The sequence below is a fragment of the Durio zibethinus genome, chromosome 6, assembly GCF_047325235.1.
Source record: "Durio zibethinus cultivar Kanyao isolate XHJ-2024 chromosome 6, ASM4732523v1, whole genome shotgun sequence".
NCBI classification, from domain to species: domain Eukaryota; kingdom Viridiplantae; phylum Streptophyta; class Magnoliopsida; order Malvales; family Malvaceae; genus Durio; species Durio zibethinus.
In genome coordinates, this window is record NC_143167.1 from 13,675,385 (window position 1) to 13,747,473 (window position 72,089).

The 72,089-nt window shown below is 29.3% G+C and overlaps 2 protein-coding genes, 1 long non-coding RNA gene and 2 pseudogenes across 10 annotated transcripts; 2 read left to right on the top strand and 3 right to left on the bottom strand.

Annotated features, from left to right (window-relative positions):
- The first annotated feature begins 20,038 nt into the window (after positions 1-20,038).
- On the top strand, positions 20,039-29,437 carry LOC111285005 (Pentatricopeptide repeat (PPR) superfamily protein). 6 transcript variants are annotated; one of them, XR_016342853.1, is made up of 5 exons: positions 20,156-20,569; positions 21,776-23,829; positions 24,894-25,117; positions 27,009-27,169; positions 28,378-29,437. XR_016342853.1 is itself a non-coding variant. In XM_022874210.2 (2 exons), exon 2 carries the CDS (start codon positions 21,852-21,854, stop codon positions 23,547-23,549), a length of 1,698 nt encoding a protein of 565 aa, XP_022729945.2. In that variant the 5' UTR covers positions 20,039-20,569; positions 21,776-21,851; the 3' UTR covers positions 23,550-24,880. The 6 variants fall into 6 exon arrangements, 1 of the variants encoding a protein (XP_022729945.2); XR_016342855.1 differs by lacking the exon at positions 24,894-25,117 and having other exon boundaries at positions 20,039-20,569; XR_016342856.1 differs by lacking the exon at positions 24,894-25,117 and having other exon boundaries at positions 21,990-23,829.
- LOC111285006 (uncharacterized) lies at positions 25,495-27,001 on the bottom strand (annotated as a pseudogene).
- A 4,298-nt stretch (positions 29,438-33,735) lies between the features above and the next one.
- Positions 33,736-35,502, bottom strand: LOC149518436 (uncharacterized). Of its 3 annotated transcripts, none has more exons than XR_016343330.1 (3): positions 35,005-35,502; positions 34,544-34,631; positions 33,736-34,039 (listed from the first exon to the last, which is right to left on the bottom strand). It is a non-coding gene; the product is annotated as an uncharacterized LOC149518436 (long non-coding RNA). The 3 variants fall into 3 exon arrangements; XR_016343327.1 differs by having other exon boundaries at positions 34,544-34,674; XR_016343329.1 differs by having other exon boundaries at positions 33,736-34,631.
- Positions 35,503-38,050: 2,548 nt separating this feature from the next.
- LOC111285713 (NAC domain-containing protein 82 pseudogene) lies at positions 38,051-39,238 on the top strand (annotated as a pseudogene).
- Positions 39,239-47,874: 8,636 nt separating this feature from the next.
- On the bottom strand, positions 47,875-53,147 carry LOC111286029 (uncharacterized). Its single transcript, XM_022875792.2, has 8 exons — positions 52,819-53,147; positions 52,572-52,674; positions 52,416-52,475; positions 51,790-51,852; positions 51,466-51,666; positions 51,226-51,337; positions 50,920-51,137; positions 47,875-48,365 (listed from the first exon to the last, which is right to left on the bottom strand). Exons 1-8 carry the CDS (start codon positions 52,914-52,916, stop codon positions 48,273-48,275), a joined length of 948 nt encoding a protein of 315 aa, XP_022731527.2. The 5' UTR covers positions 52,917-53,147; the 3' UTR covers positions 47,875-48,272.
- Between the last annotated feature and the right edge of the window lie 18,942 nt (positions 53,148-72,089).

Sequence of the window (72,089 nt, forward strand, 5' to 3'; positions counted from 1 at the left end):
CACTACAAAAACAAATAAACAATGGAAGATATGGAACCTAAAATGAGATAGTAGAAAGAAAACAACAACCAAGTGCACTATCATTCATACCAAGAATGTTTTTTTCATGCTAAAGAAAGTTACTACTTCATCTCGCCACTTGACTTTAAGATATAAACAAATGACATTCAATTAACATACTAATTGAAAATAAGTTAATGATATGACAAAAAAACTAATAAGGAAACTTATGTTTAATAGTAAGTACAATGACATTTTAACCCTATATACCAATATTCCTTCCATAATTAACCGCACACACTAGTATTTCTTCCACCATTAACCCTTAATTCATGATTAGTTTCAAATTTGATTTGTTCAAAAATTGCAACTTAAAATCACAAAAGAGATAGCTTAAATATAATTGTATTGATCTTTCAATTACATGCTGCCAAAAAAATAAGTCAACAAGCCACTAAAAAGGAAAATCTTTCTTTCTTATCTTAAAATACTTTTATCCTTATCTATTTTCAATCATAAATGGAGTATAAGTGAGTGTTGCACATAAATATAGATATTAAAATATTTTTAAGTTAGAGAAGGGATTTACTTATATTAATTTAAAAATAATTTAGCTTTACTTCTTTCATAATTTTTTTATAAGATTTATATTTGTTTAATTTGACTATTGTATTTCATATTTCACTCAAGTAGGTTATGCAAACCAAATTTGGAGTTAAGCAAAAATGTCTAACTTTTTTTTTCGATATAAAAACATTTCAATTATTAAATATATACTTAAAAAGGTAGCATTTTTTATCAATATGATAGAGACACCAAATTGATTTGAAACTTTATGTACACAACAAGTATGATTATTTATAATTTAAATATATTTTAACCATGTCACAACTTAACCCTCCAATTTTATGTCATTTTCTAATTATTTTTGTAAGTTTTGCATAATCCCATTAAAAAACATTAAGTGTTCTTCTTGCTTTAAAGAGTGCATTAGCTTCTTCTAATGTAATTCCCTCAAAAGAAAATATTAAAATAATGTTGTCATAATAAATTTTTATCCATGAGACTTGATCGTTAGACTTAAAGGAATGAAATTGTCATCAATATTTTTTAACTAGTATGATTTACTGCTTAAAAAATTAACCTTTTAATAAACCCTAAAATTATTTAGGATTTGTTAAAACGGACATTGCAATATGTGAAATCATAATCGAGTTTTAGAGTATGGATACGTGTAGGAAAGGTATTAGCACCCTATAATATTAAACTATTCTTCACATCATCATCCATTATAAACTAGTAAGGCACTCTAATCCTCATCTATTATATGCTACTAATAAAAAATGTTCAATCTGAGTAGAAGTATTTCGCTAGCAAATACAAAGATTATCACCTCATGAGAGCCTAACTACTTTACTTTCTCCTAAAAAAAAATAAAGCTAAGATCTAGAACTCATGCATGTAAGTGAATATGCAGAGTGTGTACAAAGATATATATCAATCAAACAATACAAGAGACAAATGAATGACAAAATCAAGGTAGGATATTAACATGCAATGTTTTCTTTTGAAATAATTAAAATGAAGGGAATTAAAATAAAATATCAACTAAAACTATAAAATCCAACAATTTGGATAACGCATGATTAAATTTAGCTTGTCTCTAAAAAAAATGTCCTCAGTGGAGTTGCCAAGCTGTCATAATGGTTTTGAGACCATTAGATGAAAAAAATTTTAAAATCATAAAAAAATAGAAAGAGTCTCCACCAATCTTTTTTGTTAGGTGTGATTGGCACCAAAAGTTTTTCTTTTTAATAAAACAATAAAACGAGTTTAAAGTTTATCAAAAGATAATTTTGGTCTATGAAAACAAAATTGGATTCGAAAGTCGGTTACGTGTGAGGAAGAGTTAGCACCTCCACAGCACCCATGAAAATTAGCACCAATTAATCATGCTTTATCTTCAGTTTCGATTTAAAATTTAATAATAATTTCCTTTATTTTTTAAAAATGAAAATAATTTTATTAAAATTCTTTAATTAGGAATATCAAGAAAATCTTTAAATTAAAGAATTATCTTAAACTTCTGTAACATTTAGGCAGAAATTACAAATAACTCTTTCCACCAAAAATTTGTCACAACATTCCTCAAAATGAAAATAACATTCTTTGTAAATGATAATTGTTAGTGACTCTCTAACATCGAGGTAGAGTACTAAGAATTATTTTTCTTATAATGTTAATTTAGTTTTATTTAAAAATCTATTTTTTGAATAATACTTTTCATAAAAACATCTTATGCAAAAAAGAAATGATGATGCTACAATTAACTAAGAAACAATAGTAAAATGCATAAACATGCAGAATGGATACAAGTAACAATAAATAAATGCATATATGCCCATGGATGATATGCATGATGGTGAGATATCATTTTGAAATCGGGTTTTTAAATATAATAAGATCACCCAGACTCCCCAACCTCTAGGTAAAGTTTAGGTGCGACTATTTATGTTTAAGATCCTATATTCTATTTTTCTTTATTTAATCTTATTATTATTACCAGTTAAAGACTCGTATGAAAAAACTTAATGAAATAAAATTTTCTAAATACCTCATCTTCTAGGTGGTATTTGAGAACAAATTACTTTATATGAGATTTTCATATTACCTTTAGGATTTTGTGATGGTTTTGGATGTGGGTTTAGGTTAAGGTTTTGAGGTTTGAATGATTTTTGGGTGTCGATTTGAGTTTACGAGTAGAATTTAGGATTTTGGTTAAATTTATGGTTTTTGTGAATTTTAGGATTAAGGTCTCATTTTAGGGTTTCAAGGTTTAGGATTTAGGGCTTTTGGGTTTTGTTTTGTGATTTTGAAGTTTTAGGGCTTATAGTTTTGAATGTTTAGCATTTTGAGTATTTAAGGTTTAAGATTTTGAAGGTTTTGAGTTTTAAGGTTTTAGATTTTGGTTGAGGTGAAAAAAAAACCAAAAAATCTAAAAATCGATTCGAAACCATAGTTTCGATTTGGTTTAGATCAATTTTTTTCTTATTCAATAAGTTTGGATATTAAATGTATACATTAAGTTCAGATTGAATTTTGGATCGGAGAGGTGAAAAATAAAAAAAATCGAGCTGAATCGAATTATATATTTTTCTTAGTTTTTATATATATTTTAAATTTTTAAAAAATAAAAATAATAATTTTATATCCAAATTTACTTAAATATATTAAAATTTTATATTAAAATAATATATAAAAATTGAAAAAAATTAAAAATTGATAAACTGAATTGATAAAATACGGTTTAGTTTATTTCGAATTGAATGAAACTTTGGTTCGAATTTGGATCAAATTTTAAATTTTTATAATATTATACAATATCCGAAAAACCCAAACTGAATCCGATTCGAACCAAACTATTATTACCCTTAGATTTTACAGTTTGGAGTTTCGGGTTTTGGGGTTTTGGGTTTCAAAGTTTTAGATTTTTGAGGTTTTGGATTTTAGAGTTTCAAAATTTTGGATTTTAGGGTTTCAACGTTTTAGGGTTCAAAATTTTAGGGTTTCATAATTTTAAGGTATCAAGGTTTTAGGTCTTAGGGTTCAAAGTTTTAGTGTTTCAAAAAAGTTTTTTATATTATTTTTTATGAGAGAATGGGAATTATCGATAACTCAAACTTTCTCAATTATCCCCAACATCTAGGCAAAGTTTCAAAGCAAGTTTAGTTTTCGTAATTCTCCCTTTTCCTTAGCATTTTATATTGATGAGACATGAAGCAAATAAGTTATGTGAATGAAAGCTAAAAATTAGAACAATAAATTTAATCAATTTTATACATATTTTGTTCCTATTTATTATGTTCTTTCGATTCTATTTTTTAAAAAATGAAAGCATTTTTTTTTTTTTGTAAAGCAATTTTTTAATTTTTAATTTTTTTAATTTTAATTTTTTAAATATTTTAAAAATTTTAATTCCACAACATCTAAGCAAAATTAAACTCTTTGAAACTCGTTTAAATTTCTTCCAACATTTAAATAAGGTTTCCAAAATCATCTTTAAAAAAAAAATAACAATTCGAGTCCCTAGCCCATTCCCTTATCAGAGTAATAAGGTAATGTCATGAAAGTATGATTATAATGTCAAGACACAAGAATCAAATAACTGTCAGGTTGCAAATGACCCAAATGCCAATAGTACTACAAATATAATTAGGGTAGGTGGAATAACAAGGAGTGGGAGATGTTATACTCCTGAAAGAAGTGGGAGATGTTATACTCCTGAAATGATAGAGAAGGCTAGGAAAGGAAAAAAAGAGATGTTAGGAGAAGGACATAAGACTCATTCTACAGTGGCTTAAGTTGCATAATATAAAGAACCTGTTACTGAAAAAAAAGCCTGTGAGTTCTTAAAATTGATCAAACATAGTGAATACAACATAGTAGAGCAATTGTGTAGGATGCCTGCTTAAATTTCTTTGCTGTCACTATTGAATTCTAAACTACATCAAAATTTACTACTGAGAGTATTGAATCAAGCACATGCAAATTGTAATATCTTTGTTGAGAATGTTGACCATATTCTGTGAAGTATTATGGCTTTAAATTTCATAACTTTCAATGATGATGAAATTTCACCAAAAAAACGGGGCAACGCCAAGGCCCATAACATTACTATGTGCAAAGGCCATATCATAACTAAGGTTCTTATTGATAACGGCCCTTCTATTAATATCATGCCCATAATTACCCTAACAAAATTACCCATTGATGTATCACATATGAAGACTAGCCATATAGTAGTAAGGGTTTTTGATGAGTCTCAAAGGGAAGTGTTAAGATATTGAAATATCAATGCAATAGCATCATACACTTTTTTTTATAGAATTTCAAGTCATGGACATTTCATCATCTTATAGCTGCATGTTGGGATGACCATGGATTCATATGATATGAGCTATCCCGTTATCACTACATTAAAAAATAAAGTTCATCGTTGAAGATCAACTTATCAGTGTTTCTGGAGAAAAGGACTTGTTAGTAACTAAACCCATACTACTTCATATGTGAAAGCTATAAATGAGGCATTGGAGTGCTCTTTTAGATCCTTTGAATTTATTAATGCAACTTATGTAGGGGAAGGATCTAAGGTGTGCACTCCATGCTTGTCAAATACCACTATTATTGTTGTCAAATAAACATTAGGTAAAGGATGGCATGTTAGATATGGACCTGGAAGGAATTTGCAAGGAGTCAAGGAACCACCCAAAGTATTTGAAAATAGGAAAAAGTTTCAAATAGGATTTAAAGTCACTGCGATAAAAAGAAAGAGAGCCATGGTTGAAAGGCGAGAGAAGAGACTGACGTGGCTTAAAAGACATAAGCCAGAGTATGTAAGAATGATCATCTTTTACCTGTATGATACATTTCGTTCAGGTGAATATATCCACTATAATTTGTTATAAAACACACGAAGGGAACCTATGGTGAACATAGAAGAAGCCATTTTTGAACTCCATATCTATATGGTGGGAAATATAGCAACAACAGTTCAAGAAGATAAGCCTCTTGTTTATCCATGTCCTCCGAGTGAATAGCTGAACAATTAGAAATCAATGAAGTTGCCAGTTACCCTTAAATCTTTCACAAAGTAATATAATGAGTTAATTTTCCCCAATGCTTATGCCCAATAGCATTTAAAAGAGTTTTTTACGGGCTTATCTTTTTTTTATCATTTCAATAAAATGACTAGTGTTTTACATTTACGTTTCCTCTATTATTTCATTCATTCAAAGTTATAATTTTCTTTTCTTTTTCTTTTCCTACACATAAGCCTACATCCTTTCAATTTCACCCATTTTTAGGTTTTCAAACAATGAATACAAAGATAATCATGATGACAATCCAAGATTTGACTTTGAAAGACTTATTCACATTGATGAACTTAATAAAGAAGAGGATTCGGATGAAGACAATTTGCCTTTTAATTTATTAAGACTAATGAAATAAGAAAGAAAACAGGTTAAGCCTTATGTGAAAGCTACAGGCATAATCAATTTAAATGATGAAGAGAACAAGAAAGAGGTTAAGATGGGTATGACACACATAGAAAAAAAGAGGTTGGAAGAATTGCTTCATGAGTTTGTTGATGTGTTTGCATAGTCATACCAAGATATGCTAGGACTCAGTTTAGATATTATCAAACACCAATTGCCATTGAAGCTAGAATGTAAGTCGATATAACAAAAATTGAGGCATATAAAGTCAGACATGTTTTTAAAAATCAAAGAAGAAGTAAAAAAGTAATTTGTTGTAGGCTTTTTAGATGTATCCAAATATCTTATATGGATAGCTAATATGGTCCAAGTTCCCAAGAATAATGGAAAAGTTCAGATGTGTGTAGACTATAAAGATTTGAATAAAGCTAGCCTGAAAGATAATTTTTCTTTACCCTATACTGACATTCTCGTGGATAACACTACTAAGCATCTTACATTCTCTTTCATGGATGGTTTTTCTAGATATAACCAAATTAAAATGGCCTCTACTGATATTAAAAAACTACATTTGTTACCATGTAGGCCATGTTCTGTTATAAAGTTATACCTTTTGGGTTGAAAAATACAAGAGCTACTTATCAAAAAGTTATGGTAACCTTTTTTCATAACATGATGCATAAAGAAATAGAGGTGTATATGGATGATATGATTGTAAAATCTCGTGAGAAGGAGGACTGTGTTACCAATCTCATAAAGTTGTTTGAAAGATTGTAGAAATATCAACTCAAGCTAAACCCAGCCAAATACATATTTGGTGTTAAGTTAAAAAATTGTTAGGGTTTGTGGTTAGTGAGAGGGGCATTGAAATTGATCCAGATAAAATACTTGCCATCTAAAATTTATCTCTCTCACACACGTAAAATGAAGTAAAGGGTTTTCTAGGAAAGTTGAATTACATTTCCCACTTTATTTATCAACTTACTGCTAAATGTGACCTAATTTTCAAGTTGCTTCAAAAGCATGAGCCTAAAAATGGGATGAGAAGTGTCAATATGCCTTTGAAAAGATTAAAGAATACCTTTCAAATCCTCTAGTGTTAGTACCAACTATTGCAAGAAAACCATTGATTTTATATCTCATATGAATGATCATTCTATGGGTTATACATTAGGGCAACAAGATGAAACAGGTAAGAAAGAACAAGCCATTTATTACTTAAGTAAGAAGTTCATTGAATATGAGTCTAAATATTCCCAATTGAAAAAAATATGTTACGCATTGGCTTGAATAGCCCACAGACTCAGACAATATATGATATGCCATACTACTTGGTTAATAGTAAGGTTGGATACTCTTAAATATATTTTTGAAAAACCATCATTGTTAGGAAGTTTAGCAAAATGGCAAGTCATGCTCTTTGAATATGATATTGTATATGTGTTGCAAAAGGTGATCAAAGATAATGTGATAGCTGAATTCTTTACAAAGCGTGCAACTAATGATTATGAGCCTAGGAAATTAGACTTTTTTGACAAAGATTTAATGACCATTTCTTAAGTAAAGAAAAATGAACCAATCAAAAAGCCATGGAAAACGTTCTTTGATGAGGCTTTGAATGTTTTAGGGCATGGGATTAGAGCAGTTTTGATATCCCTTGATGGAAATTATTATCCAAGCATTACAAGGTTGGATTTTATTTGCATCAACAAGGTGGCAGAATATGAAGCATGCATAATGGGCATACAAATGGCAATTAAAAGGAAAATTAGAGTGTTAGAAGCCTATGGAGACTTGGCCTTGGTAATCTATCAACTACGTGGTGAATGAGAAATAAGAGATTCAAAGTTGGTACGATACCAAAAGTGTGTGGTAAATTTGGTTAAACAATTTGAAAAGGTCCAATTCTATCATGTACCTCAAGAAGATAATTAAATGACTAATGCTCTGTCTACATTGGCTACAATGTTGAAAATGGGTGATAAGATAGAAATCTTACCTATCTAGTTAAATGTGCAAGAATCACCGACATATTGTTCACTTATTGAAAAGGAGATTGATGGTCTACCTTGGCATTATGATATCATGCAATATGTCAAGTACCAAAAATACCCAAAACATGCGTCAGAAAATGACAAACAAATTATCAAAAGATTGGCTATGGGATTTTTCCTTGATGGAGAAATTTTGTATAAGAAAAGTCAGGATCAAATGTTATTAAAATGCGTGAATGTTGTTAAAGCTAAGAAAATACTACAAGAAGTGCATGAAAGAACTTGTGGAGCACATGCAAATGGCCACATAATGGTTAGAAAAATCATAACGGTAGGTTATTATTAGTTGACAATGGAGAATTATTGTACCAATTATGTAAGAAAATGCCATAAATACCATATTTATATAGATAAAATTCATGCTCCTCTAATCCCTTTGCATTTTCTCACACATTTATGGCTATTCTTTATGTAAAGAATAAATGTAATTGGACCCATCACTCCAAAAGTTTCAAATGGACATCGACTCATCTTTGTAATGATCAACTATTTCACAAAATAGGTTGAAACAACTTCTTAAGCTAATGTGACAAGAGTAGTGATAAGCAAGTTTATAAAATAAAGATAATATTTCAATATAGCCTTTCATAAAAGATCATTTTCGATAATGCTCGTAATTTGAATAACAAGATGTTAGCGGATTTTTGTGCTCAGTTTAAAGTGAAGCACCATAATTCAGCTTCATATCATTCAAAGATGAATGGAGCAGTAGAATCTGTCAATAAAAATATAAGGAGGATAATAGAAAAAATTACTAATACTTATAAAGACTGGCATGAAAAGTTACCTTTTGTACTACATGTTTATAGAACATCAGTGTGCATATTTACTGGGGCCACTCCTTTTTTACTCGTATATGGGATGGAAGTTGTGCTGCCAATCAAGGTGGAGATTTCTTCTTTAAGGATCTTGATGGAAATAGATTTAGAGGAAATGGAATGGGTCTGAAATAGCTACGAACAACTAAATCTCATGGACAAAAAAAGGGCTTACAGCTTTTTGCCATGGTCAATTGTATCAAAAAAGAATGATGCAAGCACATGATAAAAGAGTTCGATGTAGGCATTTTCGTGAGTGAGAATTGGCTTTAAAAAAAATTCTTCTGAATGAACATGGTAATCAAGGAAAATGGATGCCAAATTATGAGGGTCCATATGTAGTTAAAAAGGCCTTTTTATGTCAAGCACTAATTTTGGTAGAAGTGGATAGGATGATTTGCCAAACTTGATAAATTTGGATGCTGTAAAAAAAATACTTTGCCTAAAAAAATAAAAAAATATAAAAACAAAAAAAAATCAAAGACTAATAATTGAAAACCCAAAATGGTAGTTTGAGTTAAAAAGAAAGATCTAAGTTAAAAACCTAAAAAGGTTGCTTAGATGCAAAGAAAATATCCAAGTACAAGGGGCAATGCCTAATACAACAAACTCAAAAAGATCAAGTGCATTAATAGAATGGGTCTTTAAGAGGGAAAATTTTGGAATATTGTTCATCATTGTCTGAATATTCACTGTTTGAATACAATTCTCTTATTTAAACTAGTGTTTAAACTTTTCACTGGACACATTTTTGTACCTTTCTATAAATAAATATTCACCTTTCTCTAATTTACCTTACTTTCAGATAATATTCATTCTCTTAAATAGAGAAAACATTAATTCATTACACTATTCATGAAATTTGGAATATGATAAATTACCTATAATATTTGTAAAAGGTTTTACTTTATTTTGTGAAAATTAAGGATAACAAAGTCAACAAAAAAATAAAAACAAAAAAAAAGAAAAAAAAATTTGGAAAAGCACTTATTTTCAAATTCATCAAATCAAAGTAAAAACTTATTGGAAGTAGTGTTGGATAAGGATATCAGCAAATGATCATTGTAGTTCATAAGAAAGCAACTCCTAGAATATGCAAACCGGGATCAAAATTGGTTGTTTGGGAAAAAATAAAAATTAGAAAGGATTGACTTAAGGAGCATGTTACCATAATTTGGATGCATCATATTGGTTTCTAATAATACTTGCATTACATATATTACATTCATTGCATTCATGAATTACGTTTAATATATTCTTCAAAAAATTTTGAACTTTGTTTTTTTAAAAAAAGAACCATTCAAAAAAAAGACTAAAGTATGAAAAATGATTTTAAAACAATCACTTGTGAAACCTTTGAGGCATAAAACCATGAGTCATTTCCAAACCAATTTCAAAATAAAAAAAAAAAGAAAGAGAGAAAGAGAAAAAAGAAAAACAAGATTTTAAAGTTTCAAAGCCTCTATTTAAGGGGAACCATTTTCAAACAAGATTTCAAAGCCTCCATTTAGGAGACGCCTTTTTCAAACAAGACCTCTTGATTTTCAAAAACTTTGATTAGAGGGAAGTCATTTTCAAATAAAACCTTTTAAAGTTTCAACACCTCTATTACGAAGAACATTCAAAGAATTTTGAGATTTGTAAAACCTCTAGGCATAATCACTAAAACTTATGGGCATAATTTCTAAGATCTCCAGATAAAAGATTTTAAATTTTAAAAGTTTCAACGCCTCTATTACGATGAGCATTCATAGATTTTTGAAATTTGTAAGACTTTCAAGCATAATTTTCAAGACCTCTGAGTAAAAAAATTTAAATTTTTGAAGTTTCAATGTCTTTGTTACAAAGAGCATTCAAAGATTTTTGAGATTTATAAGACCTCTGAGCATAATTTTTAAGACCTTTAGGCATAATTTCCAATTCCTTTGGGTAAAATATTCTAAATTTTTAAAGTTTAATGCCTCTATTACAATGAGCATTCAAAGATTTTTAAGATTTTTAAAGCTTCTAGGCATATTCTCTATGTCCTCCAAGTAAGATTCGTAAGTCTTCTAAGCTAAATCTATTTTAATTTCAAGATTTTTAAGACCTCCGAGTATGATCTCTTGTTTTATTTCCAAACGTTATTAAGTTGTTTTCACAAATGGTAAAAAAAAAAAGCTGCAAAGCTTTTGTTTAGGGGGAGTCATTTTCAAAGTTTTAAAGCCTCTATTTAAGGGGAGCCATTTTCAAAGTTTAAAATCTCTATTTAAGAAAAGCCATCTTCAAAGTTTCGAAGTCTTTATTTAAGGGGAGCCATTTTTAAAATTTCGAAACCTCTATTTAATGAGCAATTTTCAAACAAGATTTTATTTTTAAAAGTTTCAAAGCCTTTGTTTAGGGGGAGCCATTTTTAAAAGTTTCAAAGCTTTTGTTATAAGGAAATCATTTTTATTTTAAAGTTTCAAAGCCTCTGTTTAAGGAGAGCTATTTTCAAGGTTTCAAAGCCTCTGTTTAGGGGGAACCTTTTTCAAACTTTCAAAGCCTCTATTTAAGAGGAGCCATCTTCAAAGTTTCAAAATCTCTATTCAAGGAAAGCCATTGACCAAAAAAAAAAAAAACTCAAAAGCATCATTCTAACAAAATTGTTGTCTGTCTTTGCATTATTTCTAATTATTAAAAATATACAAAAAAGGATAGCTATAGACATTGAATTTTGTTCAGAACATTTTCGCATAGTTAACCCAGGCCCATTTACAACCCTTTAAAAGCCCATAAAATGTATTAATATTTAGGCCTAATAAAAAGGAGACCCATATGATTATTGTCAAACTCTTTCGCATCTATTTATATGGATGATACATTTTCACGCTGATGTATGAAAAATATAGAATAAATGACACAAGTAAACTCTAAAGTCAACTCTGATCAAAATTGTATAAAACTTGCCCAAAATGAATAGAACCAGAGTCAATCCTCAAAGTTCACAACCTAATTGAAATCAATGTGGTTTAAAATTAAATTTGGTGATTTTTAAAACACTAAAAATTTTGTTGCACTGGGAAAAGTATAAAATTACTAAAATATCTTTTAGGGGTATTTTTGTAATTTAATCTTTTCGAGCTCAAATTTTCATGAAACTTTTTATATCAAAATTTTATAATATTTTATGATTTTAATTGCATCAACAATGTGGTAGTGAATAATATGAGAAAGAAACCAAACATGTAAAAAAAAAAAAAAAAAAACTGCTAAAAAAAATTGAATATATGAGAGGGAAAGAAGAAAAAAAATGAGAGGGATTGCCAAAAGAAGGGCTCTTAAAAAGCTGGAGAGTTCGATTAAATGGGGCTGAAAGGTTGGAAAAGAAGGAAAGACAAGACATGAAAAAAAAAATTACTAGAAAAATATAGCAAGCTAACCGAATAAAGAAGGTGAAGGAGAACCAAAAAAAAAAAAAAAAGAAAAGGAGAGGATTCTACTAAAAATGAGTAGAAAGCTATTGAAGGAAGAAAAAAGAGAAAGTTGCCAACAAAAGAACAAAAAAAAAAAGAGGGAAAGAAGCATTTATTTGGAGGAAAAAGAAAAAGCAAAAGTAGCATTATTTGTCTTTTGTGTAAATCCTGTCATTTTCATAAACAAAGCTCCATTTTCTTTTATATTTGTTACCTTCACCTTCACTGCATATTGATTTGTTTGATGCAAATTTATTAGTTTCGGTGGATTAGTGTTCATTTTTGTTGCGTGACCATTTTTTTGGTTGATGCTTTACATATGGATATAGTTGCTCATCTAGTTCCAAGCTTGTTTTCATGTATTGATGCTATGAGTATTATGATTGATTTTTGTTTTGAATGGTTTCTTATACAAGAGCTGGTTAAAGGAAAGGCAGCGGTGATTATGGCCTTAGAAAATTCCACAAATAACTAAAAAAAAAGAATAAGAAGAAAAATCTTCAAAATATAAATACTATGATTTGTAGTTGTAGAATTTGTCAAAGTTCTTTTTTATCATTTTATGATTTAAACAAATAAAATATGGCATGGGAAGGTGACGTTGGAATGGTGAGGAGTCATAAGTTTTTATCTTACTTGAATAATGAATAAAAGTTTCACTACATGCCAAAAGTTGTTGGTTTTCCATAATGCTTATCTTAATTCTAGACTTATCATTCAAAGCTATGCACACTTTTTTTTATATTCAAATTTTTTATTTTTTTTAGACTATTATGAGTGGATCTATATGCTTTTCTTGCTTTCTTATGCAATTTGAAATTTTATATACCAATTTCTTTTAGAATAATTTGTCCTTTATGTATGTTAGATTTATACAAAATTTATTAATAATAAATTGAATGAAATTTGCCGAGGATAATATTTTAGAGAATCCAATAACGATTCTCTAAAATGTTTAGGTTCTCTAAAATGTTTAGGTGACGATGTTTTTCTACAAGTATTACCAAAGTAATGGAGTGTTTAGAAAAATATTCAATACAAAAAGTTTCATTTCTCTATTTTTCTAAAATTTTGATAAATGTAAATAATAATGTGTAATAACTCTTTTAGTAATGAAATTGGTACAATTAAAGTTTAAAAATTAGATTAAAAATATATAATTAATTAAGTAAGTAAGGAAAAAGTAAAAGAAATTTTTGAGGATAGGATTCTCAGGAAGTCTGAATAGAGATTTCTAAGAAATTTCTAGGTGAAATTTTTTTTTTTAAAATATCGTCAAAGTATCGGGGTATCTAGAAAAATTTTCAATAAAAACTTCTATTTACCTTGTTCCTTTTCAAAAGTTCTAGTGATAATTGGAAGATGAGTAAAAAAGATTTAAACATAATCAGTACATTTTTCATATGCATATTCTACTTGATTGTTTGCATTACATAGTTTTAAATGAAAATGAAATTTCCTATGATGGGACCTCAGGAAGTTTGAGTAGTAATTTTTGAGAATTTCCTAGGTAAGAAAAGTCTTCTAAAAATGTCAAAGTATTGGAATATTTAGAAATTTCTTTTCAATACAAAATTTTCTATTTTATCCTTATACTTAATTTGAGAAGCTTTTTTTATACGAAAATATACATTTTTGGACATAAATTTGTTTATATATAATATATTATTACCTAATTTTAAAGTAATGAGAATTTCTGATGATGGGACTCCGGGAAGTCCAAGTAATAATTCCTGAGAATTTCCTAGGTAAAAAAATATTTCTAAAAATTACCAAAGTATTAGAGTATTTAAAAACTTTTTTCGATACTTTTTCTAATTAATTTGAACAATCTTCTTAAAAAGATAAAACAAATAAATATTTATAAAAGCATGCATTTTTTTAATAAAATTGAGTAACAAAAATTTTCAATGATGGGACTTCAGAAAGTTCAAGTAGTGAGTCTTGAAAATTCCCTAGGTGAGAAAAATCTTTTGAAATTTGCTATAGCATTGAAATATTTAGAAGTTTCTTTCAATATGAAAAAATTTTATTTTATAATCATTTTCTTTAATTTGAACAATTTTTCTTAATAAAAGTATGATTTTAGGAAATAAATGTATTTGTAGATAATTTTATTATTATATGAATTTTAATAATTTTTATAAAAAACAAACGAAAAATCTTCGAAAATAAGATCTTAAAGAAATCCAAATGGTGATTCTTTAGGAATCTTTAGGTAAAAAAATTTATTTAAAATACCATCAATGTATTGGAGCATTTAGATTAATTTTTGATAAAGATTTTTCATTCTTCTATAAATGGCATAGAAATGAGTTTTTAGAAAATACTATTTGTTATTAAAATTATAGATATCATATTTTATGGAAATAAATATGAACTACTGATTTTTGAGAATTTCGAGTAGCAATTCTTTAAAATTCCTTACGTAAAATAGTTCTTTTTAATATTAACAAAGTATTTAAAAATTTTTAAGAAATTTTCAATATAAGGTTCTCATTTATTTTTCAAGCTTACTAAAAATAAAAATATGTTTTTAAAGAAAATTTAAGGACGTAAATTTTTAAATACAAAAATTAAGATCATTTTAGTCAATATTAAAAAATAACACATAATTAATTAGTACCGTTTTAAATGGGCATTGAGGGAATGTTAATCCTTTCTCACGTATAACCAACTCTCAATTCAAACTATTTTCACAAACCTAAAAATTATCTTTTTAATAAGTTTTAATTAATTTTAAAATTTTATTAAAAAGATAAGTTTTAATAGGTGACCAATCACATCTAGCCAAAAAAGATTGGTGGCGACTCAAACTTTTGTTTTTCAAATTCATCTAGTAGTCCCCAAAACCGTTATGACACAAATATTTACATTAATAAATTTTTTAGATTAAAAATGGTATAATGATAGCTTTCAAATATGAGAGAAATTTTACTATTCCTCTTGCTTTTTACGTTAAATTTTTTTGATTATTTATTAATCATTTTTCTTATATATTTATAAAATAATAATTAATTAAAATATTATGTTGTTGATTTAATTATTTATATTACAAAAATATTTTCCTATAATTGTTCTTACCTTTCGTTACATTTAAAATTTTCATAACTCTTTCTTATTGTATTAAGATAATTTTTTCACATTTTACACCAATTGATACGAATTTTACGTTTTCTCTTGCATGTTTAAGTTACCAAAAAATTTTTATTGTAATTTATTTGATATTTTTGTTATATATTTACATGAAAAATAATTAATTAAAATTTTACATTACAGCTTAATTATTCAGTTACAATAATATTTCCGTATAGTTGTTCTTACATTATAATAAGTTTATAATTGTCATAACTCTTTTTTATTGTGTTATGACACTTATTACTTATTTTACGTCAAATGATACAAATTTTATACTTTTTCTCACTTATTTTGTTAACTATTTGGTTTTTTAAATTTTAGCTTTTTTTCTTATATATTTACAAAGACAATAATTAATTAAAATTTTACATTATTAACCTAATCATTTATGTTACAATAATATTTTCTTACGATTGTTCTTACCTCATCACATTTAGAATTGTTATAACTCTTTCTTAATGTATGTTACAACACTTTTTACTCATTTTACACCAAATGATACAAATTTTACAATTTTCTCACTTGTTTACATTACCTATTTATTTTTTAATTTTTAACTATATATATACAAAAAAAATAATTAATTGAAATTTTATGCTACCTAGTTAATTATTTACATTACAATAATATTTTCTTACAGTTGTTCTTATTTTTCATTATGTTTAGAATTGTTATAACTCTTTTTAGTATGTTACGACACATTTTATCCATTTTACATTAAATGATAAAAATTTTATGTTTTTTTCACTTGCTTACATTACCTTTTTTTTTTAATTTTTAACTATTTTATTATATATTTATAAAAAAAATCAATTAAAAATTTATGTTATCTACTTAATTATTTATGTTATAATAATATTTTCTTACGTGTATTCTTACATTATATTGCGTTTAGAATTATCTTAACTCTTTCTTATCAATTTTACGTCAAATAATATAAATTTTATATTTTTTCTTACTTGCTTATGTTATCTATTTGTTTTTTAATTATTAGTTATTTTTCTTATATCTTTATAAAAGCAATAATTAATTAAAATTTTATGCTGTTTACTTAAATATTTACATTACAATAATATATTCTTATAGCTGTTTTTACTTTTTATTACGTTTAAAATTACCATAACTCTTACTTAGTGTGTTACGACACTTCTTATCAATTTTATGGCAAATGATACTAATTTTATATTTCTTCTCGCTTGTTTAGCTTACCAATTTATCTTTAAATTTTTAGCTATTTTCTTACCATACAATAACAATAATTAATTAAAACTTTACATTGTCATCATAATTATTTATATTACAATAATATATTTTTTATGATTACAATAATATATTTTTTATGATTGCTCTTACTTTTCAATACATTTAAAATTGTTATAATTTTTTTAGTGTGTTATGATACTTTTTACCCATTTTATTCTAAATGATATTACTTTTACGTTATTTCTCACTTGTTTACATTATCAATTTCTTTTTTAATTTTTAGCTATTTTCTTATATATTTACAAGAACAATAATTAATTAAAACTTTATGTTATCAACATAATTTTTTACTTTACAATAATATTTTCTTATGGTTGTTTTTTTTTTATTATGTTTGAATTGTTATAACCTTTTTTAATGTGTTATGACACATTTTTTTCATTTTACGTCAAATGATACTAATTTTATATTAGTTTTCACGTGTTTACGTTACCAACTTATTTTTATTTATAGTTATTTTCCTTAAATATTTGCAAAAAAATAATTAATTAAAATTTTTTTTACTAATATAATTATTTACATTAAATAATATATTATTACAATTGTTCTTAATTTCATTACATTTAGAATAATCATAACTCTTTTTTATGAATTAACTATTAAGACAATTCTTACCTAGTTTACATTAAATGATACTTTTTACATTTTTCTCACTTGTTTACATTACCAATATGTTTTTTAATTTTTAATTATTTTTCTTATATATTTACAAAAAATAATTAATTAAAATTTTATGTTGGTAACTTAATTATTTATGTTACAATAATTTCTTTTCATAATTGTTCTTACCTTTAATTACGTTTAGAATCATCGTAACTTTTTTTTAGTGTATTGTGGCACTTTTTACTCATTTTACATTAAATTATATTAATTTTGTGTTTTTCTCACTTTTAACAATACGTTTTTATTTTTCAATTTTTAGCTATTTTCTTTATATATTTAAAAAATAATAATTAGTTAAAATTTTACGTTATAATATAATTATTTATGTTACAATAATATCTTCTTAGTATTATTCTTATTTTTCATTACATTTAAAATTTTCATAACTCTTTCTTAATATGATATGAAACTTTTTATTCATTTTATGCCAAATAATATTACTTTTACGTTTTTCTCACTTTTTTACGGTATCAATTTATCTTTTATTTCTAACTATTTTCTTTATATATACAAAAACAATAGTTAATTAAAATCTTGTATTGCCATCATAATTATTTATATTATAATAATATATTTTTATGATTTTTCTTATTTTTCATTACATTTAAATTTTTCATAGCTTTTTCTTAGTATATTATGACCCTTCTTATCTATTTTATATTAAATGATACTAATTTTACATTTTTCACTTGTTTACATTATTAATTTATTTTTTTTAATTTTTAGCTATTTTTCTTGCATATTTATAAGAATAATAATTAATTAAAATTTTATGATGTCAATATAATTATTTACATTACAATAATAGTTTCTTATGGTTATTTTTACTTTTCATTATATTAAGAATTGTTATAATTTTTTCTTAATGTGTTATAACACTTTTTACCCATTTTACTTTAAATGTTACAAATTTTGCATTTGCGCTTTCTTGTTTATATTACCAATATATTTTTTAATTTCTCACTATTTTCTTTAAATATTTTCAAAACAATAATTAATTAAAATTTTACTTTACTAATATAATTATTTATGTTACAATAATATATTTTGATAGTTGTTCTTACTTTTAATTACGTTTATAACTGTCATAACTCTTTTTGGTATATTACAACAATTCATATACAATTTATGCTAAATGATACTAATATTATGTTTCTTCTAACTTGTTTAAATTACAAATATATATATTTTTAAAATTTTTAGCTATTTTACTTTTATGTTTAAAAAAATAATTAATTAAAAATTTAAGTTTGCTATTTAATTATTTATGTTACAATAAATTTTTTTTATCATTTTTCTTATATTTAATTATGTTTAGAATTGTAATAACTCTTTCTTAGTGTGTTATGATACTTTTTATCAATTTTGTACTAAATAATACTCATTTTATGTGTTTCTTACTTTTTTACATTACTTCTTTATTTTTTAATTTTTAGCTATTTTCTTTATATATTTTAAAAATAATAATAATAATTAGTTAAAATTTTATATTGTCAACATAATTATTTGTATTACAATATTTTTTTTTACGATAGGCTTTACCTTCCATTATATTTAGAATTATCATAATATTTTCTTAGTGTATTACGATATTTTTTACTAATTTTACTTCAAATTATAATAATTTTATATTTCTTTCCACTTGTTTACATTAATAATTTATTTTTTAATTTATAGCTATTTTCATTGTATATATAAAACAATAATTAATTAAAATTTTACATTATCATCATAATTATTTACGTTATAATAATATATTTTTACATTTGTTGTTACTTTTTAATACATTTAGAATTATCATAATTTCTTTTTAGTATATTATGATACTTTTTATCTATTTTATATTAAATGATATTAATATTATATTTCTTTTCATCTATTTATGCCATTTATATTTCTTTTATTTATTGGATTTTTTTATATATTTATAGGAATAATAATTAATTAAAATTTTAAGTTATCAACTCAATTATTTATATTTCAATAATATTTTTTATAGTTATTTTTATATTTCATTACGTTTAGAATTTTCATAACTTTTTTTAAGTGTTATGACACTTTTAACATATTTTACAATAAATGATATAAATTTTACGATTTTTTTTGTATTGCTTTAATAAATTTTTATTAATTTTTTATTTTAAAATGTTATTTCTTTTATATTATTTCTTATCCTTAAAAGTATTTTAATCTATTATTTATTTATAAAAAATTTAATTTAAATTTTATATTGTTAACCAAATTATTTACAACAAATAATTCTTCTAACAGATTTTCTTATATTCAATTATATTTAAAATTTTTATAACTCATTTTTAGCATGTTATGATATTTTTATCTAATTTTAAATTAATATAAAATTTATTATTTCTTTCTTTTATTATGTTAATAATTTTTTTATTTTAAAATATAAATTCTTTTAAGTTAATTTTTTCTTTTAAAAAATTTTATATTAATATTTTTTAATTTCTTTAGAATTATTTTTTATTTTATGATACTTTTAGCTATTTTTTAAAATACTATTTAAATTAATTTTTTTAAAAAAAGAATATTTTTAATTATTATTTTATTTTTAATTTTTAAGTAATTTCATAAATATATAATAAAGTGAAAAGCAAAAAACTATTATATAAAGTAAAAATTATTTAAATTTTATAAATTTTAGCCTGTGTGATACCCTACTTGTTCAGCCTTTTGTTTTATTTTATTTGTTTTATTTTTTCTTTGAACAAAATCCTCCGTTTATCTTTTCTCTTCCAATTTTCCAGCTTTCTTTTAAAAAAAAAAAAAATACTTTTGCTTTAAACGAAACTCACCTTTTTGTTTTTTCTCTTTTGAAAAATAAGATGGGAAAGAGATAGGTAGGAATTAGTAATGTAAATTTTTTAAAAAACATTTTTCCTTTCTTTTATTTGTTTTCCAATTGATGGTGCCATGGTGATGAAAAAGAATAAGAATGATTTGACAATGAAAAATGCTTTGGTGGTGATTAGACGAAAAAAAATCTTGTGAAGAGAACAGGCTCAGGTAGAAGTGAGAAAGAAAAACTAAAAGGGCGTTCTTGGTACTGATAGCCAGGTCGAATGGTTTCGTATGACAATCGACGTAGGTTCTCACACGGCTTACAAACCATCGAATGAGGAAGAAAGAAGCATTTAGTCTTTGTTCTCAACAATCGAACGGGTAGCTTCACTCGCTGTAAAGTGAGCATTTTTTTTTTTTGTTTTCTCTCATTTCTTTTTCTTTTTCGATTTATAATGAGGGATTTTAGTTTTCATATTTTCATTGTTTTTGTGAAATCTTGCTTTATTTTTACTTATATTGAATATAATATTTAATAGGTTAATCTAATTTATGTTTGGATTTGTTACAGATATTAATATAGGTGTTAAATATATTTTTCATGTATTTAAAATATTTAATCTTATATACTTCTGTTTAGTTAACAAGTTATTTTTTTTCATTTTGATGATATTTTTTCGCTTTTGTACAGAACCCACAAGTCTTTGATGCAAGTTTTTAATTTTATGTTTTGATTCTTTTGTCTTTATTTCATTCAGTTAGGTGTAGTGATACTTATATGTTTTTAATCCTGATTTACTTATTGCCTTATTTCATCTCATATTCTGTCAAACAATCTTCGCTTATATAAAATAATGTGATTTTATCATTTAGTAGTTACTGTTGGAGATTCAAAGTATTTTTCTTTGTTTTGCAATTTACTATTGCTACTATTAAGCTTTGATGATACAGTGATATTTTTGTGGGTGAGATCTTTATTTATAGTATTTGTAGTATTCTTTTAATATTACTTAGCATGTTGATGTTGGTTGCTTATTTACTAACTCAATGTCAATGTTTGCTATTGATTAAGTATTTTAATTTGCTTTGTAGCCAAAAGAATAAATAAATAAAATTGGTGCACAGTAATCAAGTGCAGTTTATTGTTTGCATGTTGAACATTTTCTTGATTTTGAGTTAATTTTTCCACTTATTTTGCATTTATTTTTATAGATCTAGTATGTGGTTTTTCTACTTGAAAAGGTGAAGAGAATGGTGAGGAATAGCTACAAAGTGTTAAAAGCTAATGAAGACGGATAGCTACAAACTCTTTATGTTTTTTAGTTGTAGGAAAGCTTTGGCTTTTTATTTTTATATATTGTCAAAACTCGAATTTTAAAGTGGATATATATGTGTATATATACATATCAAATCAAGTTAGATAGATGGGAAAAAGTTAAAGATGGATTAGATCTTCCATTCTTGGTTTTGATTCTTAGTATTTTGACCTTATGGAAGGGTTGTGAATCAAAGAAGAGTTTTGTTTTGTTTCATTTGTGACTTCAAAAGAAGCACAATGCTCTCTGTAGACCACAACTAATAATATATTATGATTCTATACCCTGCAGTTTGCATAATAGAATAGGGAAAAGTTCAAGGTCAAACTCAGTCCAGCTAGGGTTGTCCATAAGTGTGTAGAAAGAAATGATTTGGCTCCGGTCCGCTCTTGTAGTAGGGAGAAGAAAGAACGGTGCGCTGATTTGTGGTTTAGGGGTAATGGAGAATGAGAGAGAGTTGGGTTGCTTACTAAAGTGCTGCTCTAACCTGAAACATGTTGAGCAGGCACATGGATTCATGGTACGGAGAGCCCTCGATAACAATAAGTTTATTCTCAGCCAATTTATCAAGACATGCTTTTCTCTGGGCTTCTCGGACTATGCCTATTTTGTGTTTGCCTTCAGTGCCCAAACCCACAGCCACATATATGTGTTCAACACCATGATCAAGGCGCTGACACTTTCTCACTCTGCTTTTGAGGCTCTCCTTGTTTATAAAAGCATTGGCTGGGCCAATCTGCGACCTGACAGTTACTCCTTCCCGTTTGTGTTGAAGGCGGTTGTTGATCTCCAGGCCCTCCATTTGGGAACTCAGATTCACTGTCAAACTATATGTGCCGGACTCGACTCCAATATTCATGTGATCACAGCACTCATTCAAATGTATTCCTCGTGTGCTTGCATTTTGGGTGCTCGCAAGCTGTTCGACCATGCTTGTCTCAACCTTGTCTCTATGGACGACTTTGCCATTTGGAATGCCATGATTGCTGGGTATGCCAAGGTTGGCGACCCAGACACTGCTTGGGATTTGCTGGAGCGCATGCCTCAAACTCAAACCAATGCAGTACTTATTTGTTGGACAGCTGTGATTGCAGGCTACGCTCAAATGGACCATCCCAACGAGGCCATCGCTGTATTTCGTAGAATGCAGTTGGAGAATGTGAAGCCTGACGAAATCACAATGTTGGCTGTGCTTTCTGCTTGTGCCCATTTTGGTGCCATTCAAGTTAAATTCGGAGAGTGCATTCATGGCTATATTCATAAACGTGGTTTCTACCAAATGGTTCCCCTTCAAAATGCGCTTATTGAAATGTATGCCAAGTCAGGCAATATATGCAAGGCATTGCAAGTATTTGAGAACATGAACCATAAAACTGTCATAACTTGGACTACCATCATATCTGTGTTGGCATTCCACGGACTTGGAACACAAGCTCTCCACATGTTCTCTCGGATGGAAACGGCTGAAGTTAAGCCAAATGATATCACTTTGATAGCCGTCCTTTCTGCTTGTACTCATGTTGGATTGGTTGATTTGGGTCGCTACTATTTCAATACTATGCAATCCAAGTATGGAGTTCAACCCAAGATTCAGCACTATGGTTGCTTAATTGATTTACTCGGGCGAGCAGGATACCTAGAAGAAGCACTGGAACTAGTTAGTCAGATGCCCTTTAAGCCAAATGCAGCTATCTGGGGGTCTCTTCTTGCTGCCTCTAATATTCATGCTGATGCTGAGCTGGGAGAGTTTGCTTTGCTGCATTTGATAAAGTTGGAGCCTTGGAATAGTGGGAACTATGCACTTTTATCCAATATATATGCTTCTGCTGGCAGGTGGGACAAGTCTGTAATGACAAGGAAGATGATGAGGGACAAAGGTGTTCGAAAGATGCCGGGTTGGAGTTTCATTCAGGTGAGTGATAGAGCTCATCAATTCATTGCAGGAGACACATCACACCCCCAGTTTGATAGCATACACGGAATCCTATTCAACATAAATGAGCAGATGAAAATTGCTCATCATCTGCTGAATGAATTCGGTGAGCTTCTTGATTTTGATGGATGATGGGATGAAGAGTTACTACTTAATCATGACCCTGGTGGTGACCAGCTTTAATGGAAAGAGCAGCATTTCAACATAAGTGATTGCAGTTCCCGTTTATGTCATCAGTGTTCTGAATTCAGAATGGTAACCAGGTCAGCTAAAAATAAGTACAGGTCATGTTCAACTTATTAAGGAGTGTGGATGGAAAGATCGTTTGGTTGTACTTGATATAGACATCTCATGCCTCTCAATGTACATTGATGCTTTGAAATCTATGTGCTGTCCCATCTCATCACAACAGGTACGTCTTTCCGTAGTCACCTTGTCTATTTAGCTGCTCATAGTCATAGCTTTTTCCAGACATATTGTCTTTCACTTCTTTCACTTCTTTCACTTCTCGATACTGCATCTCACTCTTCAACTTACACAATGTCTGTTCTCCTTCCAAGCATGGCAACATATTTATGACAAGCTTTTAATGTGTGAAAACAAGAAAGAATAAGAAGAGTGGACAGGAAGATCTATCAGTAGCTTTAACTTCTTGGAGTTTGTGACGTTATGTGTTTACACTTAAAAACCTTTAAAATTGTAATATTGCTCAAGATGTAAGGAGAAAGGGGGAAAAAAACATGGGCCTCTAACAATGGTCGGTTAAAAATTCAGCATATTTCTCTCAGGAATCTTATGAAGGGATTAGTTATATCAAGTTCGTGGTCAAAACTTTAGATGCTTGTACCTACCCTCTGACTTAAACTGATTCTCCAACACATTGGTTGGGTCCTTGTGGAGACAAATGCTTAACATTTTTCTTTTGTCTGGTCGGAAAAAAAGGGGAAGGGGGGGTTGGTTTGGCTTTCACTTTTTGGCCATGATCTTCCCTGCAATATGCCATTTCAGTCCGTTGCTTGATAATTTTTCTCTTGGAGTTTTGGAATGAGATTTCAGAAACAGGTGTTTTCTTTTTTCCATCAAAAAGGAAAAGCAGCAAAGAATTGTTTTCTACTTTGATCGGGTAGACAATAAGGGTACAGCTTTGAGAGAACAGAAGTCTGATTTTGAGTTATCACAGTGTGTTAAATTTACAAGCTAGCTATAAAGGTGGTCAGAAAATCTTTAAACTTATGTATGAGATTTCAATGAGAGATTTTGTAGTAAATTGTAGTTGCTGTTATCTATTATATCATTTATTCAAGCTTTCATTTGCCATTTATGTCATGAGATGAGATTAGAGAGAGTAGTTATGAGCTGAGATATGAATCATGTAAACAGGATAATATCTGATTTTGTTTTATCATATCAAAATATCTAAGTGACCCCACTGAGTACCCATGTGTGGGAAATAAATTTGTAAATACATATTTGCAGTGGCTGCAGAGCTTCTTCAGCGTACTTAGTGAGCATCCCAAATTTTGTCAGTCTTGTTTCTTTGGAGCTTTAGGAAAGAGTTCAAGATAGACTTTGTGTGGGACATTTAAGATGAAGTGAAAACGATCCCATTGCACCTCCATATGGCACAAAATGCATAGATGCTGCATTGTACTACAGGGTTAAAACCATAGCATCTAGAAGAGAAGGATCGGAACATTGAGGTTATATCCTAACATTCAATCCTATTATTTGCTCAACCTCCTACTTTACCGCAGAACTAAGTAGAAATTCCTTATTTCATTCTGTCATCAATTGCAGTTGCTTCAATGTATTAGACCATAGAAGAAGCCATGATTGAAACCCAAGTCGAGGAATCCCAATCCTAGAAGAGCACTGGCCCATGAAATCTGAACTTTCTGCTTAAGGATATAACATGCTCCTAGAAAAAGACATTAGAATCAATTTATGAAACTGTTGATTAAGACTCCAATAATCATCTGTTGCTAATTCTTAGGTTTTATGTTCTGAAATAAGTCAGCTTAAGGTGCATGCTACTTGTTGAGAATGAACATAGTTAGAGATGAGTGTCATGTCTGATTTAGGCCTCAAAATTCTTACCTTCATTCTGTGTAATTTCTCGAGATTTTTTGAGTGTCATCCTCGGTCCTTTTTGTTTTATTTCATCTGTAAATAATGGTCTTTGAGATTTCAGTCTGCACAGGTTTTGTCTAAACTCTTTTGGTAAGGATTGAGAGGAGACAGACATCTCTTCCTTTCCGCCAACTTCTGTAGCCATCACTTGTTTATGCTACCACTCCAGCTGTGATGCTTGAGCCAAAACACCAAAAATTTCTTGTGAGTTGCTGATACTATTGTCCAAGTCAGTGGGGAAAACTGGTGCTGCTAATCTTTATCGCTGAACTCTGAACAATGTGCTGTTTCTTTTACTGCCTGCACCATGTGTGTTGTGTAGAATTCATCTTCATTATCAAATAATTCTAATCCATCACAGCAAGAAACAGGTGGAGAAAGACTGCTACCATGCTTGTCCTCTGTCAATGAGCCGTCTAGTGAGTCTTCGTGGTGTTTCATTGTCTGGCCTTTTGTTGCATGAGGTGGAGAAATGAAATTAGATCTTGATTCCTCAGCAAATAAATCCTTTAGTGTTGGTGGTTTGCCTACCACCATTTTAGTAATAGACCTTCCAGCGACATCTAAAGCAGCCTGTTCTGCTTTTCATTGTGATATCTTTGCGTTGCAAAGTCATAAGTAGATACCTTCTTGTCGCATGATATATCTGCCTTTCTCTGTCCATTTGACCTATGTTTCTTCTCTGGAATAGGAATGTTTAAAACCCATTTATTCCTTGGTTCAGAATCACTGATACTAGGCTCATCTATATGTAAGTCAAACCATTGATTAACCTTTAAAACTTTTGTGGAGTTGCATTTGTTTGATTTTCTACTTCCATTTTTCTCAAGGTAACAAACCCGGGCCGTCCTTTGATGATTCGACGTCACTTGTGATATCTCCTGCTCTTGGAATACAACCATTTTAATGTCACATTCAAATGTGTCTTGACCATATACTGTGTCATTATCTATACTAGTTTTCCTGTTCAATTCCACTGCGCATGTAGATCTTGAAATGCTGAGGTCAGAATTGCACTCTGAATTATTCTTTACTGGGAAAGTCACTGACTTAGCTCGCCAAGATGATTGTCTTCTCCTTGAATGAAGTGGATCTGTCCCCACTAAAGTTTGATGCTTCATCCCAGTTTTTCTTCTGTTGCAAATAGTTGATCTCACAAATCTAGGCAGTTGTGATGGGGAAGCTGTTGTGACATTTTCAATTCTGTTTGTCATAAAGTCAATGTCAGGAGGTTGCTCTTCAGTGGATAAAATAGAAAGCTCCACTTTCTCTTCCAAAGATAGATCTGTCCTTGTCAGTCCTTCTAATTTGCTGTTTAACTTTTTGCTTTCTTCTAATATGTTGACGTTCATCTTCAATCTTCGATCTGTCCTTGTCAGTCCTTCTAATTTGCTGTTTAACTTTTTGCTTTCTTCTAATATGTTAACGTTCATCTTCAATCTTCTCAATCTTCTGCTGCAGATTTTTCATAGCAGTGTCCTTCTGGCTTCTTACTTCCTGATTTTTTATGGATGAAGTGATCACCATAAGTTTATAAGAGCGATTTGTCATGAGATATAAGATTTTGCTAAATCAAATGATGATATGAGGTCCTGAGATGTCAATCATTTCAAACCATCCAGGTAATGCCCATTAACAAGTAAGATTGTTGATATTGAATGTTAATTATTCATTTCTTCCTAGTGAATGGTTATGATGCGGCAGAATCTTGCTGATATTTTGATGGAGTCTTATATTTCTATTCAACAAGTTATCCTAGAAAAAGAAATGTCTAGTCTAATGCAAGCTTCTTCAAATCCATATTATTGCCATAAGTTATCTTTGTTTTATTTTCTCTCTCCCTCTTTTTGTTCTTCCTTGTTTTTTGATTCAGTTCTACCAATTATATGCATAATATTTGTTGGCAGTAATCTCTTCATTTTGATCTAGAATTTACTAAAAAGATTATCCTATTTATATGTAACATAGTTTTGGATGTCATTAACAGGTTAATTGTACATCATCAAACTTGAGACTTGAACCATTAGATTGTGAAGTTAGATGAGTGTGCAAAACTAGATAAGTAAATTGCATTGGACTCCTCATGCCCCAAATGAACACTTTTCACCCTTGCTGCAAAATTTAATGAACACATTGTTTCACATAGATCTTCTTTGTGACTGACATGTACAAGCATCAGTGTTTTTGAATCTTCACCTAAAGATAATAAGATGAGAACTGAGAAGGTCAATAAAAGTGAACTAATTTGAGGGCAATGAAATGAAAAATATTCTCATGTGCATATCGGATACTCCAACTAATTGAACTAATCTGTTCATATTACTCTGGCTGTTTCTGAGAAAGCCTGGACTTGAATAATTTCCTATAACTGTTAGAATCATGTGAGGAAAGCATCCTAAATGATAACCCTTGAAAGATAAGAATGGACACAATAATTTTTCCAATGTATATAGTGCACAGAGATTAGGTTTAACGATTATTATTCTAACCCTAGAACTCAACTTCTTAGAGAAAACAATTAGATGAATGGAAAATGGAATTCAGTGAAGAAGAATCAGTTACCTAAGGAATCTTTAAGAACTTGTGTCAGCTTGCTGTTCCTTTTAGCTAAAAAGAGTTGGTGATTTAGGGTAAATCTTTCTTAGATCAGGTTGAATCTCAAGCTTGCCTATATGGTATGTGGTTCTTTTTCCTTTGAAGAGAGCAGAAAGAGATAAATTAATGGCTTTTCCTTCACCAAGTCTTCTCCCCCATGCCTTTGTCTTTATCACACGCTCACTTACTCTAAGGTCAACTAACCAATTTTTAGTTGTTTCTCGTCACCTCTCAGGAGCATTAAAGAAAGTACTGATATGCGAATCATGCTAAGAGAAGCAACAAGTACAACATACTTAAAGCAAGAAAAATGATGGTATTGCTATTTATTCTGCTGTTCCCAGAGTTAGTGTCAGAAATCAAATGCAGTTTGTCTGCCAGTAATGGTTCTCAAGCTCAAGACCTCTAGAGACTAGAAAGGAGCTGGATAATCTGCACTCTAAATATTAGTCAAAAATCTGATCAGTAAAAACTACGTACCAGTGGGATCTGGTTGAAGTAGTGTTTGAATTTGTTGAGGTAGTTGATCTGAGTTGGCATCCTAATCTATACAAGCTTCAAAGCTTGGTTGAAGCCACTTACTTGGATGGAAACTAGGCTATCAATTCTAATTCCTCCCTCTGCATCTGTTTGAATTGAAAGGCTGCACTCTATTTGCATACTCACCATGGTGTCAGAGGATCTGTTGCCCTCATAGGCTGTGGTACAAGTAGGTCTCTGAGATTTCCTAAATAAATCTCAAGCATACTGAAATTTATGAGGAAAGTACGGTTACTATCCACTGCTTGCTTAAACGAAGTCTCAATCATCCGGGGCACTATTCCTGGGGAATCTGAAGTACCTTCCCATGTGTTTAGCTAAAAGGTTTAAACCTACTATAGAAGTCCCCGTTACCAGTTATGATAGTATCATCTATTATGCTAGTGGATTGTCATCACCATTGTGAAGGTTTTCCCAGTTCCCGTTTGACCATATGCAAAAATGCATGCATTTTAACCGTCAAGGACAGATTTGATGACTGTTTTAACTTTTGAAAAAACTGCATCTTAAATTTAAAGACATGCAATCCATTGTGAAGACTTGGATGAGCAAAATATTGTTTTAAAGAGATGATGAAATCAAGGAACAGGGAATTTGCAGGGTACCTTCCGATGAACCTGGGTGGAACACTTTGTTAAGGGTGTATTTCTTTTGTTAGCAGCAAGTTTTAAGAGGAACTGAAAAACCTCTCTTCTTTTAACTAATAAAATTTCTCTAATAAAAGGTGAAAGATAGCCCATATAAATGCATCAAAAGGAACTGTACCAGATTGTAATCATTATTTGAGCCTACAGCTTCTTGACAAAGGACCTACCTTCAACTGCATTGCGTGAAATGAATATATGTTGCCAAGGGCCCTATAACGGTAGAATGATTCATGGTTGCTCATTATTAATTTTATAGTAATATTCCAATGTGTAGAGAGTAAAAGGCTCCTCACTATCATAATGTGGGAGGTGCCATTGATGAGCTAACCAACCTTGACAGTGTGACCCTATCAGGTGTCAAATTCTGTATGTATTGGACCAGTCTTTGGTTGGGTCCTGTCCTGTCTTGTTGAATGGATGGTATAAAAATTTACGTGTGCTGACTAGGCCAACTTTGACAAATCAATTCTTTTCCAACTGAGGCTAATTACTCAAACAACAAGAAATAAAATAATTACTATTTGAGATTCACAAAAATCAAAGCCACTTCCATTAACAATTTGTATTGTACTATGAATATTTGGGGAATGGCCAAGTCAAAATTTCTCGAGGAGAAACAAATAACCCAACCGCTCACAATAGCCATTGGCTGGAACAAAAACAACTTGAAATTCTGCCCACAATAATGAAACTACAATCTGGATTTGATTAACCATTTCTATTTAGGAGAAGTAACCTTGGTGCATCGGGGCTTGGATATATATTTCTTGGACCAGGTATATAAAAATATATAAAAATACAATATTTTAGTAAATGTGACCCAAGTTAAGTAATTTTTAATTTTAATCTCATAAATATTTTCTCATATCGCAAAATTACATTTTGAAATATTCAAGTGAAAACTCATTTTTAATTGTTGACATGCATTCATTTAGATACATACATACATATATATATATACACTCACGTGAATTAGTATTATGTGCATTGAAAGTAAATCCTTTTATAAATTGAGTTGGATTGAATAAGATTTGATTGATTTTTCAAAAACTTTATTTAAGATTTGGTCTCATATGTTTGGTATAAAAAACCCAAAAAGAAATTTTAAAAATTATAAAAGTATTACAAATTTTTAATATTTTAAATATATTTTAAAATAAAATAAAATAAAAATATCAATTTTTATTAATTAAATAATATCTTTGACAAAGTCAGATTTGATCTTGAGAAACTTTTTCCAAGACCTTACCTAAGTTGGTTTGAGCCCATCCAATCCAGTTCGGCTTTTGATAAAAACTTAATTAAAGATGATGGAGTTCTTAACCATTAGTTCGTGCGCTTTATATATATAAATATATATATATATATATATATATATAAATTAAACTTCATAACCAAAGTTAAATTATCGTAACGTGTTTATGTAATAATTAATTTATTTATTAATTTTATAAATATATTTTAGTCAAACACGTGTCAACTTACATACATGTACATCTGGCTGTGTTGTTATGATGCATCTGGAGTTGTTTTTTTTTTCTTTTTTTCTCTAGTTTTATCTATACTAGGTTTAAGTCCGTGCATTACACGGATTTATAATTATATGTAAAAAAAATAATTATAATATAACTAAGAACTTTTATATAAAAATAAAAATTTTGATGTAAAATAAATAAAAAATTAATATTTAATTAAAATAAAATTTTAAGGAGATCTTGTAATAAAATTATTTACCATATTTATATGGAGATATGTATTAAGTACCATAATAATTAGTATAAATTTTATAGAGATAATAAGTTATGATCCCAACTTTATTAAAATTTTTTTTTTGATAAGTATATTCTTTTACCTATTCTTTTATACAAAGAATGCGTTACAATCAAAGTTTAATAGTTTTGATTTTCAAAAAACTCTCAAAACTATAAAAAGTATGAACTGTACATGAAACCATTTTTTGCTTATAGTTGATTGTATATTTGTGTTATTTTAATGAAAAAAATTAGATCAATAAAAGATAATTAAGCAATAGATCAAGTTTTGGACAATAACATGTTAAAAACCAATAAAGTAACAATACGCGCAATTCAAGCTAATTAAACCAAGAAAGAAATAGAAACTAACATAGAAAAGAAAAGTAGGATATATAATTGTAATATTAATCAAAACAAAATTGAAGAGAAATGGTAGTTAATTTTACAATTTTGATCCCTTTTGTAATCAAAATAAAATTATTTATATTATTAAATGTGACCATCATCAATGTGATAATGATTTTAATTTCCTCATAATGGAAAGTGATTTATTAATAATTATTTCTAGAATCACAAAGGTAGATTATGCATATAATGAAATATAGATTTTTATATGCTGAATTTAACTTTATCTCGTCAGTTTATTTATATTGCATCTTATCAGTTTATTCATACCAAAAGAATTGTTTACTTTTTGACACACCATATGACTAAAATTGAGTGCGAGATTAGCAACCAACATACTTGGTTGAGATCACTTTTTGAGCTTGATTTCTAGACTCATGCTTCTTGATATTAATGAAAATTATATTTTTTCATAAAAATATTGAGTGAATAAAAGAGAAATAATACCAACTACCAAATGTGAAAAAAGGAAAACATATATGAACACAAAAGTAAAAAAAAATAATAATAATAAAATCTTGGTGATCAATATTTAACATTATTGTTAATAATAGTTGAGAAACTAAAAAAATAATGGAACTTGACGAAAATATAACAATGAAAAAAAATCAAAATCAACATAATTCATTGTCATAAAAAATTAATATAATTGTATGAAAAAAATTTACCTAATCTCAAATTGGTATTTTTGGAGAGTAGCCTCCTAACATTGTTATCTTACATGATTCTCTATTTATAATAACAATTATATAGCATCTTATAAATTAATTTAGAGTAATTTATGTGGAGTAATTATAATGGGTTACTAGAGAATACATTTTGAAATAGTAATTATGTTGGTAAATATTTGTGATTGTAATTAATACTTATATAGAAAAAAATATACAAAAAATATGTTTGCAATTAATTAGCCCTTTTATTTTAGGTTTGAGTTCTTAGCATTATATGACATAAATTATTTCTTAATTAAATATTAAAATTATAAATATCAAATAATCAATGCTTTTAAAGTATATTTCTTATTTATAGGATTCATGTTTAGTATTTAAAATTAAGAATTGAATTTATTTAAAAGTGATTTAAGATAATTGAATTATAACGTAATTATAAAAGACAATAATATTTGATACATATATATATATATATATAAGAAAATAAATATAGTCAAAATAAATATATTTTAAATTAATAAAATTTATATGAAATCAAATCAAAATAATTAATACAGTACATATGATGATTGTTCAAGATCCTCCATATGTCAAAAGAATAGATTATCTACATTAGATTTTTTTTCTTTTTTGTTAAAAGTTTTGGGTTTTACATATTTATAAGAGATAAAATTTACAACAAATCAAAATAATAAATGACCGTCCACATGTTAAAAGAATTGATAATCAATATTAGATTTTTTTTCTTTTTTCGTTAAAGTCTTGGCTTTTATATATTTATATAAAATTATAATGGATTAAAATAATCTAAAAGAAATTCAAATATTGACGGCTGTTTAAATTTATTATGAACTAGATATTTATTAGATTTTTAATTTTGATATTTGAATTCTAATTTTAATTACATGGAAAGTTGTAATGAGACTCAATGGTATTCAATTTATCACTTTTTCATGAAAAATGTTTTTTGTTTATTTTTGATAGTGTGGGTCAAAAAATTTTCAATAGAAATAAAAAATTTATCCACCATTTTTATGGGTGAGATCTTCCAAACGGCCATGTTTGGCTTACCCAAATGAATGCATGCTAATTTTTTCAAAAATAGTTTAATTTTATGTAAAAAATAAAGTAAAATTTTAAAATAAAATTTTAAAGTGATGAGAATTTTATAAAATTCATCAAAGTAGTAATGAAGTCTTAGAAATTTTTAAATTAGAATTAAATAAATTTATAAATAAAATTTTAAGGTTAATAGGTTTTTATTAACTTTACCAAAATATTAAAAAAGTCTTAAAATTTTTTAATATGAAAATTAATTAAATTCATAAATAATAAATAAAAATATATGAAACAAATAAAATTAAAGTAAAAAAATTCATAAAAATGAAATATGGTAAATACTTAATAATAGATGAAAATATTTATAATTAAAATAAATAATTATTTTACTTACAAAACTTCTTACATTATTTTATACATGTCAATATAGAATATAAAAATAGAGATTAAGATTTTCAAAAAATGAATTTTAAGGAAATATATGATGAGATTAAATAACTAATTACTTTCCGTAAATTTAATTCATATTCATTAATTAAATATTATGAAATATCTAAATACATTAGTTGTACAAATGAGTATACAAGTAAATACATAGACCTACACGCTGAATGTAGAAAACGCATAAACTTTACAACTGAAACCTTAATACACCCATTCTAAACTTGTATAGAGAAGTATGTTCTAAACAAAATATTTGTTGGAAATAATCGTATTCTTAGTGTACACATGTTCGCTGACAACCTTTTCAAATTTCAAAGCAACATGACACCAGGCATTCCACACAAGTTTTTAAAGCTTCACAACGATGATAGTTAATGCTGCCACAAAAGAAGGAAAGGATTAATTTCAGAATACAAAGAAAGCAAAAAACTGAGAAGGAATTTAATGTTTGATAACATTTCAAAGCAACAGCAGTTTGCCAGAGTTACGTAGCAAGCAAGGATCCCCAAAAAATACCCCCTACATCAAATCAAACATGGTAGTGAGATTCTAGCAGGATTCACAAACACATACTCCCTACCAATTTCAAATAAACAATGGAATCAAGCAGACCCTAAAAACATAGAATAGATAAGCGATATAGCCATATCATATTAATAATTTATACTAGACGTGGAAAGGAGAGTAAGAATTGACCAAATTGTCTATCAAATTCAAGCAGATGACAGTTGCCAAGTTCAACTCATGCATGTCTGTTCTGGTAGCTAGGCTTCACTTAGGTAGCTAATCAAGGAGCAACAACCTAACGTATATATATAACATCCTAGACTCTGTTTGGCCTATAAAAGTCAAAAGATATGTGTTTACTAATAAAGCATCACCTTTTTTCCACGAATGACAGCACCAGGCTCACCCCGGATGACCATATACTTTGTGCCACCAACGTGTAAGCTGTAAGGGCAAGGTGGCCTGGTTCATCAAAATCTTTCATGATGTCAGTGATCTCATTAGCCTTGAACCGCAAACAAAACAAAGGAATTAAATCAGACATCAATCTTACAACCAAATGAATCAGATCAGATCAAACAACGAAAGCATATCTAAATTTCCTTTTCTAATATTAGTTGATACCCATCATGGGCGGCAATATCTGGTCTACACTATCTCAGAAAGCATATCTAAAATGTAAACCTTCTAATTCCAAGTAGAATGCAATACAGAACTATATCCTTAGTCACCACCACCATCAAGTTCCCAGCCAAATGTAATGGGAACAGTAGTTCATGAATGATTTTTCTTACACAGGACACAATGAGGAATTTCATTTCGATACAAAAATTACCTTCACGTGATTTCTCAGTTTCTCCCACTGCATTTCTACTTCCTAAGCCCTATCACTCTCCATAATCACTAAAATTGTTGAGCCCTTCACCTGACGTCACGGCTGCACCCAGCCCTGTCCCCTCCGATCAAGCTTGAGATTTTTAGCCCCACCCCTTGTCGACATGCCACTCGACTCTGGTTTAGACCTGATGCGGAGGATAATGATGCAACGACATCTGATTCTTCTGAGGCCAATCGGCCTAGGCTCGACGGCGGTAAAACTGATGGCTTTGTTAATGAAATCTTATTTCTTTTCTTTTGGTTTTGTTTTTGGGTTTTCTAATGTACATTTTGAGGAACAAATTTATGGGTTTCCTAGTTATTATTTGCATTTTTTTGGGTTAATTGAAAATTTTCTGTTTGATGAAGTAGCTACTGCATTTGGAGAAGGGAGAAAGAGAATGAAGGAAAAATGAGAAAGGGAAGCAAGGAAAACCAGGGGAGGGAGGGAGGGAGGGAGGGAGGGAGGGAGAGTAATGAAACGGAGGGGAAGGGTTATTGATTTAAATGCAGCATAAATTGTAAATTTAACCCTTAGAGTTTCAAAAAACCCAATAGCACCCTCAATTTTCTTTCTAAAATTTTTTCTATTTAGTGGCGTCAAATCCAAACAGTTTTTCGGCGTGATTTACTTGATTTTAAAATGTTCAGCTGGTTAGTAAAAACTTTACCCATATATTGAGTTTTATGATATTTTTCATAAAAATTAAAACAAACAAAGATAAATTAGAGATCAAACGCACTTATAAAAAAAAAAAAGAACCAAAGATAATAAGTTTGTATTTATACCTTTGTAGTAGTTTTACTGCTTCAATAATGAATAAACCACTTATAAAAAAAAAAAAAAAACAAAACATAGTTTACACAAATAACTTTCTCAATAAACAAATAGGAATTGAAAACAAATAAAAAGAAAAATTTTGTAAATAGTAAATATTTTGTAATCATGAGTTCCGCGTGCAAATCATAAAGCATCTTTTAATGTCATCTTACATTTAAGACTTGATAATATTAATGAAACATTAGAGAATAAATAAATATGTATTACAAAGGTATAGGCTACTGTTATTTAGGATTGGAAGTATTAAGAGGATATTATCAGAGCTCAGACTGGGTGCTATGCTTAGATTAATAGGACTGTAAGTAGAGGTACCAATAGGACCAGTTGGGTCACGTTTTGTTCAGGTAACTTGTATTTTTAGGTTCAAATTATTTAGAGTTTGAATCCTTTGAGTGTGGCATTAGAATTATCGCAGAATCAAATTATTAAGTTTTAAATATAAATAAATTTAATTTCAATTATTTTAAATTATTTGGAGTTTGAATTAGGTGAATTTTTATTGTTAATTATTTTTTAAAATCAAATTAAGTAGAATCAAATTTAAATTTGAATGAATTCTTAAATTCAAATAAATTTTATCAGTTTTAACTATATGGTCGATTTATAAATAAAATAAAATAAAATCATATGAAGATGGTGGAGTAAGTTTACGGCATGATTTTCTTTTTTTTTTTTGGAATCAAATGACATGGCAGATTACTTAGCAAAGGATGAGGTAAATTGTGATGGCATGCTAATGCTAATGGACTGGTGGTGATGCAATCTGATCGGTTTTGCGTGGTCTTTTGTGCTTCTCAAATCTCACAATTAGGACTCGTTTTCTTGGGGGTGATTAGTGTTTGGTTTATTTGGGTTATTATATGTGATTTTGTGAGGTTTTTATAATTTATAATTTTATTTTTTGTATATAGGATGGAGCATAATCTGTTAATGGTAGTGATAGTAAACATACAATTTCCTCCAAATTTAGTTCGTATTACTAGAATTTTACTTTAGATAAATCATTCAAACTCTCCAACCTTTATTTGGTATTATTTATGCATTTCAATAGACATTGACTTTATAAAATTAACAATATATTTTCATCTACATTGACTTACTCAACTCTAAGTGATGTTATAAAAGGACAATTTTTATTTTTCACCAAAATTTTAAAAAGTTTGTAAAATTGACTTTTATGCTTTTTGTTAGGTTAATTTAAAAATAAAAAATTTATGACTAACTCAATAAAAACTTTTTTAAAAAAGTTAATAATATTTTTCTTAAAATTTAATTGCATTTTTAACATTTTGAATTTCAAAAGTTAATTAATGTAATAAAATAGTAATACTAGTAAGAATAAATTTGTAAAGTCTATTAACAAATAAAAAAAAGTTAATGATAATACAAATAGCCTTTCAATTATGATAAAATATTTAATATTATATTAAAATTTTAAAATTTTTTAATGTAATATTTAAATTAAAAATTTATTAATTAATATAAATTTTTGAAAATTATTTGTACCTCACGTATTATTATTTTAAATTAATTATATTAAAAGTAAATATTATATTATTAATAATATAAATATTAAATTAAAAAAAATTAAATTTAAATATTATATTAAATATTTTTCTATAATTTAGAAGTAAAAAGAGATAGCGCGTCCACGAAAGGCGCAACGCCTACTTTGTGACTAGTTTTAGCGCCTTTATAGAAAAGAGGTGCTCCTCTGTTTTCCTTGGCACAAATTTTCAGCTCAGTCATCTTCAAGAAAAAAAAAAAAAAAAATCAGGTGAGTCTTTCAGATTTGGTTTGCATCTTTTCTCTTTCTCTCGCTGTTTGCTTCTCCTTTCTTCTTTGTCTATCATACCTAGTTTGGGTTTTCGCTTTTTCTGGTTATAGTTTCTTAATTCTACTGCATATTCTTTATTTTCAATCTTTGATTTGAACTCTTGTTTTATTTTTTTTTTTTCTGTGAGTTAGGGTTAATTTTGATTTTGGGGTTTTTTAATTCTAAATTTGTGTTAATTGTGATATTATATGAGATGGGAAAACCTAATGATGTTCCAAACAGGGTTTGTTTTACATGCCTAATGTTTGTTCGTCTCTGCAGAAACGCCCAATTTTTATTTGGTGGTTTATTGAACCGGTCAAGGCAAAGCTGTGGTGTTCTCCCTAGATCATCTTATTCAGACACCGTATTTAACACATTTTTTATTCTGCATTCTTTGATTTCTTTTTCTCTATTTTGTTCTCTACTGGCGAGTATATCATTGTGATTGGTTGCTTTGGGACATATAATTTCTTTGTGTTTTTAACTAATGAGGAAAAAGTTGGGTCCCGGATTTCGATTTCATCCCACGGATATTGAATTGGTTAATTACTATTTGAAGAGAAAAGTTTTGAGGAAGAAGCTTTCTAATTTTGAAGCTATTTCTGAAGTGTATATATATAAGTATGCTCCATGGGATCTACCACAGAAGTCTCTTCCAAAGATTACTGGGAATTTCAAGTGGTTTTTTTTCTGTCCCATGGAGAGGAAATATGGCATAGGGAGTAGTTTTAATCGTGCCACCGACTATGGGTATTGGAAGACCACTGGGAATGACAGACCTATTCGTCACAATGACAAAGTTGTGGGGATGATTAGAACTTTGGTTTTTCATAGAGGGAAAGCCCCAGAGGAGTGCGAACAGATTGGGTTATGCACGAATACAGACTGGAAGATAAGGATCTAGCTGACCAGGGAGTTGTACAGGATGCTTGTGTTCTTTGTGTTATCGTCTGCAAGGACGGTCCAGAACATAGAAACGGTGCCCAATATGGAGCACCATTTAGAGAGGACTGGAGTGATGATGATGAAGTCAACTTTGTTGAGGCAGTATCTTCCATTGACATGCCTACTACACCAGCCTTCACAACTGCTACCGATGTCTGCTTTCCACAGAGCCAATGTCTTGGACCATCAGCTGAACCAAGTCATACTGAGGCCTCTCCTTCAGTGATTTTTGATGCAAACGAGACTCCTATATGCATGGACGCTTCCCAACTTTTAGTTGATGGTAGTGTTTCACTAATGCTCACTGCTTTCACGGAGAACATCATGTTTAATAATGAGGGCTGTAGTGATGATGATGGAATCAACTTTGTTGAGGCAGTCTCTTCTACTGATTTGCCTATAGAGGCCTGCTTCACTGTTGCTACTAGCTCCTGTGTTCCCTAGAGCCAATGCCTTGGATCATCAGCTGAATTAAGTGATTTGGGGACTTTTCCTCCGGTGCTTCTCTATGGTTCTCCAGTGGCTAATGCAAATGATGCTGTTAAGTTCATGGCGGTTCCTGACTTTTGTGTTGATGATGATATTTCCTCATTGTTGGGCACATTCACAGAAGACTATTCTTTAAAAAATGTGCTCTATCCGTTTAATTAGATAAAATGGCCTCATTTCTTACATTGACACTGGTTCATTTTGTATTTAGGAAATTTTGCTCGTAGATAGGAGTTATTAGAGTAGGAGAGAATTGATGTTCAGTTATTGCTGCAATTTTGCTACTGTTGCTAGGATTGTTTGTTGGTTGATGTATAAAGTTTATAGCTGCTGTAATTTGAATTCTTTTTCAAATAAAAAATTCCATTCGTTTCACCTAAAAATAATCACGGGCACTGGTTTCAAAAATTGGTTTCTGTAACTTTTTGATATATAGAATTGCTTAGGGTTCATATACAGAATAAGCAGCAAAATTTACCTACAGGATGAAGAAATATCTTGGTCTGTTCTTGGCATTTCACATTGACATAATTTTTTATCATTTTTAGATCATTACATATAGGTTCAGGCCGTACTGGTTTCTTGCGTCCATGTTTGTTGTTTAGGAAATGTTGAATCCTTGAGAGAAAATATTACAATGAACATATCTTGTTGGGAAAAATAACACCCACGCGCAGCAACCACACACAAAATAGCAAGCTCAAATAAAAAATAAGAACATACAAATATATTTGGTTCGGCTTAACTCAAAATGGCCTACTTCAAACATAATCCACTAATAAATAAATCTTTACAACTGTGAGACTTTTAGAATTAAAAAATCTCCTAAAACTCTTTACTCAAAATTTAACCCTAAACCCAGTTATACCTTTTAATAGCCTACTCACTTAGCTATTCTCTTGGTGTCTAACTCTCTGGGATTACCAAACCAAAATCAAAACATCATATTTATAAATATGAAACCCCTTATATATTTACTAAACTCCTGATGTAGGATACAAGACAAACTCAAACTCACTTAACTTTCGATGTGGGATTCTGAGATTCAAGGTAAATCCCAACAAATCCTCCCTTGACTTGAATCTCCAAACACTTTAACAGTATTTGCAAAGCTAACATGCTTGCCTTTCTTCTTTTCTTTCATCACTAGCATCTCAGCAACTGAGCCTCCATCAAACATATACAAATGATTATTGACCCTATTCCCTTGTAGAATCACACTACCATTTTTGTACACTTTTAACCAATCATTACTACCATAATATGTGTACCCCGAGAAGCTAACTCACCAAAAACAATTAAATTGTAGTGACAACTTGGTACATACCTTATATGATGAAGTGTCCTAATAACACCATTGTGAGATCTAAGGCGAACACTCCCAATGCCTTGAATCTGTACCTTTTTTTTTGTTAGCAACCACAATATCTCCATACTTTTCATTCTCATCCGATTCCACAAAGCAACTCTTATCATTGCAAACATGAACTGTAGCAGCTAAATCTAAAACCCAACCTTTATCACTTTTCAAAGTCTGAGTCTCATCCATACCAGTTGTCAAAATAACATCATCATCATCAGACACGACAGCAGCAGTATCACTCTTTTCTTCATATGATTTCTTCTCATTATTCACTCTTTTGAAAGTAGCCATATCCCTTCTCAGCTTCCTGCAGCGCACTTGGATATATCCCTTCTCACCTCAATAATAGCATTCTACATCACTGTAATCTCTGTCTCTTGATTTATATCTCTATCTTGATCCATCAATCCTCTTTTGAGTCCTCCCTCAATCAAAACCCTTTACAGCTAGTGTACTCCCCTTAGGTGATGAGCTCTGAGCTTTCATAAACCTTTCATTTTCACACAACGGGGCAGTCACATCATCCAATTTCAAAGTAGACTTGCCTACCAACACAGTCTGAACTAAAGGTTTATAAGACTTAGGCAAAGATGACAGCAAAATTAAAGCTTTCTCTTCATCTTTTAACTCATCAACAGAAATCGCTAGCAATTGAGAAACCAATCTATTAAACTCATTCAGGTGATTATGAAGACTCATACCTTCTTCCATCTTCAGAGAATACAGATCCATCTTTAAACATAATCTATTAGTCAACGACTTCGAAGCATAAATACCTTCAAGCTTATCCCATAAACTTTTCGGAGTACTCTCAATCAACACACTGTACTTTATTTCTGGAGTTAACGCTAATCTAATAGTACTAACAGCCTCCTTCTGAATCCTATTCCAATTAGCATCAAACATTCCCTCAGGCTTACTACTCTCTAATGCCTGATCCAACCCTTATTGTACTAATAGATATTGAATCGTACTTTACCATAACATAAAATTACTCTTTCCATCAAATAACGGAATCTCAAACTTAGGCATAGGTATACCAGACATATCTTCTTCAAACATCTTCATGGAATCTTAAACTTAGACATAGGCATACCAAACATACCTTTTTCAGATATCTTCAAACACTGCTTCACGATCTTTTGGGCTCACAAACCTTAAACCTCGAACCTCGCTCTGATACCACTTGTTGAAAAAAATAACACCCACGCGCAGCAACCACACACAAAATAGCAAGCTCAAATCAATAATAAGAACATACAAATATATTTGGTTCGGCCTAACTCAAAATGGCCTACTTCAAACACAATCCACTAACAAATAAATCTTTACAACTGTGAGACTTTTAGAATGAGAAAAGTCTCATAAAACTCCTTACTTAAAACTTAACCTAAAACCCAATTACACCCTTTAATAGCCTACTCACTTAGCTATTCTCTTGGTGTATAACTCTTTGAGATTACCAAACCAAAACCAAAACATCATATTTATAAATATGAAACCCCTTATACCTTTACTAAACTCCCGATGTAGGATACAAGATAAACTCAAACTCACTTAACTTTCGATGTGGGATTCTGAGATTCAAGGTAAATCCCAACAAATCCTCTCTTGACTTGAATCTCCAAACACTTTAACAGTATTTGCAAAGCTAACACGCTTACCTTTCTTTTTTTTTTTTTTATCACAGGCATCTCAGTAATTGAGCCTCCATCAAACATGTACAAATGATTATTGACTCTATTCCCTTGTAAAATCACACTACCATTCTTATACACTTTTAACCAATCATTACTACTATAATATGTGTACCCCCGAGAAGCTAACTCACCAAAAGCAATCAAATTGTAGTGACAACTTGGTACATACCTTACATGACGAAGTGTCCTAATAACACCATTGTGAGATCTAAGGTGAACACTCTCAATGCATTGAATCTGTACCTTTTCTTTGTTAGCAACCACAATATCTCCATACTTTTCATTCTCATCCAATTTCACAAAGCAACTCCTATCATTACAAACATGAACTGTAGCAGCTGAATCTAAAACTCAACCTTTATCACTTTTCAAAGTCTGAGTCTCATCCACACAAGTTGTCAAAACAACATCATCATCGTCAAACATGATAGTAGCAGTATCACTTTTTTTTTTATATGATTTCTTCTCATCATTCGCCCTTTTGAAAGCAACCATATCCCTTCTCAGCTTCCTGCAGCGCACTTGGATATGTTCCTTCTCACCACAATAATAGCATTCTACATCAATGTAATATTTGTCTCTTGACTTAGATCTCCATCTTGATCCATCAATCCTCTTTTGAGTCCTTCCTCGATCAAAACCCTTTACAGCTAGTATACTCCCCCTAGGTGATAAGCTCTGAGCTCTCATAAACCTTTCATTTTCACGTAATAGGACAGTCACATCATCCAACTTCAAAGTAAACTTGCCTACTAGCACAGTCAGAACTAAAGGCCTATAAGACTTGGGCAAAGATGACAGCAAAATTAAAGCCTTCTCTTCATCTTTTAACTCATCAACAGAAATCGCTAGTAATTGAGAAACCAATCTATTAAACTCATTCAGGTGATTATGAAGACTCATACCTTCTTCCATCTTCAGAGAATACAGATCCATCTTTAAACATAATCTATTAGTCAACGACTTCGAAGCATAAATACCTTCAAGCTTATCCCATAAACTTTTCAAAATACTCTCAGTCAACACATTATACTTTACTTCTTGAGTTAACGCCAATCTAATAGTACTAACAGCCTCCTTCTGAATCCTATTCCAATTAGCATCAGACATTCCTTCAGGCTTACTACTCTCTAATGTCTGATCCAACCCTTGTTGTACTAACAGATCTTGAATCATACTTTACCATAACATAAAATTACTCTTTCCATCAAATAACGAAATCTCAAACTTAGGCATAGGCATACCAGACATACCTTCTTCAGATATCTTCACAGAATCTCAAACTTAGGCATAGACATACCTTCTTCAGACATCTTCTGCTTCACGATCTTTTGGGCCACAAACCTTAAACCTTGAACCTTGCTCTGATATCAGTTATTAGGAAAAATAACACCCACGTGCAGCAACCACACACAAAATAGCAAGCTCAAATCAATAATAAGAACATATAAATATATTTGGTTCGATCCAACTCAAAATGGCCTACTTCAAACACAATCCACTAACAAATAAATCTTTACAACTGTGAGACTTTCAGAATGAGAAAAGTCTCCTAAAACTCCTTACTCAAAACTTAACCCAAAACCCAATTACACCCTTTAATAGCCTACTCACTTAGCTATTCTCTTGGTGTCTAACTCTCTAGGATTACCAAACCAAAACCAAAACATTTTATTTATAAATATGAAACCCTTTATACCTTTACTAAATTTCGATGTGGGATACAAGATAAACTCAAACTCACTTAACTTTCGATGTGGGATTTTGAGATTCAAGGCAAATCCCAACACATCTCAAGGTATGTTCATTCTTCTTGATGTGTTATATGTACAGGGTAGAATGGTGGTTGCAGCATCAAGTCTACTCTGCCGTGGTATTGACACTAAAACATCATTTATCATTTGTGAGAGACCTTGGCGGTTCTATGGCATCTATAATGGCTTGTTTCGGCATTCACTACAGAAGAAATATCATCTCTAAGGTACGTTTTATTCTTGTTGATGTATTAATGGTTCTTGAGCTTCATTTCTAGTGAAAATAAGCACAGGTTCGTTGTCTGAGGTATTTGCTTGACATGCATTTGTTCGACACATCTATAGTTACGTACCTCGAACTCAACTAGCAAATATCACCTATGCTATCAGTTTCATAAAGATAAGAACATCAACCAAGGATTTTACTTTAACAGATGTTGATAGTTGCAAGGAATAAAAGGTCAATGAATCGTTAGGTAAACAGAATGCATCTTTTGCAATCATTAACTTCTAATCTAGTGTGTTTTGGAAAGGTAGAAGGCCCTTTCTGTTCTCCTGCTCAACTTTAATTGCAATGCCATCCCATAACAGATATTTATGGAAACGTGACTGATGAACAAGTTCATCCAAGCATCAAAACATATTAATGTGGTGAGCTGAGTGCTAGCTTATGCTTTGTAAACTACTAAACCTTCACATATGATAACTATAATTGTCTATAGGTTGAGCTAGGCCCGATGATCTTAGAAAATATTTGTTCAAGGTTTGATCCATCGGATTGGATAGGCTCGATTTTTTTTTTTTTTTAAATTAGGATATTAAAAAATATTTAAATATTAATATTAAAAATATATTTTAAATTTAAATATAAAATTAAAATTAAAATTAAATAAAAATGATTTTATTTTTAAATATTTCAGACGGGCTCGAACTTCAAACCCTCTGATAGGTCTGATGATGACTTTCAAATAGACATTTGACAAATTTTTCTTGACCATAAACATCCTAATTTTGAAATAGTCAAGATTCACGTAGGACTGTTATTATTTTTTATTTAAATAATATTTTTATCACTTGAGATTGTTCAAAGATTGATTTTTGGTCACTAAAATTAAATCAACAAATCATGACTATTGACATGTTCTTTAAATTATTCACTTAAATTTAAAAATTTTATTCGCTAGAATTAAAAGAATTTTTGTTTAACATTTAACTTTAAAAAAGTAAATATGTCTGAGTTGTGAACAGCAAACAGTGATTTAAGGCTTTTAGCCAAACAAATAAAGAGTTAATAAAGCATTACAAAGGGAAAAGTAATAGATTAAGATTGCGAAACAAGAAGCACAAAAGTATATGAGAAAGCATGAAAAAAAAAAAAAAAAAAAAAAAACCCTTATCATTTGCATTTTATGTGAAGAGTTCATTGTCTACAATACATCGTTGAAAATTTTAAACTCTATAAATAGAATTAAAAAATTATTATATTATTTTTTAATTAATTTTTTTAAATATATGATTATATTACTTTACTAACAAGCTAATAAAATTTAAAAACTCAACAGACGATGAATAGGATAATTTTGTTATTGCAAAGAGTATTCTCTACATATTTAGGTTTTTGAACTTTATAAACAAAGTTAAAAAAAACTGTGAGAAGTACCACTTCTTTTTTAATTAGTTATTTTAATATATTATGACCTTAATAACGTTTTAGGTGGAATTTAAAAACTCAAGTGATGGATTAAATAGTTTTTTTAATATAAGAAAGAATCCAGTTTCTATGCACAATCAATCGTGAAACTTAAGAAAATAACATCCTCCCATGCAATCAAAGTCCTTTGTCCTTAAAAAAATAGCATCCACCACAATCAATCACGAAACTTAAGATGGAAGACCCGAAGGGCGTGCACCATCTAAAACCATTGCACTTCGAGTCACAATTAGATCCATGAAAATAGATATGCTGAATTCATATATTTGTATAGTATAAAATATTAAAATTTATATATTTATATCGTATTTTATATAAAAATTATATATTATAATTTATGACAACATAAAAATAAAAAACATATTATTTTTATAATGTTATTAAATTTATATATAATTATCATTAATATTTTAAATTATATCATATTCATATCATGTAATCATATTATATTTTAAATTATAAATTTACTTAAATATAATAAAATGCACTTACTCTTTAAAGGTTAGAGCATCCGTTCATCTATTACCCACAGCCCTCACTAAGTAAGAGCTTAACAAATTATCTTAATCAGTATTTTTACGTTTACTTATTAAATAAATCAAACACAAACATAAATTTTTTTAATTCAATTATGTTTACAAAAAACTTTTTTTAATAATTATTTAAAATTCATTAGTTTATAATAATAATAATAACATTACATGTTTATCCTTTATCTTAATCTTAATATATGTTTGAGTATGATTTATTTATTTTTCATAAACACATTTATTTATATATATTCGTAAATATATTCTTATAATGTTTACTAATGAATTCATTTAACTTAAAACGAACTAAATAAAATCAATGTTGAACATCCAATTGTTTAAATGTACCGAGGTATATAATTTTTTTACCAAATATAAACTGATTCCGAAAATCCCTAAAATGAAACAAACCAAAAAAGAAATATTATATATGCATTCATTCCTATTTGATTCATCTACACCCCTAAAGCAATCAAAACTCTTCCTGTAAAAGAAACACAACTCCGACAGCAATCCAAAAGCTTATATATCAAGGCTAAAAGTGAACTGATCATCTAGGCCGTTGCTCAGCATTCAAAGTTTTTGATACGAATATGTAAGCATCTATACAATTAACCTTTATACAATTACCATACAGTAGAGGTGAAAAGAGAGTGATTGGTTTTAGCGGAGGCATTACAGTAGGGATTAGGGGCAATGCAGAAATATTATTCGTGTGCACCATTCATTATACTTACCATCTCGCATGAGAGTTTCTCCAAAAAGGACAGAAAAATAGATGGATTGAGAATCTCACATTCTCTTAACAACTTAAAGGTATAACACTTATATTTCTCTCTCTCAAAAGAAATATATATATAATACTTTAAACTTGAGGTTTAACCAAATAATTCACCCACTTTTTTTAAAAGAGAGAATTCTACAAGATTGGAATTTGATTCCCAACACTTAAAAATTTTACCTTACATATATATATGTATGTGTGTATGTATACGGATATATAAGGTCTCTTTCAAATAAACAAATGCAATGAGACTAAAAAACATAAATTACATATGTCCTTGCTAAAATATTTATATAACACTCAGCTTGAAATTGAAAGATGGTTGCTCACTTCTCTGATGGAATGCAGATCAGAGACAACTGAATAGGTAAAACTAGTAACAGCAAAATATGAAAATGAAATAATAGAAATATCCACATAATATAGACATTGGAAAGCCAGTGCTTAAGAGTAAGGTAAAAATGAAGGCAAACACCTCGAAAGCAATTGACAGAGATGTGTGTGAAGAAAATGAAAGGGTAATCAATACTAGTAGTACGAATTAAGGCAGAGATGTTGGGATTTTTTCCCACGTTTCTTTATAGCATCTGCTAAACAAGGGGGGCTAAATGTGAAGGTTAAGGTTTTAGTCATCGAGTCAATCAAAATGGGAAAAAGAATGGCTTCTGCCATCTGCATACAATGAATTGAATCCTAAGCTTCATGAAGACCACGAGCCATTGTTAGCTAGTAGAAGACATTGACCATCAAACACAACCAAATCAAGGATTGAAGACAACAGATATGGTACTCAGAATAATGCATTCAAAATGACAACTTACTGGTCTGGAAGAAACAACTACTTGACCAATTAGGAAATAATATGGTTCTTCCCATCAACTTAAACAGTGATGTAGCATGAATTGCGATATATAAAAAGATAGACTAGAAGAAATTGGCAGACAAATGACTAATACCATCTCTTCCAGACACTCATTCTCGTTACAGTGACAGTAATTACATTGTCAACAAGCCCTATGAAGTGAAAGCCACTTACCAAAGTCCTATTTGAAACAAGACATCAATCTTGAATTCTTAAACAAACCACACAATATTAAAATCAAAACTAACTTTCAAAAAATAGTATCATTCTTCGTTATTACCAACATGATTACATTAACTTGAGAAGTTAATAAATATTACAGTGTAACGTTCCTGCCCATTGCAACTAAGTAACAAGCATTACCTTTCACCAGTCCCTGGGACAAAAGCCTTAATGCTAACATAAAGCTAGGTTGCACCAAACAGCCAATCAATTGTCTTGAGGCACCTCAAATCTTGTTGGAGTGTCAATGCCCATCATACAGCAAAGGCCTGATATTAAAATTAAAAGCAACACAATTCCCTGAAAATCATGTAATGAAGCCATATCAGAAGCCCATATATATCACAGTGGTGAGACTTTTATGCATAAAACAAACAATAAGACCAGAAGGACTGAAAAGACCAACAAAGAAAGAGGAATGCATTTTCAAATCCATATAACACTCATAATAACAAAAACAAACTAAATCAAACAAAAGATCAGAAGCAGCAGCAGCAGCAGTCAACACCACTCTTACCCTTCCTCCTACCATTACACCAGATAGGAGAATTTTTTTAAAATTTATTTTTTATAAAAAATTAATTAGTAGCAAAATGAAGTAATACAATAGCTTACAGTAACTAAAAGAAAAGCACATTAAGTTGGAGATGTGGACCAAAGGAAAATTTTTAGTTGCATAATAATTCAAGTAGGCTATGGTAAACAGTTTTGCCCACTTCACTTATGCAACATAGGTTTTAGTTCTTTTGATTTCGAATTTCAACAGTTCACTTCTCCCCTATTCAAAATAATAAAGATCCAATTCTTCCCAGCCATAGTACTGGTCACTACAGGTAATAGAGCAACTAGCACGACTATTTCAGCAATCTGGTTAAATCACGAATTATTTAAATGCCATAAAGAGCAACAAAAACAGCATACTCGGTCTTTTCCACTATATAGGGTTGGCTATAAGGATCACATTCCACCATTATGCCCTATATAAAATCATAACCCTAGTATGACAGTTCTTTCTTACAATTTATATCCATGTTCTCTTTGGTTTTCCTCTCCTATTGACATGGATATCCACCACCATCTAAGAGGGCCATTATTGGTCATCTCATTAAATACCCAAACTCCTTAAACAGTTTCTCATTTAGTCCTCAATGCATGCGACCTACAACTTGTACATTCACATTCATTCCTAATCTTTTCTTTTAGACCAACAAATCTAGTTTAACATTCTCAACCATGCTTATTTACTTGTCTTTTATTTATTGATATTTAGTGGCAAGAGGAAATGAATAAATTATTTGAGGAAAAAAACAAGGTAAGAAGAGAGAAGGAGGAGGTCAAAGCAAGCACCAGCAGTGACTAGAACTTGGCACACCTAGGAATAGCAATGGGCAGAATACCTGCTATTGAGGTACCTTATCCAAACCTGATTAATACTCGACTAAAATATCAATTTTAGTAACCAGACCAGATGTATATTAATACCTGCAAACTACCCAAACCCGATTTTCCAAGACAAAAAAAAAAAAAAAATATAGAATAACAATGATAGAATACTTATACTTTAGATTTAAAAAAAAAGAAAAAGAAAAAAACTCACTGAATAAAAATGTTTCAACTTTCAAAGCTAAATTCATGTAAAAAGAAATCAAAGAAAGTTTTCAACAACTTCTCTCCAAATAACAAAAATTGGTTAATTAGAAAATAATCAAAGAATACAACAAATAAGTGACCAATTTAAAAAACAAAAAAAAAAAGGAAAAAAATAAAAGAAGAAACATGTAATTTATCAAAAAGAAAAAAAACACGAGATTATGTGAATTTTTGAACCAAAATGAGACCAGGCTGCAAAGAGGAATAGAGGTCAGAGGATAGAGAAGGAATCAATGGAGACTGGAGTCTAGAAGGAAATGGTGAAGAATGAGGTCAGGGAGGGATGTGCTTTAGAAGAAAGCAGGTGCTTGGTTTCGAAGTTGGTCTTTTAGCATTTGGAAGGATCGTATTAGGGCTTCTGGGTTCAGGTAACATTTGTATTACTTGTTTAATTTCTTTTTTTCCTAAATTGGTTTCAAGGAATGAGTAGATGTAAATTTTCAATAACGAACTGCATTAAATTCCAGAGTTAGCTTGGTTGGCAGAAGCTTATATTGATTAAGCATTTTGCACAAGTTCAAATCACAGTCCTATAACCAAGTCGTTTGTTTGTTATAATATACAATAAACTATTAATAAATTTATTTAAATTAAATTTCCATAGTATGAACTGTCTTCTTATGCAAATGATCACTAAGATAAATATTGCCACAACACAAACTAACATCTGACATAGAGTTGAAAAGAACATGTTCTCTTATGTGACAATGGGGGAAATGTGGAAAATATACATACATACATATATATACATATATATGTATATATGCGTACACATATGTATACATATGTATATATATGTATACATCTATACATATGTGTACACATATATACATATATATATGTATATCTATGTATGTATGTACTCTCTTCACTCCAAATTGAATGTTCACTTTCCAAAATGGGACAAAGTTTTACGAATGAGGTATTTTGTTCTTTACTTTACAACTATTGCCCTTAAAAGTTGTAAAAGCTTTCCATAAAAAGATGTGAAAGCCAGAGGCACCCACATAAAGTTAGTACGAACAGTAATATTACAAAAAGTGTTTTCCATTTTGGGAAAATCAACATTATTTTGAAACATCCTAGAATAGTAAGATTGACATTCAATTTAAAACAGAGAAAGTATATAAATAACAAAAAAAAAAAAACCTTGTAGTTAAAACAGAGGTAAGAGAAAAGCGTAGAGGCAAGGACAAAGACTTACAACTAAAACTCCCTCTAGGAGTGATGATTTTATCTTGCAAACCTCATCACAGCCTTTGGAATTGGTTGAAGCATTCACTGCAGCACTTTCAGCAAGAAATCTTTCAAGCTCTCTGTAACCAGGATAGTGGATAGACATAAAAGGATCGGAAACATAAAGAGCCGCATATTTTGCCCCAGACTGCTCGACAGCGCTGATAACTTCATTCATAATCTCACCTATACAATAAATTAAAAAAAAATCACATAAATACATTTTACACTAATATGTCTTCAATAAAATAAGACACATGTTAATATATCATACTCTCAGGGCATGGTGGGTTAAGCTCTTTCATTGATTGAGTGCCTCCATGGCATAGGACAACCAAATCGGTCTCCCCCTTTGTTCTCTTTTCCATCCTTGAAAATAGATGATCCTGTTTATTGTTTGTCAGAAAATTGTGAAGGAATCAATAATATGAAGAAGACAAGGCACTAAAATCTTTCACAGATCACCACCTATTGTAATGAGTCATTTAAAATAAAATTATTGAGGTTAACTTACATTGATTGAATGCAAGTTTCCAAGTTTCTGGAAATCTCCACCCTCTATAGAGCACGATTCCGAAAATGCAACATTACTGACTCCCAAACCATGCCCACAAGCTTCCTTAAAACCAGAAACCAATAAATTCTCCATTGTCTCCTCCTCAGAGGGAGCAACATATGGAAATGCCATTGAGAAATTGGACCTGGTAAAAGAGACCTGTTTGACAGTATGAATCAGTAATAAAAAATCACGAATGTAGAATCTAATCTAATTAATAACAACAAGAAGTAAATCTAACAAACAAGAAAAAAAAATTGCAATCAGGTGAATTATTGTTACCTTAAGCAAGTTCATAAGAGCACGGTCTACATGTTTGTTTCCTGCAACATCTGAAGAGTGCAACTACAGGGAATGAAGGAACTAATATAAGTTGCATGGATATGAATGCTAGCAGGGATTGCAGTTAATCACAATGCAACAGTGAACTAAATGCAATTTCAATTCCTTTAAGAAAAGGATAAATAAATAAAGCTTATATAGGCTAAATGTATTTACATGAGCTTGTAAGGGGTGAGTGTATTGAAATGAGACATTTATAAGCTGAAAATAGCATTACCATCACAATCATATTTCTATCAAGATCACAACATGATAATATCAACAAAATTGATTTTTAGTGTTTCAACTAACATCCAACACTATAAATGTTTTTAACTCGTTCAATTTGATTCTTGATTTTGTGAAAAGAAAATTGCAAACCTATTCCACTGCACTATCAAAAGAAGTAAGCTATTCACTTTGCACAATTTGAGTAAAGTTTAAATCAAATAAACAATTAATTGAAAAAAGCTGTCTATTACTATTATTATTTTGTTTTTGGCGATTAAGAAAAACTGCTAATTTAGATAATTATATGCAAGGATTGTTGATGAAAAGGGATACTAATGAGAGATTAAGAACATTACCTCTCTACCAACAAAAACAATGGCCAGATCAACACGGTGCTCATGTTGGCTCCCGGAGCACTAAAAGCAAAAAAGGAAAGTGGATATTAATCAAGGCAATTAGCAAACTTAAGACCATGGTTATATAATATTGAAGGGAAAGAAAGTGAAAAATACAAGTAAGTGAGACCAGCCCCCTTGAGAGATAACAGAGTTGGCTAGATCCTTGGGGGACATGACCTGATAATTTACTGATTCCTTCAATTCAACGCTAGAGAAGCTGTAAGCACCAACAAAAATGTTTCAAAGAAATGAGATCCCAATTTGCACCTCTTAAGAAGAAAAACAAGACTAGAAAATTTCAATTATTACAAATTTGATCCAATGAAATTAAAATTACGAAAATGAAAAGAAAAAAACTTACTCCGGCGACCATAGAAAAGCAGGCACCGTCGATGCCAATGATATCTGAGCTGCTGCAACCAAACCCACCACCACCACCAGAAATATCTTAAGACCCATCGCGCTTATTCTGATTGTATATTTCAAATCAAATTTTTTTGTAATCTCAACGAAAAGAAAAACAATGGATCCACAAGCAATCCACCCCAATTCACTACAAATTTTTTTTTTTTTTTTTATAATTTCATATATATGTGAAGGAGAACCTGATTTTCTTCAGCACCAATAACAACAAAAAGAAAGAGGCTGTGCTACGGTTAAAGATGGGCTTGGTTCGGTTTGGTTAGAGTCCTGGAAACTAAACAGCGAATTCCACACTACTTTTAGACGTTGGGTCCTCCTCTCCCTTGGGCCATCGCTACTTACATGTGTCTAGGGCCAGGCCTGATACATAGTCTCTCGAGGGAATTACACAATTTTTTGAGTTTTTCGTATGCTAAAAAATAGTAGCAAGGGCCGGTTGGGCTCGCTGAGTTTCAATAAAAGGTGTTATTGAAGTATAGTTGCTCTAAAAAATTTAATATTTAGATCCCAACACATGCTTATGGTATTTTTTTTTTTTTTTTTAATATTTTTTAAAAGTCCAAGCAGCAATTTCTGTATTGTTGTTAAAAGAATTGTGATCCATCCTCGTTCAATCCCAAGTAAAAATTCTTGGATTTAAAGAATCTCCTTCTTTTATTTGAATACACACAGCAACTTCTTTTTTTATTTTGATAATTGAAACATTGTTGTTTGTTATTCTCCATAATTCTATTAATAGTTTTAAATTGAAATACAAGATTTTGGGTTTGGCATGCCTCTCTTTTCTTTCGTTCACTCACAATAATTTCCAGGAAAAATGCCTACTTCAAAGCAAGTATTTTAATTTTTTTAAAATAAACAAACTGTCTTCTATTGTATTTTATGCAGGAAACTTCCAACGTCTGTGAATTAAAACCTCCATTTGCTTCTATAAGTTTTAAATAAATCCCATGCACCGTTCTTACAAATGTTTAGGCTTACCCTTTTAAGATAAATATGAGTTTTGCTTCATGTTAAGTGAATCCTATTAGATTGTTTGTTGTGAATTTTATGGACAGTTGTAATGGATTGTGCTAGAATAGTTGAAACTAGAAATAATAGAGTTACTACTATGAAATCTTAAAAGAAAGAAGAAAAAGAAAATACATTGATAATTCCATAATTTTATAGAATTATCATATGATTTTATGGTGATTTTTACTTAATTCTTAAGTAAATCCGTGAAAATATATCCATAATTATCAAAATTTCTCGTGTATAGGTAAAATTTAATAAAATAAGAAAAATGAGGCAAAGTTGGATAATTTTGAAGTGATTTTGAATCAGTTTGGAGCTAAATGTGCTAAATGACCGAATCTATAGTTGACATGATGAGAAATCGAGTAGTCAAGAGTTTGAGCTAGTCAAAGATGCATCGAAGCATGTTAAGAAGAGTTTAAGTCATACATTAAAGCGTTCAAATTGCTTAGAGACTTCATTGAACTAAAGGAAGATTGAAAGGAATGGAAGAAAATTGCATTCAAGCTCAAGAACGAAGGCAGCCTGTATGTGTTGTTTTTACAAGCTAAAAGAGATATGGAATTTGGATTATTTTTGGCCAAGGATATTATTGTAATTCTCTCTAGGCAATTCTTTTCTTCTGTAAAAGAGGCTATTTGGATGAGATTTTTCTTTATTTTCTTGACATTTCATGCAATTTCATTATGATTTTTGAGTTTGATGGCTGTTTGGTTCTATTTTCTCTGTTTTTGAGTTTTGGTTTTAAGTTGATTTTTTTATTTGATCTTGCAACTTATTTGTTATATTTCATGTTCTTAAGTTCTCTTGAGTTCATTTTCATGTTTGATGATTGGATCTTTATTTTCTCTTGATGCAATTTTAAATTCTGTTTCAATATTCTATGTTCAATTCTGAATCATTGGTCTCGGTTTTATTGCTTTTTCGTGCATTGATTTCATTTGCTCATTAGATCATTTTCATATTTGTTTACATACATTTCATTAATGCACTTAGAGCTTAAGTCATGTTCATATTTGTTTCATGCTTTTTAGTTTCATTTTTATTGCTTTACTTACATTCAATTTTCTACTTTGATCCTTTGATGTCCGATTGTTGTTACATGCATTTAAATTCATTTTCATTTCAATTGCTGCTTATTTCATGCATTCTTAGATTAGTCTTGATTTCATTTGAGTAATTGTTCAATTACATTGTTTCATTTCTTGCTTTATTTTAAATTGTTTACTTAGCATTATTTGCCTGTCATTACTTGCAATTTACATGTTTCCTTAGTTAAATTAGGTGTTAGATCATTCTTTTTAATTCGTTTGAGCTAACTATAGTTGAGAGGTTGCGATTTGGTAACTTATACCTTTATGCAACTCAATCCTCGTGGACACTCACTCGTCACTTTTATTACTGTTTAACCCACATTGTATATGCCTTCATCATCCACTAGCTTGCCAAGTTAGACAATGTGGGTTAGTAATTCTCTTACCCATGTTGGAATCAATTAATCTTAAATTTTAAATGATGAGGGAAACTCTATTTTATCAAGTAAATTTGTCTAAGAGTTGAATTGAGCTGAATTTGAGTGGAACCTAAACAATTTATTTATAAGCTTTAAACTTGTCCAGGCTTGATCTTGCCTAATTTGTAATATGGGCTTCATTCTATTGTCTAGGCCCAGCTTATTTTAAAAATATTCTATTTAAGCTTGTCCATATTTTATGTTTTTAAATAAATAAAAACAAAAAATAATTTTTATAATAAATATTGACTATAGTAATATAAATACCCAATGAAATAAAGCCTAAAAAATATTTTATTAATTTAATTTAGTGTTTAAATGTTATTAGTATAAATAAATATAAGAAAATAATGTATAAATATATATTGTTTAATTATCTATTTATCTTTATGTAATATAAATATAAATAAAAAATATATAATAGTAATTCAAACCTGGGTCTTAAACTTCATGTCTAAGACTCGGACTCATTTTCTAAATGAACCTAAAATTTATATTCACACCCTTCCAAATTTCAAATGAATTTTTGAGTTTAGATAGGTAGCTCAACTCTTAAATAGGTCTAGTATTAAGTAATTTTCACTTAAATAAGAATACAATACTCGGTAGCATAATTCATAGTAGCCATTCAAGTAATAACTTTGCTAACCAATTAAGTACAGGAAAAATACATAAGCCATTTAGTTTAGAAAAAAAATTATTTTCCCTTTTTAAACAACAATCTAATTTCCTTAGTAGGAATATCGTTTTCAATAACATTTGTAGGTGACTTAGCCCTATTAGACCACATTGCTTGGTTCAAACAACATGTCAATAGAACCATTAGCCTGATTCAAATAAGTAGATCCAATTTTGAGAAAAATCTATACTGTATATAAATACGGTTCCCTTTTAAACTTTTATAGACAGTTCAATAATATATTAAAAGATGATTGAAAGAGATAATTTTTGTAAAAACTCTTTCAATTATATCTTACTTTAATATTCTCAGTTGTATTTCTATTTGAAAGAAAGAGCTTCCAGAGATACCTTATGCAATCTTGAAACCCAATCTTTACTTTTTCTTGAAGGACTCTTCGGGGACAATGCTCATGGATTTGATAATGGTAGACTCTGCGCTGATTCCGGTAGCATCATCCCCATCAACAACTCCTCACTAGAAGTAGAAGCAGAAACAGAAAAAGGTAAGGCATCTCTCTCATTTTCGATCTTTCTTAATTAAGGTTCTGAATTGATTTTTTATTTATTTTAAGTTTGGCAATCATAGACTTTGAGATACTGATAAGTTAGTTTTAAAGGTAAGTTTTATTATTAAATTTAATTTTTTGGTGTTTAGTTGGGCTTTTATAGTTTAATGCAATTTGTGTGTGATTTTTTAGCTTGTATCATATTTACAATTTGCGAAGAGTATTCATGAACTTACCGGTGTGTCTAATTAAGTAAATATTGCATGCTTTTCCTTTTTTTCTTCTTTTTTTTTTCTTTGCATGTTTAGTATATTTTTTTTAATTATTTTTCTTTGCATGCAATTTTTTGGGATTTATTAATCTTAAAAAGTTTTGGTATTTCTAATTTTTGATTTTCAAAGTTTTCGGTAAGCATCCTTTTCAGGCTATCACCTTACCTAAGACATTGGATCTGGATGCCATGGGATTGGATGGTGATATGTGTACTGAAAGGTAAGCCTTTTTAGACTAATTTATTATTTTTTTTCTCAGTTTTTGTGCACCTTTGGATATTATTTGATATAATGCTATTTGAACTTTTGTTTACAAAGCTTCAGATAATCATCTCAAAAGTCTTAAAGATATAATGATGACAGGTACTATATAGAATTGAAGCGTTATTTCTATCCTATAATGGCAATGATGTAACGTGTGTTTTACCTTTTCAATAAATCAAATTCCTTTTGGGATGGATCTTTATGTTGTTATAACTTTTGATGAGACAAGATATTTTTTCATTTGGCAAATTGAAGAATAGCATTGATTTATCATTTGTTTCAAGGAACTAGTACTACATTTTCACCATAAGATGTACATATTATGCAAGATGTCATAGTGGATGCATCACCTTTGGAGGCATTTCCCAATTTTAGGTCCAAACACATGAACAAGTATCCTCCTAATTTCATCTTTAACAATTATATTTTCAATCATTTTAGAGACCCATGGATGTTTTCTTTTTTTAACTCTTATGATACTTTTTTCCTTTTATAGTTATAGCTCTCATAATGTATATAGTCCTAGAATCAATTCATTAGACACAATATATGGAGTTGCTACCTAGGAATCAAATAGTGGCGCAATAGCGGAATAGCGACCGTTATTTTGCGGTAACCCTGCCATCCGTCACCGCTATTTGAGAAAAAATGATTGTGAATTTGAATTATAGTCAAAACGGTAAGTTGCGACCACAATAGAACAGCTTAATGGGAAATAGCGAGAACAGCAGTCCGTTATAGCCACTATCCCTATTTTCTATCCACAATTCTGAATTATGTAAGAACAAAGAAATCAACAAAAATAAAAATCACATGCCAACTAAAAATACACCAAAAATAAAAAGCAATAATTCAATTCTTACCAAAACCTATGAAAGTGAGAAAGAAAAGAGCAAAAGGTCAGAAAGGCAAAGATTTTTGTGAATATATCGATTATAAGAGAGGATTTACTAATATACCTTTTTGGGGTTATATGGGTTTGGGTCTTTCTTTGTGAGAGAGAGAGACGAGGAGCAAGACTGTAACAAGAGAGTGACTGAAAAGAGAGGAAGAATTAGTAAAGATTGAAAAAGAAGAATAATAAGAAGAATAAGAACAAGAACAAGAAAAAGAAAAAGAAGAAAAAAAAAGAAAACATATGGGATAAGTGATAGGGGTATGGCTATCTTTGTCTCTTTTTTAAAGCTTAAGGCTTTGTGACTAGGGTAGATGAATGGGTTATTAGATAGGAGCCCCATAGTTTTGTTTTATTTTTTTTTTTTAATTTAGTGTATAATTTTATTAAAAGATAATTTGATAAATTTTAATTATTGAGATTTTTTATTAAAGGAAACCTTAATGAAGTTTATAATTAAAAAAATAAAGAAATAATACGATATATATAGAGATTTTAGATGAAAAAATTGGTAAATTTTTTGTATAAGTTAGATGAAAAATAATTAAAATTATATTTTATTATTTATTAATTTATAATTTTGTATTTAAAATTTAATAATAGTTTTTTTTGTTGTTTGATATTTGTATTATTTTTTATTTTTTTTTGCTATTACTTCAATTCGTATCAAGTTATTATTATTTTTGTATAATTGTTGAAAATGTCATTCATTATATAATAAATTGAAAGTAATTTGCCATAAAAATATTAAATCAATTAATATGACAAAAAAGTAATTTATCCTCTCTTCATTTAGTAAAATTTAAAGTATATATCAATGATTGTAATTGATGGGATTTAAAATTATTATATTTTTAAATTTGTGATATTATTAAATATGAATGTTAGACGTTTAACATATTATGTTTTGGTAGTATTTGATTTGTTTGGAGTTAATATTAAATATAAACTTGACTCAAGTAAAGATTTGCTGTTAAATCAAATATGAATGTTTTGTTATAATCTAAAAAAATTGTGAATAATCTTTTTTATAAAAAACATGAAGGTGTCATAAATTACTTTAAAAATCATAAAATAAGAGTTTTTATGATTATAATTATAATTACTATATTTTATAATAAATTGTGCAAACTTTAAAAAAATTTAAGACAATAGTAACCGTAATGACTGTAATAATCTCCGTTATATCCGCAATTGTGATAAACATGATGTGATCGAAAATAAGATCGAAAATACGACTGTGACCTAATTTAAATTCTTAGTCACTATTAATCTTTTTTAGCTAGGTGTGATTGGTCACTTAAGTGAATCTATCTCTTTTAAAGAGGTTCTAAACTTGACTAAAGGCCCCTAAAGAGAATAAGTTATGGTATTCTAAATAGAACTGAGTTCAGGAGTTTGGTTATATGTGGGGAAGGTGTTGTAGTGTATCAGTCCAAAGACTCGATCATTAGACTTAATAATATAAAAATGTGAAAAACACGATGAGTTATCATTAATCTTTTTTTAGGGTATGATTGGCAATCCAAAAATTTTATTTTTTAATAAAACAATAAAACAGGTTTAAAGTTTTATTAAAAAGATGATTTTGATCTACGAAAACAGATCGAGTTCGAGAGTTTATTATGTATGAGAAAGGATTGTACCCCCACAAAATTAGTACCAATTAATTATACGTTATTTGTAATTCTAGATAAAAATAGTTTTCTACGAAATTTAATTATAATTTTCTTTGTTTGTAAGAAATAAAATTAGTTTTAAAAAAATCTTTATTTAGGAATATTATGAAAATCTTCAAATTAAAGAAATATCTTAAAAGTCTTTGATATAAAGGCTGAATTCGAAGATAGTCTTTCCATTTAAGTTTTATCATAACATTTTTTTTAAAATAATAAAATAACACTCTTTGTAAATGATAATCATTGATAACTCTCCAATATCTAAACAGAGTACCAATAATTATACTTTACAAAATTCTATTTTAATTTTATTTGTTCAAAAATAAAAAATTTTAAGAAAACTTTTTATGTAATAAAAAAATAAAAAATAATATAATTAATATTAAACATCCATAATTAGAGCAAACATATATGTACATTATAAATGAGGATATTAATTTAAAAATGAAACATATGTAAATGATAATCAAATACGAATTTAAGAATCGAATTTTCAAATATAAAAAGATCACCTAGACTCTTCAACATCTAGATAGAGTTTGGGTGTGATTTTTTTATATTTAAAATCTGGTCCTATTATTTTTATTATTTTATATTTTTATATTTATTATTTTAACAAAATAAATTTATTTTGAACTGTGAAAATGTATGAAAATTCTTAATGAAATAAAATTTCCTAAATATCCAACATATAGATAGTATTTGGAAATAAATTACTTCATAAAAGGTTTTCATGCAAATTCTTAGAAATTTAAAACAAGTTTGGGATTTTGGTAAGTTTTGGTTCAAATTTTAAGAATTTACGAATTTCTCTAAAAATCTCCAACATCTCGACAGACTTTCAAAGTAAGCTCGTTTTTATAATTTTTCTTAAAAAGAAATTTATATTTTTTACTTATTTTCTTTTTATTAAAATTTTATTATCATTATTTAGTAATCTTTCATTGTTTTATTTTTATTGTTTAATAATTTCCCAACATCTAAGCAAAATTATTTTATTTTAAAAAAATGATCTTTTTTATTCCCTCAAACATTTAGGTGTGAACTTAAAAATTTAAGGTTTATTTATTTATTTATTTATTGTTGTTAAAATATCCATATCTTGATTTTGTAACACAAATTAGGAATTAAAAGCACAAAATTTTAATAAAAAATTGAAGATAAATAGCCCCTAACTAATTCAACAAGGTGGCAAAAATTGCAAGATAAAAATGGATAAAGCAAATGGTATGGGTGTGTCCTAGGTGAATACTATCTCTACCCTTTTTGGCAAAGCCTTTGTTTTTTCTTATATTTTAGGAGAACTTCTGATTTTATTAGTGAAAGTTTCCTTTTGAAAATCCTACGTAGGAAGAAAAAAGAAAGTGAAAGAAAGTGCAAGTTTCAAGTTCCATGCAAATGTTATAGCTTATAAAAAACTACCTTTTTTGTCTTTATGTATGGCTTTTTAGGTTTTTTTATAAAGGTATCCACTTTCCTTTTTGTTCTTTTTTCTTTCGCTATTGGTCTCTCTTTGTTTTTTAGATTTTCCTTTCTCTTGTTCATGTTTCTTTTACCTTTTTTTTTCTGTTATGGTTGCCTGAACCTTTTCTTTTCTTTTTCTTTCCTCGTGCCTTTTCCCAACTCTTCTTTCCTTTTTTAGTTTTCTTTTCTACAAATACTTGTTGCCAGTTTTTATTTTTTTCTTCACATTTGGCTACTTTGGTAGCCTAGTTTTTTGTTATTTGCTTCTTGCCCAACTTGTCCCTATTTCTTGCTCTTCCCTTGTTTTAATTTTTTTATTTTTTTTTCTTTCTGCTACTTGCTTCAATTATTTGTTTTGCTTTCCTTACTGGCCTCCATGGTTTTGGTCTTTTTTCCTCAAAATAGTCACCTCTCATTTCTTTATTTTTAATTTTTCCTCCCATAATACATGGTTGGTTTTTCCATCTTTTTCTCTTTTCAGTTTTTCTGGTATCACCTTTGGCATTTATTATTAGGTTTTCTTCAAAAAAATTTTTGCCTATTTTTATTCACGTTTCTTTTTTTTTCTTTTTGTTGCTATTTGTTGTTGATTTTTTTGCCTTTTTTTTCTTTTCTTTGGTTTTTGGCTACCCTTCATAAACTCCAAAAACCTTTCTCTTTTTTTTTTTAAAGAACTCCCATCATTTCGTGACTAGCCCATTTTGTAAAGAATAAAACCCTTAAAAAATATCTTGTTTAAAGAATTTAGATCTTTGGATCAAATCTCATCCAAAGGTCAAAGTTTTTTTTTTTTGTTCAAGGTTCAATCTTTAGCCATTGGATCAAGATTCAATAAAAAATCTAATGGTTCATATTATTCACTACAAATGTTGAATTTTTCTAGCCCCTAACCAAATGAAAAGATCATTTTACCCATAGTATAAAGTTTTTAGTATCTATGCCATTTTATTATAAATCAATGTTCCTATGCTTATTTTTGGGAATTGAAAACATAAAAAATCATGAAATATTATAAAATTAATATATTAAAAGTTTTATGAAAATTTGAGCTCAAAAGGTAAAATTAAAGGGATATTTTGATAATTTCACACCTTCAAAGGTATTGCTATGATTTCAAATGCATAAAAATATGAAATATTATAAAATTAAGATATGAAAAATTTCATAAAAATCTAAGCTTGGAAGGTAAAATTACAAAATACTCCTAAAGGAGTATTTGATAATTTCACCCCTTCAAAGGTATTGCTATGATTTCAAATGCATAAAAAATATGAAATATTATGAAATTAAGATATAAAAAGTTTCATAAAAATCTGCACTAAAAAAGGTTAAAGTATGAAAATACCCCTAAGGGGTATTTTGGTAATTTTAATTTTCTAAATGCAACAAAAAATTTTGTGCTTTAAAAATCATCAATTTTAACTTTTGAACTACATTGATTCCAATTAGATTTTGAATTTTGAGAATTAACGCAGGTTCTATCCATTTTGACTTTGTTTGAGTAATTTTAACTTCATTGACCAAGTTTGATTGGATTTGACCTGAGTTAACTTTAAGTCTCCAAATGGGGTAACTTATGGGCTCATTATGGGTTGTGAACAGTCCTCCTAAATGGTTTACACAATGGTCTTATATTTAATAGTTCCAGCTCATGTTCATAAATGAGCCCGGGTTAATCATATTAAAAATCTTTTTGACAAAATTCAATATTTACAGCTACTTCTTTTTACATATTTTTTAGAATAAAAAATATTACAAAGATATAGACAATAATTTTATCCAGATGATGCTTTTGAGTGAAAGAGAAAACCTTATTCCCTCCTTCCCTTTTTTTTGTTTTGTTTTGTTGTTTGTTGTTTGTTTTGGAAAACAAAGAACAAGCAAGACATCGCTACAAGTTAGAAAAATAAAGATGATCGGGATAACACTATAGGTAAAAAAAAATATGACCAGAATAATATCATGAATAAAAAATAAAATGATTGAGATAATACTATAGGTTAGAAAAATAAAAATGATCGGGATAACACCAACGGTAAAAAATATAAATATGACCAGAATAACACCGCAAGTAATAAAAATGATCGGGATAACACCAACGGTAAAAAATATAAATATGACCAGAACAACACCGCAAGTAAAAAAAATGATTAGGACAATATCGTAAGTTAAAAAAATAAAGATGATCGAGAAAACACCACAAGAAGATGACCGAGACAATACAGCTAGTTAAAAAATAAAGATAATTTGGATAACACTGTAGGTAAGAAAAATAAAAATGACCGGGACAACACCAATGGTCAAAAAATGAATATGACAAGTCAACAATATAGGTAAGAAAAATAAAAATGATCGAGACAACATTAACGGTCGAGAAGTAGAGGTGATCAGGACAACACCAATGGTTAGGAAAATAAAATAATCAGGACAACACCAACGATCGAGAAGGTAAAGATGACTAGAACAATACCACAAGTTAAAAAATAAAGATGACTAGGACAACACTATAGGTAAAAAAAAAATAAAGATGATCGAGATAACACCAACTGTCAAAAAACAAATATAATTAGGATAACACTATAAGTCAAAAAAATAAATATGAATGGAACAATACCGTAGGTCAAAAAAATAAAGAAGACTAAGACAACACCAATGGTCGATAAACTAAATATGATCGAGATAACATAGCAGGTCAAAAAAATAAAGATGACAAACAACACTGTAGGTAAAAAAAATAAATATGATATAGACAACTCCACAAGTCAAAAAATAAAAATGACTAAGATAATACCGTAGGTTAAAAAAATAAAAATGATTAAGACAACATCAATGGTCAAGAAGAAAAAGATGAAAGAGATAATATCAAAAGATGAAAAGTAGAGATGACCAAAATAACACCAATGATCAGGAAGATAAGATGATCGGGACAACACCAATGGTTAGAAAGATAAAAATAATTAGGATAACATCGTAGGTTAAAAAAATAAATATGGCTGAGATAATGCCAATAATCTGAAAGATAAAGATGGTCGGGATAAAACTAATGATCGAAAAGATAAAGATGACCAAGACAACACCATTGGTTAGGAAGTAAAGAATAAAGTTTCTTCTCGATGCAAAGAAAATCCAAAGAATAATACTTTAATATCACTTAATATCCTCTTATGAAAACCTATAACATCATTTATTAGAAGAAATGTATGCAATACATGTGATTACTAAAATGAGCTTGAATGGTAGAGATGCAATCAATAGTTTATACCATACATTTCTTGATCATATCAATTTTAAGTCCAAGATTAGCTCCACTATTTCAAACTCTAAAGGTTGCCTTAATATAAGTGCCATTGTTCTTTTCATGTAGATGCCCTTAAAAACACTTTTTATGAAGCAGATGCAATGATGTAAATGTAATGATTTTCTTATTATGCAAGTGCGAATATCTTTTGCAAGTGATGCAACATCAAATGTCTTTTTTTTTTTTTTATGTTGATGCAAATGTGAATATTTTTCTCATGATACATATGCAAGTGCAAATGCAAGTAAGGCAAATGCGAATATCTTCCTTTTATGTAGATGCCCCTATAAACATTTCTTATGATACGGATGCAATGATGCAAATGTAAATATCTTTTTTTTTGCAGCATGTAGATCCAATGCAAATGTGAACACAAGTGATACAAATGCAAAGACTTTTTTTTTTAATTTTTGCAACATACAGATCAAATATATTTTTGATGATGCACATATAAGTACAAGTGATGCGAATGCAAAGATATTTTTTATTTTTGCAATATACAAATTAAATGTTTTTCTTATGATGCACATGTAAGCGCAAGTGATGTGAATGTGCATTTTTTTGTTTTTGCAACATGCAAATCAAATGTTTTTCTTCTGATGTAAATGTAATTGATGCAAATACAATTTTTTTTTCTTTTTTGAAAGATCTTTATTCAAAATTTTAATATTTACTTTTTACCAAAAATGATCTTAATATCTTGTATAAAATGCTTAACCAATCTCCAAATTTTTTTCAAAGTAATCACAAAATTGCCTAACATAAAGTGTTTCTATAATCAATGAGAAAAGTTAAAAACATATAACTATCAAATCTTTTGCAAATTGATGACCATTATTTGGAAGGTTTATGGATGGTGTGATTGACAATTCAATTTTTTTACTAGTGGGCATATTTTAAGGAAGGCTTGATGATTACTATTTGAAATGCTTGTGGATGGGGTGATTGTCAATTCAATTTTTCACAAGTGGGCATATTTCAAAGAAGGCTAAAAGAAGGTTGCAAGGATTTTTTTTGGGCTCACAAAAGAGATAATTATTCTAAAACACTTTTTTTTTTATTGAAAACATGATACTTCAATGTGTGTCAAAACTAATCATTATTTTTGAAAAAAGATTTGAGAAGAGAAAAAGGCTAATTTTTTATTTTCATGCTTTGGTGAGATGTAAAGCTTTTAATGAGTATTGATTTTATAAATGGTTATGCATCGTGATTTTTTATTGTGGATAAAACCTTGGAACTTTAAAATTCTTTTGGAACTTTAAAAGTAGTTTTAGCTCTAAACTGCATTTTTTAGGCTTTCACTTTAGAGTTATATTTTCTAATAATGATAAATTTAGTAAAATCTTGCGAAATAACGAGTATACATAAATTTTCAAAGACATAGCTCTTCAATTTAAGTGTCCATATTTGATTAGAATGGATTTTTCAAGGTATGTAATGTAGGCCAAGGTTTAGAATTCTAAAAAAAATGGATAAATAGGCTCAAAATGTGTTATTTAAAGTAATAAGGCCAAGGATCATATAGAGTATTCTTTGGACGAAAAGCCATGTATCTTTTTTTCTTTGCTATTTCTTTTTTGGAATCATTGACTCGAACTTTAGCATTCTTTTTTCTTGAATTTTATCTCTCTTTTTTACTTGAGATTTTAACTGAAGCCTTATTTACTTTTCGTCTTAAACTTTCATCTCCGAGGTGCATGTCTTTTCTTCTTTATTCTTTTTTTGGAAACGTTTGACTTCGACTTTTTTCTTTCTTGAATTCTATCTCTTTTTTTTTACTTGAAATTGAAACCTTCTTCACTTTTTGCTTCAAACTCTCATATCTAAAGTGCATATCTTTCTTTTTTTTACTTTTTTTTTATATTTTTATAATGAACAAATCGTATTTAGATAGTGAATATTTAGACAATCATGAACAATATTCCAAATTCTTACTGTTTAAATTTATTCCATTTATGTCTTTGATTCTTTTGAGTTCGTTGTACTATGCATTACCCCTTATAAATTAGTATTCCTTTGTATCTAAGTCAGTTTTTCAGGTTTTCAACTTATATCTTTCTTTCGACTCAAACTATCTTTTTTTGGTTTTCAGTCATAAGTGCTTTTTCATTTTTTATTCATCATTTTTTTAAAAAAATATTTGACTTCAACTTTATTCTTTTTTGAATTCTATCTTCTTGAGATTCTAACCATTACTTCATTCACTTTTTGCCTTAGGCTTTCATCTTTGAAGAGCGTGCTAGACGTTCTTAATATCAAATACTTTTTTTGAAGTTGGGCTCTTGAAAATATACTTACTTTGCTTCCTAGCATAATAGATGATCTTTAGCTGGGGTTCATTTTGAAATAAGAAATTTAATAGGCTCAAATGGATAGCAAGTGAATAATTTTTCTATATGTGAAGGATAGAGAAAGATGGCCATTCATTATTTCAAATATGATCACTTGGTTAGAAAAACAAATTATTTGAAGAAAGAGATAAAACAATTTTTCTTTTTTTTGCTTTTATGCAATAACCATAAATTGTTTTTATGTGATTAATACCCCATCTTATTTTTCACTTAAGGTTCTTATGACAGTGAAAATTAAGTTGTATGGGATATCCTAAATTTAATTGCACAGGTCATAAAAAGGCTTATTTTAGCTCCAAATTGTTTGGTATTTTTTGTAAAATGAGGGAAAAGGTATTTTTGCATGAAAAAAATTGTCTTAGGCGAGAAGAAATTTTGCTTCTTTTGGTCAATATGCCTTAAGATGTAAAACAATAGTTACTTTAGGGAAAAGGTTCAAGTATTTTTCATGTCATGGTTATTGAAAGAATTTGGATAGTTCTATCATATTAGCAAAATTTGCCACACATTAAGTTATCAATTAAAAATTTGCAAGAATATCTTGCTTGGTTTTTGAAATTCAAAATGAATTTTCCAAATTGGCCTTTTTCGTTCATTGCCCATATAGAAACTCGTCTTTTCAGGTACCATGAAAATTTAGTTATTGATTCTCGAATTCATGCCTCTTAAAATAATGGATCAAAAAGTGATTGGAGAAAAAAATGATTTTGAATTAAATCTATTCCAATGATGATTACTAATTATTTGAAGACTCGCAAAATAATTTTTGGCCTTATTCTCATAATCTAGAAATCAAATTATGCAGGGGTTTTTTTTATTTGAAATAATCTTTAAAAAAAATTGTCACACTAATTTTCTCAAAATATCTATTTACGCAAAGTCAGAATATAATACAATACCCAAACTAAATAAGGAAAACCTTTTTTGTTAGTGTCAAAATTCAAATTTAATGTATCAAAATAAAAATACTCTTAAAATTAATCTTTTAACACTACTAACATTAAATAAAACGCGCTTATGATGCATGGATGTGTGAATGTAACAGATATGCTTGTAGGGTACCCAATACTTACAAAAGATTTCAAGTTATGATTTGAACCACATTTGACAAATTTGGTTTTACAACATTATATTTTTAAAAATTTTTTACTTTGACATTGAGTTCACTATACTATACTCAATATGCTTGATGACTTTGAAAAACTCATAAGCTTCTGATACAAGCTTCTTATACTAGACCTTTGGGTTAATTTCAATAGGATTAGGACTTTTTTAGCTGTGACTTCTTCTCATTCTTTTGCCTTTCCTTTTTTAGCCCTTTCAAGCATTTTAGAAGTGTAAGAACAATCACTTCTAGTCATTCCTCCTACTCCTGTTATATTCATCACAAGTTTTCCTTCCTTGATTTCTAAAATTAATCTATCCATAGACTCATGAATTTTCACTTCACAGTTATAGTCTCACAGAATCGATCAATCACTTTTGTAAGAAAAAAACTAGGGACATAAATTGTTAGCAATACCTTAGGGAAATGCATCGATTCTTCTATAATCGGTTCTATTTCCTCATCATAAAATATGGTAAAAGGTTTCAAAATGAAGGGGGCTTCAAATTTATCACCTATCATGTTCACACTATCAATATTCTCTTCAACATAAAACTCCATGACCTCTTTATCTATTAACTATTGCAACACCACCTTGAATCCTTAACAGTTTTAGCTCATATGCCCTATATTTTTCCCATGGTAACAACAATCATGGTCATCATCTAAATTGCTTCTATCATTCATTACTAGAACAACCATGTTTGTCCTAATTAAACAATCGAATATTTTCTTCATAAGGGCCTCCACTTCACTAACCTATCTCTTTATTCTTAACCTTTGTTCGTCTAACATAGCACCAATATTGCCATCAAAATGGTTATGAAGAGGGCTTTTACTAATATTAGGCTTTGTGCTAGAATTAAAATTCAACAAGCCTTTGTTTATTAACTCTTGCACCTTATACTTTAAAGTTGTGCAATTTTCAAAAGAATGGTTGGCCACACGATAATGATAATCACATCTAGTATTAAGGTCATACCTTATTGGGTACGATGGCTTTAATGGCATTATATACTTTGGAGCAATAAGATGACCCCTCATTAGCTATGGATACAGGTTGGTGTATGACATAAGGATAGGGTCAAACTAAGGCTTCTCCCTATTACCATTACTTTGTAGATTCCTTTAACTTGGATTGGCTGCCTAGGTTACTATTATCGAAGAAAAGCTAAGTGGCTATGGATTGACCTTAGGTTTGTATGGCAATTGTTGGGAAGGTTGAGAATAGTATGATAGTTAGGCAGCTTAGTTGGTAGGTGGATAGTAAATAGGGAATTATGGTTTTGGATTATACAAGATAAAGGGATAAAATGAGGGAATAACATGTGTCTCTTACTTTTCTTTATTGGATTGGCTGACTTCTTAGCACTGAAAGCTTCAAACCTTTTAATTTTACCAGTTTTAATGGCATTCTTAATTATTTCTCTTGAAATAACTATATCGAAGAAGTTTTTAATAGCATTTTTTACCACTTTATCATAGTATAGGGCCCTTAATGTGCTAATAAACAATACTGTAACTTTCTTTTTGGTTAGTGGTAGTTGAACCTAAGCCACTACATCTCTTCAATGATGTGTATACTATTGAAAAATCTCAGTTCACTTCTTCTTCATATTTTACAGAGATAGTCTATCTGAGGTAATGTCCATGATAAACTTATACTAAGCCAGGAAAGATTTGGCTAAGTCTTTCCACATATGAATTTGGCTCCAATCTGAATAAACATACTATTTTACTATAGATCTAGTTAAATTATCTTGAAAACAGTATATTAAAGCTTGTCATTATGAGTATGGCCCACCATCTTATGACAAAACATCGTAATGTGAACAAATGGACACTTGGTTCCATCAAAATTTTCAAAGTCGACAATTTTAAATTTTATCGGTACAACTATATTAGGCATCAAACTAAGCTCATTTGCATCCATATTCCTAAAGACATCATTCTTTTCAATGGCTCTCAGTCTTTCATCAACCAATCATACTTATTCTTTATCTAACCACTCACTATTGGCACAGACATACCGCATAGCTTTTCTTATTTAGCAGGCTCATCCAAATTTGGTATAATGAAAGATCACTATTCACATGCATTTGAGATGGTTTAGCAAAAGTGAATGGTTAGGATTGATTAATCGAAGGTCCAATGAGAGGTTGTGTGGCTAGTAACTGTAAATAGATTCCTTGAAAGGTATGAACTCACAGTAAAGCAAATTTTGGAGGATATATTGATTCTGCCATGTTAACCCTGTTTCCTAACCCTTGTGTACTGACAACTTCCTTGCCTTTTAGGGAGTTAGTTAACAACTATCTTAACTCGAACATTTGTACCTTAATATTTAGTTAAATTTCTAGCACCTTTTCTCGTATCTCTTTCTGTTCCTTATTTACCCTCTCAATCCTAGCTATATTATCTTCTTCCATAGCTTAAAATTAGAGCTGGTATTATATCTGTGTGAAATTGCTTGATCAAACTTTTTTGACTTCGCTATCCTTGAACCTCTTATTATTGATCATAAATTAGAACATATGGTATAATTATTATTGTCATTCCTATCATTAATATTGTTATTAATTATTAATGTAATGAATGTAATGCAATACAAAAGAAGTATTGCTTTGGATTAATCTAAGCGAAAAAAACATTCATTAACCATAGATATCCTTGTACATTATTCAATCATTCTTGCATTGAAACCATAAAATACCTAATTTGAGCATATTGCTCTCTAGTTTTACATAAGAAACTTAACAAGCATTGACTACTATGTTGAGTTGGTATGACCTCTTACTCGAATTCTTCAACTCTTTCCACCATTTCATTAGTTTTTTACACCGCCTTGTAGATTTGTGAAGTCAAATGCTCTATACACTGCTACCTTCCTAAGCTCTTTACTCTTTATATTTCTCGAGCATCACTTCCATGTTACAAGTTTGGGCCCATTAATCCCCTTTTTCTTGTCATTCAATCAAAATCTTATCTATGTGATTCTGATTGTTGACCAATTGAAGCTTTAAGCTTATTAATTCCTGTTCCAAAGGCTTTTCCTCATTTTGCAAATTAGAGTTCCTATTTTGCAAATTAGAGTTCCTATTTTGTTCTTTTTTTAATTTGGCATTTAGCTTCTCATTTTTTTTAAAACTTGGTTACCTTTGTAAAGACTCCTGAAAACTTTTTTTTCCATATGTGCTATTCTTTGGTGAGTGTAGAGATCACTTTCTTGTTTTCTCAAGCTCTATTCGTCCAATGCTCTACCATTTCTCTTAATTCTTTCATATCCTTCTTCGATTCCCTTGAAAATCTAATGTCTAACCTCAATCTCTTATTTTCTTGATAAAGATCTCGTAAATCTTATTTCAATACCTTTCATTCCTTGGTCAACTTCTATATTGCATCATTTTTCATCATCAAATCATATCTTAATTGGTTGACTTATTCTATCATTGTTATCTTCTCTTCTTCATCTTCTTTCTTTCAATCTTGAACTCTTGTTAGGTGATCTCAAGAGTTGATAATACCAGCCTTAAAATAGGAGTGGGTAACTTATCTAAAATATCAGCTAGTAAAGGCCTAACTTTATTAACCCTTTTTCATTCTCAATGCAAGATACCCTTTCGTAATATTATTTATAAATTTGGCGGGCTCATCTGGTTAACTTGCTTCTATGCCTTGATGACTTCACGGATCTTTTGCATATAATAAGGTACCTCATAATCAAATTTGAGTGAACTGAGTCTACGAGTCATAGGGATGAACTAACATGAGTCATATTATCTCTGAACCATAAGAGCTGCATAACTCATTGCCCTTCTATTCCTTATAAAGGTACCTATGACTTGTTTCCCCAACTATACAAAATGGTTATAAGAAGCACCCATGGTGCCCTCCATGTACAACTTCACTAGTAAGCTCTAGAGAGAATGACATACAATGACCTTTTGTCCAATCCCTCCACCATTCCTTAATGACAAACTCCTTGATGAGAACAAAATGAATAGAGAATGATTGAAATGGTGTATTTTTTTTCCTTAAAAGTGACTTCTAAACTAAATAAAAAATAGCTGAGCACATTCTATGAATCACCCCTTACCTTTTCTTCAACAAAAATTAAATAATCTAATGGTCTATGCTAAAATAGTCAATAAAGGATTTATA

What these genes read in the sequence shown, in the direction of transcription:
- LOC111286029 (XM_022875792.2), bottom strand. Translation starts at nt 52,916, where the DNA reads ATGGGTCTTAAGATATTTCTGGTGGTGGTGGTGGGTTTGGTTGCAGCA. An exon ending in GCTTTTCTATGGTCGCCGGA is followed by an intron (nt 52,675 to 52,818) that starts GTAAGTTTTTTT and finishes TGGTGCTTACAG; the next exon opens with CTTCTCTAGCGTTGAATTGA. An exon ending in CTCTTATGAACTTGCTTAAG is followed by an intron (nt 51,667 to 51,789) that starts GTAACAATAATT and finishes ACTGTCAAACAG; the next exon opens with GTCTCTTTTACCAGGTCCAA.
- LOC111285005 (XM_022874210.2), top strand. Translation starts at nt 21,852, where the DNA reads ATGATTTGGCTCCGGTCCGCTCTTGTAGTAGGGAGAAGAAAGAACGGT.